The sequence below is a fragment of the Haliotis rubra genome, unplaced genomic scaffold (assembly GCF_003918875.1).
Source record: "Haliotis rubra isolate DU_JTF1 unplaced genomic scaffold, ASM391887v1 Scf757, whole genome shotgun sequence".
Classification (NCBI taxonomy): domain Eukaryota; kingdom Metazoa; phylum Mollusca; class Gastropoda; order Lepetellida; family Haliotidae; genus Haliotis; species Haliotis rubra.
The window spans coordinates 437,017-509,105 of NW_025767476.1; the positions used below are offsets into that span (position 1 = coordinate 437,017).

General features: G+C 40.0%; 3 protein-coding genes across 6 annotated transcripts in view; 1 reads left to right on the top strand and 2 right to left on the bottom strand.

Moving 5' to 3' along the window:
* The window catches only part of LOC124260257 (excitatory amino acid transporter-like), a 5,381-nt gene extending 3,230 nt beyond the window's left edge, over positions 1 to 2,151 (bottom strand). Inside the window, exon 1 of the mRNA XM_046694516.1 lies at positions 2,015 to 2,151. Coding sequence (XP_046550472.1) covers positions 2,015 to 2,109 — 95 coding nt within the window. The 5' untranslated portion in view covers positions 2,110 to 2,151. The remainder of the gene's footprint in view (positions 1 to 2,014) is intronic.
* A 9,923-nt stretch (positions 2,152 to 12,074) lies between these two features.
* LOC124260255 lies at positions 12,075 to 26,999 on the top strand. Of its 4 annotated transcripts, XM_046694513.1 has the most exons (7): positions 12,160 to 12,218; positions 13,317 to 13,392; positions 24,656 to 24,805; positions 25,527 to 25,628; positions 26,016 to 26,181; positions 26,436 to 26,512; positions 26,638 to 26,950. In XM_046694513.1, the coding sequence occupies exons 1-7, from the start codon at positions 12,211 to 12,213 to the stop codon at positions 26,686 to 26,688; spliced, it is 630 nt and encodes a 209-aa protein (XP_046550469.1). In that variant the 5' UTR covers positions 12,160 to 12,210; the 3' UTR covers positions 26,689 to 26,950. The 4 variants fall into 4 exon arrangements, with proteins under 4 accessions (XP_046550468.1, XP_046550467.1, XP_046550470.1 ...); XM_046694512.1 differs by lacking the exon at positions 13,317 to 13,392 and having other exon boundaries at positions 12,075 to 12,218; positions 26,436 to 26,465; positions 26,885 to 26,999; XM_046694511.1 differs by lacking the exon at positions 13,317 to 13,392 and having other exon boundaries at positions 12,075 to 12,218.
* A 6,318-nt stretch (positions 27,000 to 33,317) lies between these two features.
* On the bottom strand, positions 33,318 to 54,730 carry LOC124260253 (excitatory amino acid transporter-like). The gene is made up of 9 exons (XM_046694510.1): positions 54,669 to 54,730; positions 49,273 to 49,477; positions 45,541 to 45,748; positions 44,045 to 44,241; positions 42,887 to 43,013; positions 39,010 to 39,243; positions 37,495 to 37,689; positions 36,136 to 36,270; positions 33,318 to 33,571 (listed from the first exon to the last, which is right to left on the bottom strand). The coding sequence occupies exons 2-9, from the start codon at positions 49,475 to 49,477 to the stop codon at positions 33,418 to 33,420; spliced, it is 1,455 nt and encodes a 484-aa protein (XP_046550466.1). The 5' UTR covers positions 54,669 to 54,730; the 3' UTR covers positions 33,318 to 33,417.
* Between the last annotated feature and the right edge of the window lie 17,359 nt (positions 54,731 to 72,089).

Consider the following 72,089-nt stretch of genomic DNA (forward strand, 5'->3'; position numbering starts at 1 on the left):
AATGAATCCAATCCTGCTCACACTTGCGTTTTTAATCCTCTTTATGAGGATTTGTATAATAAAAAACCTTCACTTGTCCCACCTCTTGGGATAAGAATCCAACAATATATTTCTGCTGCTGACATTGAGTTGGAGAATATATCTCCTTCTCGTCTTCTTTCTTCTCCTCCTTGGCAATTGGTTAGGCCACAAGTCGACCTAACACTCACTAAATTTAAAAAAATCAGAAACTAATGACTTACAATATAAACAAGAATATAATCAATTAAAAGTAAATATAATACATATAAATCCTTATTTACAGATGGGTCCAAGGATGGTGGCACGGTTGCTTGTGCCACTGTCATTGGGTCCCGAACAATATCTTCCAGATTACCCAATGACAGTTCAATTTTCACAGCTGAAGCAAACGCAATCCTAACAGCTCTCAAATATATAAATAGACACCCTAAATATAAACAATACATAATCTTTTCTGACTCTCTGTCTTGCCTTCAGGCGATTAAAAATATTTCTTGTAAACATCCACTTTTAATAGAAATTATAGAATTATATAATGATCTTGCAACTGGCCAATGCGACATCGTCCTCTGTTGGTTACCCAGTCACGTTGGTATTTCTGGGAATACAATGGCCGATCTTGCTGCAAAGGCAGCACTCAACAAATCTGTGACACCACTTCTTATTCCTTACTCTGATTACAAAGCAAGCATTCGAACCTACATCCGTGATCTGATGCAGAAGAAGTGGGACACCCAAGTAGGTATAAATAAATTACATGCAATAAAACCCTATATTGGTTACACCTACTTGGGTTGTCAGTCCAGATTTGAAGAGGTCATCATGCGACGATGTCGTATTGGCCACACTAGATATACTCATGAGTACCTATTGAAAGGTGAGGATCCTCCGTTTTGTATCCCTTGTGATGAAAGAATCACGGTCAAGCATGTCCTGCTTGACTGCATTGAATATTCCATCACAAGGGATAAGTATTTTAATGTCAAAACATTGAAGGATCTTTTTAATAATGCTAGTTCTCATTTAGTTATTGCCTTTTTAAAAGAATTAGATTTATTAACTGATTTGTAAATAGATAAATATTTTATTATTGGTAATTTAAATTAGTCACTGAGATTGTTAGTGGCTGTACCCTCAAAGGGGGTTGACGTAGCGTAAAATTATTGTCCTCCTGAGAGGGTACGTAAGTCCCAAAACTTTCAAAGTAAAATATAAATTATCACATTTTAAACGTAGTATTTTTGTTATTTTAACTGTTGGCTAAATTTTCCTACAATCGCCAATGGCTGAAGGGATGGTGTAAATCCAGCTAGGATCCATGCAGGTAGCAAAAGTAATGTAAGTCCCCATGGCTTCTAGCATGGTGATCTACCTTCAGTTGTTGGCGATCTATAGCCCATTTTTATATTGTGTTGTCCCCTATAGTTAAAATGTTTTAGATTCAATTACTAGTTTTACATATATATCTGTGATTATCTAGTTATTTTACTGTCCTTCGTAGGCAGAATTTTATAATTTCACTTAAATTGTTGATATATTTATAACTTGCTTTAGTCACGATATGGCTGAAATATTGCCGATGTGACTTTAAATCTTAACTCACTCACTCACTCACTCTCTCTCTCTCTCTCTCTCGCTCATACACACACACACACACACACACACACACACACACACACATATGTTAATATGGTCAGAAAAGTTATCTCCTTGTAGCAGAGGTTGCTTGTGATTATGGACCAAGGGTTGTCCCTCTGACTGCAGATGTAATAAATGTGATGCACTATGTATATAGTTTCACTCTCCATCACACCCTCTCTCTTACCGGGCGGTGGGGTAGTCTAGTGGTTAAAGCGTTCGCACGTCAGGCCGAAGACCCGGGTTCGATTCCCCACATGGGTACAATGTGTAAAGCCCATTTCTGGTGTCCCCCGCCGTGATGTTGCTGCTATATTGCTAAATGCGGCGTAAAACTATACTCGCTCACTCTTACCAGATTATGAAGAAGTCTCCAAATGACAGGGTTATTCCATTGTACTGAGCTATGAACACAGCAGCCACGACCCCGTACACAGCTCCACCGTCCATGTTTACAGTTGCACCCACTGGGAGGATGACCCTTGAGATCCTCTTGTCCATCAGCAGCCTCTCCTCAACACACCGCATTGTCACAGGTAGAGTAGCCGCGCTACAAGCAAAAACAGTTGAGTGCACAAACTTATCAACTGTTAGGGCACATGACAAGTATATTTCTGGAGCTGTTCGATAGGCATTCCGTGGATGTTGAAAGATGACAATGTAGACACTTTGTGGGGATAACATTTATGTATCACAGAATATGTTGATATTAACAGAAACGATTTTTAATAGAAACTTATTTATTGCAAGGGATGCGACGATTTGTTGTAGATGCTGACACAGATATCAAGCAAGGGCTAGCATCTACACTGAAACGTCTCATCCATTGCAAGAAAGAAGTTGTCTGTCCACAAATAAATCGTTTGTGTTCATCACACCAGCTTCTAAATGCCACTCAAAGAAGTTATGTTAATATTAGACGCTTATAGCGAACTGGTGGATGACACGAACTCGTTTTTTCCCTGGCAACATGATCTGTATTTTATTCATTATGTGTATAACGAGCTACAATCAGTGGCCCCGATGAATTCGATCTGACCGTATTTTACAGTATTTCGGTATAGATCCATTCGAGACAGAGTGTGGTACAGAACTATGTATGGTAGTTCAATCGTGTAAGAAGTCATAAATAGGTTATTGTCCTAAAGTGTTTATATTTGACTGTTTCTTACTTTCTAACAGCAACTGCCTCTCGAGCTGCTGGTGTTCATGTTTGAGTAATAATGTCAGATATATATGGAATATAATTCATTCAAAACAACGCTGTATTTAATAAGAAAGAGCTCAATAGTGCCAAAACCCTGTTGGACAACACCTCGGCAGTGTGGCAGCGCCAGAAACAATAAATGCAAGGTGACGTACATACATAGGTCCTGTCATTTCTGGGGCACAAACCAAATGGGATGATGCTTACCTAATTACACCTTTTCTGAGTTGTTCAATGCGCATTGTGTAGAAACTGAACAAATTAGACGCCTTCTACGGATAACAAAGTCATATACAAACTAGTATTCTATTGTTGCAAAGTAACATTTCCAATCGAGTCGAATTTTTCCAAGAAATTTGTATGGATTAAAGTTCTTTTTTATTTCCCTCACGATTCCAGGTCCCTTCATCTGGTGAACTGCCAAACAAAGGCCAGTTCACCTGAAAAAGGGACCTGACCTGGTCCCGAAACGTCGTGAGGGAAATAAAAAAAGAAGTTTAATCCATAAAATATCTTGGACATCTATGTACAACTTCTAAATGCCACTGAAAAAGAGTCAAAGTTTGTTCTCATGAAAGCGAATATGTATACATTTGCCACCAGGTGATACAGAGACATGGGAATGCATGGTGTAAGCAATCATTTTGGCTCTTAGAGATATAAAACGTTGGTCATGCTCACCTGGAGCTTGTGGCAAAGGCTGTGAGCAGAGCAGGCAGTGATCTGAGGTATATCACATATGGGTTCTGTCTGGTCAGGATGAAGTACATGGCGGGAAGGATCACCACACTGTGGACTGCGAGTCCCACCATCTCTGTAACCATGTAGACCGCAACAGTTTGTCCAGTCTTTGATATGTCAGCTGCAGACATTATCTGGCCCATGATGAGGGACATTACTCCAAATGGAGAGTACCTGGAAACGAATCGGAGGTTTTGGTGCTATATCTGTATACTGTATAATATGTTTCAGTAAATACCCTGTCGTAGGGTTTTGCGATTTTGGGCTTCATGGCATAATCAAATGCTTGTCCTTTGATTCGATGGTCAGGTTTGGTGACTTTGTCATGGTATCCCTGTTACGTAGATCGACGGCCATGGTGCTAATGACTGGAATGTGTAGTCCAGATCAAATATACTATCCCAAAAAGAAATGCATAGGCGTTTTGCATTTGAAATCTATTAATTACCTATTGTGTTCAAACAATCGTCAAAATATGTAACAAAAGTGTTGATAACATGATTTTATACAATTGCACAAGTAAAAAATTGACTTTACCTGAAAATGTTGATTTTGATGAGATTTCTTACAAGGATTAAAAAGGCATCACCACAACGCAACCGAAATCACCTTCCAGTTGAAATTGTGCAGCAAAGAGCATGTACTGTCTGGCTATAAAAATCCAGATTACATTCGGAAATCGTCATTCGTTTTGAAAAGGTCAAATCCCTACGTCACGTTTTAACGCTGCGACACAGAACATCGCCATTGAAAGAATGCACGGTGGAGATTACCAATCTTCCGTTGCCAGGCGTCTGAATGTTAGTCTGAGCACGATATCACGGCTTACAGCTCGTTACAACCAAACAGGCATAATAAATGGCCGTCCCCGTACAGGCAGACATCGAGTCACCACTGTAGCCCAAGATCGGTACATCCGGGTACTACATTTGCGTGGTCGTACTGCCACGGGTGAGGGCACGGCAACCAGGGTGCCTGGACTTCGGAGGATATCCGGTCAAACTGTACGGAGCAGGTTGAGAATGATTGGACTGAGACATTTCCTTCTTCTAAACTGATGCAAAAATTCATGTACTAAAGTCTATTTGTGTTATGCATGTTTGAAAATACAACATTTTCGCAACAGATTTCTGGGCGATGCGTTTCTTTTTTTCAATAGTATATTAGCAGACCGCAGCCATAAAGCTGTAATATTGCTGAGTGCAGCGTTAACCAACACAAAAAAAACTGCTATTGTTGGGAAAGTATCGTTGTACATTATGTTGAACTTATGGGACGAGGAATGTTATCTCTGTTACTTCCAGATTGATTACATAAATTACTGACGGAATCAAAATGGTTAGAAATGTCTAGTTGTTGCAAATATGATCGGAATAGACTTTCGTATAGGTGTTGAGTTACATACAAATTAATGTCGGAAACGAATTGAATATGTAGAGACATTGTATCTGTAATATTGCATGCAGATAGCGCAATTCATTACATTCATTAAGATATTTTTGGATAGTGTAAAAGCTGAAGGATTAATAGTAATATTTCAAACACTAAAGTATTAAATGAGCATTCATGGATCACAAAGTGACTTCGGAGAACACTATAAGTATGCTTTAGGAAAAGTGAAATCATATGAATACGTTATCTTGCAGAAACAATTTTACTATTACATGGCAAATGTACAGAAAAACCTACGGAAGCAATGTATGGCCAATGGCAAGTGCGGGATATTTCACCATTAACGCTTTTTTTACCTTAATGTGGACAAGTGTATTATTAATTTTATTATTTGAGAATCCTTTACGTTTATATCAAATTTGTAAATTTATTCTACCATTCCGCATCCCTATCCCAACTTTTATTCATGTTTCGTTTATTCAACCGTTCGCCTGCTTTTCACTGTAATAAGCTGTCCCACATAGGTTTTTCAGCAAATTAATTATCTTTCCATTCTTTGTAAAGCATCCAGGTGTATGATCACTTTGTCCTCATGCTCGTATTTGCTGTTGTTGATTGTATGTGATAGGTTAACGCAGTGGGCGAGCTGGATAAGGCGCCAGGCTACTGATCCAGCGAGGTTGGGGGCCGGGATCGAGCCCACCTGTGACCGGGTGTAAAAACCTTGGAGTCAACTTAGCGTGTAGACTCTTTCCGTGTTGTCACAACCCCTAGTGTACAGTACACAACGCTGTGCACTTAAAAGAACCCACGAATCCGTTGGTATATGTCCAAATGGTGGCCACATGAATACGTGCAAACACCTAGTTGCGGGTACAGCAACGTGTGCAGTGAAGTTGGACAAAATACTGTGACTACGTGTCCCAGTCCACCCAGCTGTGAATGGGTACCTCGTTAGGATGAGGAAGCCACAATAACTCGGTGCGCCTAGTGGCAGCAAGAGTTGTATACTCCCCAGGGAGTTGAGATTGGTAATACGATGTGCAGTTGATATTGACATCGAATGATCGAGGGAAAAAATACCAGCGCCTTGAGCATGCACTAGTGCGTGGATATGTGCGCTATATAAATATCCTATAATAATAATTTGGTATTACAAAGTGACGGTAGTGTTGACCTTCACAGCCATTGGAATGTGTGGGTCTTGATGTGGGGTCAGTTGGTTATTAGGGCCTAAATAAAGAGTAAGTCAAAATATATACTGCTCTTCAAACTGGAAACAATAATGGATAGCCATACTGTCCCTCAAACTGCTAACAATAATGGATAGCCAACTTGCAGCTCAAACTGCTAACAATAATGGATAGTCATACTGCACCTCAAACTGCTAACAATAATGGATAGGCATACTGCCCCTCAAACTGCTAACAATAATGGATAGCCAAATTGCCGGTCAAACTGATAACAATATTGGATAGCCATACAGACTCTCAAACTGCTAACAATAATGGATAGTCATACTGACCCTCAACTGCTATCAATAATGGATAGCCATACTGCCCTTTAAACTGCTAACAATAATGAATAGCAATACTGCCCTCAAACTGTTAACAATAATGGATAGCCATACTGCACCTCAAACTGATAACAATAATGTATAGCCATACCGCCTCTGAAACTGCAAACAATAATGGATAGCCATACTGACCCTCAAACTGCTAACAATAATGGATAGTCATACTGCTCCTCAAACTAAGAAAAATGGATCGCCATACTGCCCCTCAACTTCTAACAATAATGGATAGCCATACTGCCCCTCAACTGCTATCAATAACGGATAGTCATACTGCCGCTTAAACTGCTAGCAATAATGGATAGCCAACTTGCCGCTCAAACTGCTAACAATAATGAACAGCCATACTGCCCCTCAAACTGCTAACAATAATGGATAGTCATACTACCCCTCAAACTAAGAATAATGGATCGCCATACTGCCCCTCAAACTGCTAACAATAATGGATCGCCATACTGACCCTCAAACTGATAACAATAATGGATAGCCCCACTGCCCCTCAAACTGCTAACAATGATGGATAGCCATAGTGCCCCTCAATCTGCTAACAATAATGGATAGCCAAATTGCCTCTCAAACTGCTAAGAGTAAGGGATCGCAATACTGCCCCTCAAACTGCAAACAATAATGGATCGCAATACTGCCCCTCAAACTAATAACAATAATGGATAGTCACACTACCCCTCAAACTGCTAACAATAATGAATAGCCATACCGCCCCTCAAACTGCTGGCAATAATTTATAGCCATACTGCCCCTTAAACTGCTAACAATAACGGATAGTGATACCGCCCCTCAAACTGCTAACAATAATGAATCGCCATACTGCCCCTCAAACTGCTAACAATAATGGATAGCCATACTGCCTCTCAAACTGCTAACAATAATGGATAGCCATACTGCCTCTGAAACTGGAAACAATAATGGATAGCCATACTTCCCCTCAAACTGCTAACATTAATGGATAGTCATACTGTCCCTCAAATGTCAAACAATAATTTATAGCCACACTGCCCTTCAAACTGCTATCAATATTGGATAGCCATACAGCCTCTGAAACTGCAAACAATAATGGATAGCCATACTGCCCCTCAAACTGCAAACAATTATGGATCGCAATACTGCCCCTCAAACTGCTAACAATAATGGATAGCCATGCTGCCTCTCAAACTGCAAACAAGAATGGATTGCCATATTGCCCCTCAAACTGATATCAATAATGGATAGTCATACTGCCCCTCAAACTGATAACAATAATGGATAGTCATACTGCCCCTTAAACTGGTAACAATATTGGATAACCATACTGACCCTCAAACTTCTAGCAATAATGGATAGCCATACTGCCCCTCAAACTGCTAACAATAACGGATAGTCATACTGTCCCTCAAACTGCTAACAATAATGAATAGCCAACTTGCCGGTCAAATTGTTAACAATAATGGATAGCCACACTGCCCCTCAAACTGCTAACAATAATGGACAGCCATACTGCCCTTCAAACTGCTAACAATAATCGATCGTCAAATTGTCGCTCAAACTGCTAGCAATAATGCATAGCCATACTGCCCCTCAAACTGCTAACAATAATGGATAGTCATACTGCCCCTCAACTGCTAACAATAATGGATGCCCATACTGCCCCTTAAACTGCTAACAATAATGGATACCCATACTGCCCCTCAACTGCTAAGAATAATGGATACCCATACTGCCCCTTAAACTGCTAAGAATAATGGATACCCATACTGCCCCTCAAACTGCTAACAATAATGGATCGCCATACTGCCCCTCAAACTGCTAACAATAATGGATAGCCATACTGCCCCTCAAACTGCTAACAATAATGGATAGCCATACTGCCTCTGAAACTGGAAACAATAATGGATAGCCATACTGCCCCTTAAACTGCTAACAATAATTGATAGTCATACTGCCCCTCAAATTTCAAACAATAATTTATAGCCACACTGCCCCTCAAACTGCTAGCAATATTGGATAGCCATACTGCCTCTCAAACTGCTACCAATAATGGATAGCCATACTGCCCCTTAAACTGCTAACAATAACGGATAGTGATACCGCCCCTCAAACTGCTAACAATAATGAATCGCCATACTGCCCCTCAAACTGCTAACAATAATGGATAGCCATACTGCCCCTTAAACTGCTAACAATAATGGATAGCCATACTGCCTCTGAAACTGGAAACAATAATGGATAGCCATACTGCCCCTCAAACTGCTAACAATAATGGATAGTCATACTGTCCCTCAAATGTCAAACAATAATATATAGCCACACTGCCCCTCAAACTGCTATCAATATTGGATAGGCATACTGCCTCTTAAACTGTAAACAATAATGGATAGCCATACTGCCCCTCAAAGTGCTAACAATTATGGATCGCAATACTGCCCCTCAAACTGCTAACAATAATGGATAGCCATGCTGCCCCTCAAACTGCAAACAATAATGGATCGCCATATTGCCCCTCAAACTGATATCAATAATGGATAGTCATACTGCCCCTCAAACTGATAACAATAATGGATAGTCATACTGCCCCTTAAACTGGTAACAATATTGGATAACCATACTGACCCTCAAACTTCTAGCAATAATGGATAGCCATACTGCCCCTCAAACTGCTAACAATAATGGATAGCCAACTTGCCGCTCAAACTGCTAACAATAATGGATAGCCATACTGCCCCTCAAACTGCTTACAATAATGGAAAGCCATACTGCCCCTTAAACTGCTAACAATAATGGATAGCCATGCTGCCCCTCAAACTGCAAACAATAATGGATCGCCATATTGCCCCTCAAACTGATATCAATAATGGATAGTCATACTGCCCCTCAAACTGATAACAATAATGGATAGTCATACTGGCCCTCAAACTGCTAATAATAATGGATACCCATACTGCCCCTCAAACTAAAAACAATAACGGATAGCCATGCTTGCTTTTCAACGGCCCAAAATAATGTATTGCCACACTACAGACTGCAGCAATAATGGATCTCAAACCTTACCGCCAAACTGCAAGGATTAAAAATCCTAACAACTTTCGATGTTTACGCATTCAGCTTCCTACAGTCACATGACAACCCCAACTCTCCCAACACTCGCGTCACAAGAACAGTAAACTAATAAAAGCCTTCCCGGGTTTCACATTCCCTGAACACATCATGTGTGAAGCGTAGTTGTGTTTCAGTAATCGCTACACGTCCAGAGTCGACATATGTTGGTGGGTGGTTGTAAAATGAGACTGTTTAGAACCGATTGAAACGGATGTTATATTGTGCGAAAACGAAGACACATCCATAATATGTCAGCCTTATCGTGACGAAAACAATTAATTATCAGTAAAGATCAATAATATTAGAATTAATAAAACTGTTTACGATGAGCAGTAAAACTACTAGTGTATCACAGAATACTATTATGCAAGACAATACCATATAAACACGGGCTATAAATCACCAGCAACTGCGAAAACGAAGAAACAGCTTTGGCCAATGTCATGCTGTCGCACCATTTCCACGAAAACTAATACTCTGTAATTGGTTGTAACACTTACACAAACCTACCGATCAATACACCACTCACGCGATATAATTCCACATACAAAATAACGAAAATGATGTTTAACTTTCAGCTTTGACTATACGAACAAGCATCAATAAACTGTTAGGGCAGCGGAAACTTTCAGTTGAATTAAATTTGAAATTCTATTCAAGTTGATGGGTATTAAATGATGAAGAATCACACCGAATAGATTAGAATATCGAATAGAAAACACACACTCACTCAGTAATCTTTCCACATGCAGCTTGCCATATGTTACCCCTCCCAACGTTTAGAACTGTACTTAAAAGCTAGTTTGAATGTTAATTGATGAGTATTCACTAAAAAGGAAAAGTATTCAGTACCTAAAACTCTCAGATATTCTGCAGAACAATAATACTTTCTCATACAAACGTTCAAAGAAGACATATGAAAAAGTGACCTTGTAATACAAACTTAAAATATCATTAATTTAGTTATATTTAACAAGTGTTTTGGTTAAGAATGTGTAGAATCTGCTCATAGAGTAAAACCTTAATTTCGTGGTTTGGTAAATGTTTCTGCAACATATTTCATTGGTTTCTGTCTCAACCACATAATCGAGCTTGCTCCTTTAACGAACATTTCTAAGCGTTGTTACAGCTCTTGCTGAGACATTGTATGAGAGTTACCTGATTTATTTCCTATTAAAAACTTAAGATTTTTATTACACTTTGGTGAATCAGTGACAGAAATTATGTCTGGTGCATGTTCTTATTTTGAGTTGTACTATGTGTTCCTGTGTATTTTCAAAAGGATAATTGCGGTACCTGTGCTTGTATTTATGATATCTGCCACAATTACTAGAGAAGATGCTCACTTTGTATCCCCACTATTTCAAAGTCAACAATAAACGCACCATTACGACGATCCACATTGTCTGATGTCAAATATCTCAAGTCGTTGAAGCCCTTTCATTAGCATCAAATCAGGGAATGATTATAGATAGGTGCCAAAGTTTCGGCAGAATATGTTCACATTGTATTACCGCAATTTGAAAGTCAATCAAAAACACATACTTATGAAAGCTTTTTGACAAGGATATGTAATGACTAGTCAATATTGATGCCTTTTTTATAGATGACATCAGTGAATCCTGGTTCTTCCACATTAAATGTGTGAGACCGGGAATTAAAACTAATGATGAGATTTTATAATATGAGAAAATGGTTTTCCCTGTATGATACAGTGAGAACGGTTGATTGGTTGTTTCACACCGCTATATGGTGGCGGTCTGTTAAAAAATGAGTCTGGACCAGACAATCCAGTGATCAGCTGCATGGGCATCGATCAACGCAATTTGGATACGATGACATGTGTCAGCCAAGTCTGTGAGCCTGACCACCCTATCCGATTAGTTGCCTCTTAAGACAAGCATGGGTTACTGAAGATCAATTTTAACAGGGATTTTCCGCCCCCTTCAAGGGTGCAGTGAGAACGAGTGAGTGAGTGAATTTAGTTTTACGCCGTTTTAGCAATGTTCCAGCAATATCACGGCGCGGGACACCAGGCTTCGAACATTGGATATTTAATGTGACGAGCGAACGCTTTGACCACTGGGCTTCCCCACCACCCCACAGTGAAAACGGTCGCAATATAGTACACATGGGTTCTGCATCATGACAAGTACATACTGAGCGTGTTTATCACCATTCCCTGGAAATAATAACTATTTCCCCGACTAATGCACTCTTCTCCTGGTTAAACTGTAATCAAACTATCACATCATAAAACTGTAAATTTGGTATTGAAGTTCTTCACGTTTATCTGACAGAAGATCGCAAGAGATCAAAACAGTGACCTCTGTGTTAATTATCCACATATCCTGACATGATTAATGTTCATCATAAAATAATTTAAATCCGTGTCTGTCAGAAACATGCAGACAAAGGTCAGAAGGTATGATGCAGGTGAAACGGGATATTTTAACACTGAGGTGCGAACATGTGTTGGTTCATGTTTATAAGCTTGTCAGGAACTCGACTGGACAGCAGTTCCAGCTGTGGGGATCACTGAAGAGACATGTTTTGGTTTGTATATTTTTCAAACATTTAAAAAAATCTATTTTCTGCATGATGTGATATTATTAGATTTGAGACAGGTCACTCTGAGTGTTTTATTTGCCTTCTTTGTTGATGTCCCATGGTCCCTGGTATGGTGATCTACCTTCAGTTGTTGGCGATTTATAGCCCATTTTATACTGTATTGTCCTAATTTAAATCCATTTTTAGAAAGTAATGCTAGTTTTATTTCTTGATACTGTGATATTCTAGTCGACTTTACTGTCCTTCGATGACAGGTTTTTATAATTTACATGTATTTATGGTGAACTCTAAACTTCTTGTAGTCACGATATGGCTAAAACATTGCCGATGTGACTTTAAAGTTTGATTCACTCACTCCTTGTTGATGTATGATGTCGATCAGTAAGTTGATGGCAAGACCGTGGTGTGCAGTGACTCTCACTCAATCGGGGCGGTGGGGTAGCCTAGTGATTAAAGCATTCACTCATCCGCCGTGATATTGCTGGAATATTGCTAACAGCGGCGTAAAACTAAACTCATTCCCTGCCACTAAATACTATGGGTGGACGGCACTATTGGAGCACTGTAATTAAGAGGGATTTCCATAGCCATGAAAGAAACCTAAGGCAACTTCAAGGTAACAGTGTATCACAGAAACCTGTCTCCGGACCAGTAGGATGCTGGGTTAACCTGACATAAGGGCATTCCACCGGTAGGGATTAGTAAGTGAGTGAGTGGGGATATTTTAGGAATATTCCCTCAACATCACGACGGGGGATACCAGAACTGGGCTTTACACATTGTACTCAAGTTGGGAATCGAACCCGGATCTTCGGGCGTGACGAGCGAACGCCTTTACTACTCAGCTACTCTAGCGCCTCCGTAGGGATTAACATCTATACTGCGTAAAGTGGGTGGCGAGATATTGGTACAAGGTGTGTTTGGTGTAAGGTAACGTGGTAACATGGAAACAGTGACAGGGAAACGGTACTTACATGTATGCTATGTAAGGACTGACAAAATCAAACAAAACAAATACAAACGTATTTCAGATATAGATAAATGACTATCCCTTTTTAGAATATTCGAGTATTATTCCCTCAGGTACTTGCGAGTCGCTATGTTTGCTGTGGCCACTCTCGTCGCACTGCTTCTGCATGGAGCAAGCGGAACAACAGAGGTGAGGGCTGTACATTCTACTTTAGTTACCCGTGAATAAACTTACCTTATTTCTACATGAGCTGTGTCATTCAGGGTGCTGTACATTCTACTTTAGTTACCCGTGAATAAACTTACCTTATTTCTACATGAGCTGTGTCATTCAGGGTGCTGTACATTCTACTTTAATTACCCGTGAATCAACTAACCTTATTTCTACATGAGCTGTGTCATTCAGGGTGCTGTACATTCTACTTTAGTTACCCGTGAATCAACTAACCTTATTTTTACATGAGCTGTGTCATTCAGAGCGCTGTACATTCTAATTTAGTTACCCGTGAATCAACTAACCTTATTTCTACATGAGCTGTGTCATTCAGGGTGCTGTACATGCTACTTTAGTTACCCGTGAATCAACTACCCTTATTTCTACATGAGCTGTGTCATTCAGGGTGCTGTACATTCTACTTTAGTTACCCGTGAATCAACTTACCTTTTTTCTACATGAGCTGTGTCATTCAGGGTGCTGTACATTCTACTTTAATTACCCGTGAATCAACTACCCTTATTTCTACATGAGCTGTGTCATTCAGGGTGCTGTACATTCTACTTTAGTTACCCGTGAATCAACTAACCTTATTTCTACATGAGCTGTGTCATTCAGGGTGCTGTACATTCTACTTTAATTACCCGTGAATCAACTAACCTTATTTCTACATGAGCTGTGTCATTCAGGGTGCTGTACATTCTACTTTAGTTACCCGTGAATCAACTAACCTTATTTCTACATGAGCTGTGTCATTCAGGGTGCTGTACATTCTACTTTAGTTACCCGTGAATCAACTAACCTTATTTCTACATGAGCTGTGTCATTCAGGGTGCTGTACATTCTACTTTAGTTACCCGTGAATCAACTACCCTTATTTCTACATGAGCAGTGTCATTCAGGGTGCTGTACATTCTACTTTAGTTACCCGTGAATCAACTAACCTTATTTCTACATGAGCTGTGTCATTCAGGGTGCTGTACATTCTACTTTAGTTACCCGAGAATCAACTATCCTTATTTCTACATGAGCTGTATCATTCAGGGTGCTGTACATTCTACTTTAGTTACCCGTGAATCAACTAACCATATTTTCTACATGAGCTGTGTCATTCAGGGCGCTGAACATTCTACTTTAGTTACCCGTGAATCAACTAACCTTATTTTTACATGAGCTGTGTCATTCAGGGTGCTGTACATTCTACTTTAGTTACCCGTGAATCAACTAACATTATTTCTACATGAGCTGTGTCATTCAGGGTGCTGTACATTCTACTTTAGTTACCCGTGAATCAACTAACCTTATTTCTACATGAGCTGTGTCATTCAGGGTGCTGTACATTCTACTTTAGTTACCCGTGAATCAACTAACCTTATTTCTACATGAGCTGTGTCATTCAGGGTGCTGTACATTCTACTTTAGTTACCCGTGAATAAACTTACCTTATTTCTACATGAGCTGTGTCATTCAGGGTGCTGTACATTCTACTTTAATTACCCGTGAATCAACTAACCTTATTTCTACATGAGCTGTGTCATTCAGGGTGCTGTACATTCTACTTTAGTTACCCGTGAATCAACTAATCTTATTTCTACATGAGCTGTGTCATTCAGGGCACTGTACTTGCTACTTTAGTTACCCGTGAATCAACTAGCCTTATTTCTACATGAGCTGTGTCATTCAGGGTGCTGTACATTCTACTTTAGTTACCCGTGAATAAACTTACCTTATTTCTACATGAGCTGTGTCATTCAGGGTGCTGTACATTCTACTTTAGTTACCCGTGAATCAACTAACCTTATTTCTACATGAGCTGTGTCATTCGGGTGCTGTACATTCTACTTTAGTTACCCGTGAATCAACTACCCTTATTTCTACATGAGCTGTGTCATTCAGGGTGCTGTACATTCTACTTTAGTTACCCGTGAATCAACTACCCTTATTTCTACATGAGCTGTGTCATTCAGTGCGCTGTACATTCTACTTTAGTTACCCGTGAATCAACTAACCTTATTTCTACATGAGCTGTGTCATTCAGGGCGCTGTACATTCTAACCTTATTTCTACATGAGTTACCCGTGAATCAACTAACCGTATTTCTACATGATCTGTGTCATTCAGGGCGCTGTACATTCTACTTTAGTTACCCGTGAATCAACTACCCTTATTTCTACATGAGCTGTGTCATTCAGTGCGCTGTACATTCTACTTTAGTTACCCGTGAATCAACTAACCTTATTTCTACATGAGCTGTGTCATTCAGGGTGCTGTACATTCTACTTTAGTTACCCGTGAATCAACTAACCGTATTTCTACATGAGCTGTGTCATTCAGGGCGCTGTACATTCTACTTTAGTTACCCGTGAATCAACTAACCTTATTTCTAAATGTACCCACTGCCATTGGATCAAGAACAATATCTTCTCGACTACCAAATAACACCTCTATTTTCACAGCAGAAGCTCACGCGATATTAACAGCTCTTAAATATATTAATAAACACCGTAAATATATACAATACATTATTTTTTCCCATTCTCCTTCGTGTCCTCAGGGTATTAAAATATTTCTTGTAAACATCCACTTTTATTAGAAATTATTGTATTGTATAATGAGCTTGCTACTGCCCAATGCGAGATCGTCTTTTGTTGGTTACCCAGCCACGTTGGCATTTCTGGGAACACAATGGCCGATCTTGCTGCTAAGGCAGCACTCAACACATCTGTGACACCACCTCTGATCCCATACTCTGATTACAAAGCTGCTATTAGAGTTTATATCCGTGATCTTATGCAAAAGAAGTGGGACACTCAAGTAAGTATTAGTAAAATCCATGCACTAAAACCAACTATCGGTTACACCTACTTGGGTTGTCAGTCCAGATTTGAAGAGGTCATCATACGACGATGTCGTATTGGTCATACATGATATACTCACGAATACCTATTTAAAGGTGAGGATCCTCCGTTTTGTATCCTTTGTGATGAAAGAATCACGGTCAAGCATGTCCTGCTTGACTGTGTTGAATATTCCATCACAAGGGATCTCTATTTCAAATCCCAAACTATGAAGGATCTTTTTAGTATTATAAGTTCTCATTTAATTATTGCATCTTAAAAAAATATAGACTTGTTAACTGATTTGTAAATAGATACATATTTTATTATTGTTAGTTTCAATTAGTAACTGAGATTGTTAGTGGCTGTACCCTCAAAGGGGGTTGAAGTAGCGTAAAATTATTGTCCTCCTGAGAGGATACGTAAGTCCTCAATCATTCAAAGGAAATTTAAATTTACCAGCTGTTTTAAATGTAGTATTCTTGTCATTTTAACTTTGGCTAAATTTGACTTCAATCGCCAGCGGTTGAAGGGATGATGTAAATCGAAATAGGGTCCATGCAGGTAGCAAAAGTAATGTAAGTCGCCATGGTCCCTAGTTTGGGGATGTACCTTCGGTTGTTGGCGATCTATAGCCTGATTTTATATTGTATTGTCCAAATAATGCTATCAGTTTTAATTTTCCACAGTAGTTTTAGTTGTAATTGTGCTATTCTAATTGTTTTACTGTCCTTCGTCGACAGGTGTTTATAATATACATCTAGTCCATTTCAATGTCACATATGTTCTCGTCACGACATGGCTGAAATATTGCCGATGTTACGTTAAATAATAACTCACTCACTCACTCTAAATGTACCACGACATTCAAAGCACTATACATTATACTTCAGTTTTGCGTGAATCAACTAACCTTATTTCTAAATGATACTGCACGTTATTGTCCAGTGTGATCGCTTGACTGTAGGTAATAATATAGTGTGCTCACTATACTGTACGTTATATTCTATTCTAATTCAACTTAGTATGTAACACGAGTTGTGATTGGTCAATGCCATGAATTTCTGACCGTATAATCAAAACCTTTGAATGTATATATACACTAATGGGGTAACGCTGTTTACGCGTCGCCGTTATAACTAAATTTGCGGCTATATAACCATCGGTATACGTCCTCAATTCGTGAAACACAGTACAGTTAAGGGTTATTGTAAAATGTGCTCAGTACACTGTAGGTAGTAATAGAGGGTGCTCATGATTCTGTACGTTATTGTCCAGTGTCCTCACGATACTGTACGATATTGTCCAATGTGCTCAAGATGTTGTACGTTATTGTCCAGTAAGCTCACGATACTGTACGTTATTGTCCAGTGTGCTCAAGATGTTGTACGTTATTGTCCAGTAAGCTCCAGATGTTGTACGTTATTGTCCAGTGTGCGACGATACAGTACGTTATTGTCCAGTGTGCTAACGATACAGTACGTTATTGTCCAGTGTGATCACGATACAGTGCTTTATTGTCCACTGTGCTCACGATACAGTACGATATTGTTCTGGGTGCTCACGATACAGTACCTTATTGTCCAGTGTGATCACGATACAGTGCTTTATTGTCCAGTGTGCTCACGATACTGTACGTTATTGTCCAGTGTGCTGAAGATACTGTGCTTTATTGTCCAACGTGCTCATGATGCTGTACGTAATTGTCCACTGTGCTCACGATATTGTACGTTATTGTCCAGTGTGCTCACGATACTGTACGTTATTGTCCAGTAAGCTCAAGATGTTGTACGTTATTGTCCAGTGTGCGACGATACAGTACGTTATTGTCTAGTTTTCTGAAGATACTGTACCTTATTGTCCAGTGTGCTCAAGATATTGCACGTTATTTTCCAGTGTGCTCACGGTGCAGTACGTTATTGTCCAGTGTGCTCAAGATACTGTATGATATTGTCTAGTGTGCTTACGATACTGTGCTTAATTGTCCAGTGTGCTCACGATACAGTACGATATTGTCCAGTGTGTTCACGATACAGTACGTTATTGTCCAGTGTGATCACGATACAGTGGTTTATTGTCCAGTGTGCTCACGATTCAGTACGATATTGTCCTGGTTGCTCACGATACAATACCTTATTGTCCAGTGTGATCACGATACAGTGCTTTATTGTCCAGTGTGCTCACGATACTGTACGTTATTGTCCAGTGTGCTGAAGATACTGTGCTTTATTGTCCAGCGGGCTCATGATGCTGTACGTAATTGTCCACTGTGCTCACGATATTGTACGTTATTGTCCTGTGTGCTCACGGTGCAGTACGTTATTGTCCAGTGTGCTCAAGATACTGTACGATATTGTCTAGTGTGCTTACGGCACTGTACGATATTGTCCAATGTGCTCACGATACTGTACGTTATTGTCCAGTGTGCTCACGATAATTTACGTTATTGTCCAATGTGATCAAGATATTGTACGTTATTGTCCAGTCTACTCATGATACAGTATGTTATTGTCCAGTGTGCTCACGATACAGTACGTTATTGTCCAGTCTGCTATAGATATTGTACGATATTGTCAAGAGTGCTCACGATACTGTACATAATTGTCTAGTGTGCTCACGGCGCTATGCGTTATTGTCCATGTGCTCAAGCTACTGTACGTTATTGTCAAGTGTACTCACGATAATGTACGTTATTGTCCAGTGTGCTCACGATACTGTTCGTTATTGTCCAGTGTGCTCACGATACTGTACGTTATTGTCCAGTGTGCTCAAGATTCTGTGCTTTATTGTTCATCGTGCTCAAGATAGTGTACGCTATTGTCCAGTGTGCTCACTATTCTGTACGTTAATGACCAGGGTGCTTACGATAGATGACGTTATTGTCCAGTGTGCTCAAGATACTGTGCTTTACTGTCCTGTGATCACGATTCTGTACTATATTGTCCAGTGTGCTCACGATACAGTGCTTCATTGTCCAGTGTGCTCACGATACTGTATGTTATTGTCCAGTGTGCTCACGATAATTTACGTTATTGTCCAATGTGATCAAGATATTGTACGTTATTGTCCAGTCTACTCACGATAGTGTATGTTATTGTCCAGTGTGCTCACGATACAGTACGTTATTGTCCAGTGTGCTCAAAATGTTGTACGTTATTGTCCTCTGTGCTCACGGTGCAGTACGTTATTGTCCAGTGTGCTCAAGATACTGTACGATATTGTCTAGTGTGCTTACGACACTGTACGATATTGTCCAATGTGCTCACGATACTGTACGTTATTGTCCAGTCTGCTATAGATATTGTACGATATTGTCAAGAGTGCTCACGATACTGTACATAATTGTCTAGTGTGCTCACGGCGCTATGCGTTATTGTCCATGTGCTCAAGCTACTGTACGTTATTGTCAAGTGTACTCACGACAATGTACGTTATTGTCCAGTGTGCTCACGATACTGTACGTTATTGTCCAGTAAGCTCAAGATGTTGTACGTTATTGTCCAGTGTGCGACGATACAGTACGTTATTGTCTAGTTTTCTGAAGATACTGTACCTTATTGTCCAGTGTGCTCAAGATATTGCACGTTATTTTCCAGTGTGCTCACGGTGCAGTACGTTATTGTCCAGTGTGCTCAAGATACTGTATGATATTGTCTAGTGTGCTTACGATACTGTGCTTAATTGTCCAGTGTGCTCACGATACAGTACGATATTGTCCAGTGTGTTCACGATACAGTACGTTATTGTCCAGTGTGATCACGATACAGTGGTTTATTGTCCAGTGTGCTCACGATTCAGTACGATATTGTCCTGGTTGCTCACGATACAATACCTTATTGTCCAGTGTGATCACGATACAGTGCTTTATTGTCCAGTGTGCTCACGATACTGTACGTTATTGTCCAGAGTGCTCAAGATACTGTACGATATTGTCTAGTGTGCTTACGGCACTGTACGATATTGTCCAATGTGCTCACGATACTGTACGTTATTGTCCAGTGTGCTCACGATAATTTACGTTATTGTCCAATGTGATCAAGATATTGTACGTTATTGTCCAGTCTACTCATGATACAGTATGTTATTGTCCAGTGTGCTCACGATACAGTACGTTATTGTCCAGTCTGCTATAGATATTGTACGATATTGTCAAGAGTGCTCACGATACTGTACATAATTGTCTAGTGTGCTCACGGCGCTATGCGTTATTGTCCATGTGCTCAAGCTACTGTACGTTATTGTCAAGTGTACTCACGATAATGTACGTTATTGTCCAGTGTGCTCACGATACTGTTCGTTATTGTCCAGTGTGCTCAAGATTCTGTGCTTTATTGTTCACCGTGCTCATTGTTCACCGTGCTCAAGATAGTGTACGCTATTGTCCAGTGTGCTCACTATTCTGTACGTTAATGACCAGGGTGCTTACGATAGATGACGTTATTGTCCAGTGTGCTCAAGATACTGTGCTTTACTGTCCAGTGTGCTCACGATTCTGTACTATATTGTCCAGTGTGCTCACGATACAGTCCTTCATTGTCCAGTGTGCTCACGATACTGTATGTTATTGTCCAGTGTGCTCACGATAATTTACGTTATTGTCCAATGTGATCAAGATATTGTACGTTATTGTCCAGTCTACTCATGATACAGTATGTTATTGTCCAGTGTGCTCACGATACAGTACGTTATTGTCCAGTGTGCTGACGATACAGTACCTTATTGTCCAGTGTGCTCAAGATGTTGTACGTTATTGTCCTCTGTGCTCACGGTGCAGTACGTTATTGTCCAGTGTGCTCAAGATACTGTACGATATTGTCTAGTGTGCTTACGACACTGTACGATATTGTCCAATGTGCTCACGATACTGTACGTTATTGTCCAGTCTGCTATAGATATTGTACGATATTGTCAAGAGTGCTCACGATACTGTACATAATTGTCTAGTGTGCTCACGGCGCTATGCGTTATTGTCCATGTGCTCAAGCTACTGTACGTTATTGTCAAGTGTACTCACGATAATGTCCGTTATTGTCGAGTGTGCTCACGATACTGTTCGTTATTGTCCAGTGTGCTCACGATACTGTACGTTATTGTCCAGTGTGCTCAAGATTCTGTGCTTTATTGTTCACCGTGCTCAAGATAGTGTACGCTATTGTCCAGTGTGCTCACTATTTTGTACGTTAATGACCAGGGTGCTTACGATAGATGACGTTATTGTCCAGTGTGCTCAAGATACTGTGCTTTACTGTCCAGTGTGCTCACGATTCTGTACTATATTGTCCAGTGTGCTCACGATACAGTGCTTCATTGTCCAGTGTGCTCACGATACTGTATGTTATTGTCCAGTGTGCTCACGATAATTTACGTTATTGTCCAATGTGATCAAGATATTGTACGTTATTGTCCAGTCTACTCACGATAGTGTATGTTATTGTCCAGTGTGCTCACGATACTGTACGTTATTGTCCAGTGTGCTCAAGATTCTGTGCTTTATTGTTCATCGTGCTCAAGATAGTGTACGCTATTGTCCAGTGTGCTCACTATTCTGTACGTTAATGACCAGGGTGCTTACGATAGATGACGTTATTGTCCAGTGTGCTCAAGATACTGTGCTTTACTGTCCAGTGTGCTCACGATTCTGTACTATATTGTCCAGTGTGCTCACGATACAGTGCTTCATTATCCAGTGTGCTCACGATACTGTATGTTATTGTCCAGTGTGCTCACGATAATTTACGTTATTTTCCAGAGTGCTCACGATACTGTACGTTATTGTCCAGAGTGCTCACGATACTGTACGTTATTGTCCAGAGTGCTCACGATACAGTACGTTATTGTCCAGTGTGCTCACGATACTGTACGTTATTGTCCAAAGTGCTCACGATACAGTACGTTATTGTCCAGTGTGATCACGATACAGTGCTTTATTGTCCAGTGTGCTCACGATACTGTACGTTATTGTCCAGTGTGCTGAAGATACTGTGCTTTATTGTCCAGCGGGCTCATGATGCTGTACGTAATTGTCCACTGTGCTCACGATATTGTACGTTATTGTCCTGTGTGCTCACGGTGCAGTACGTTATTGTGCAGTGTGCTCAAGATACTGTACGATATTGTCTAGTGTGCTTACGACACTGTACGATATTGTCCAATGTGCTCACGATACTGTACGTTATTGTCCAGTCTGCTATAGATATTGTACGATATTGTCAAGAGTGCTCACGATACTGTACATAATTGTCTAGTGTGCTCACGGCGCTATGCGTTATTGTCCATGTGCTCAAGCTACTGTACGTTATTGTCACGTGTACTCACGACAATGTACGTTATTGTCCAGTGTGGTCACGATACTGTACGTTATTGTCCAGTGTGCTCACGATACTGTACGTTATTGTCCAGTGTGCTCAAGATTCTGTGCTTTATTGTTCATCGTGCTCAAGATAGTGTACGCTATTGTCCAGTGTGCTCACTATTCTGTACGTTAATGACCAGGGTGCTTACGATAGATGACGTTATTGTCCAGTGTGCTCAAGATACTGTGCTTTACTGTCCTGTGATCACGATTCTGTACTATATTGTCCAGTGTGCTCACGATACAGTGCTTCATTGTCCAGTGTGCTCACGATACTGTATGTTATTGTCCAGTGTGCTCACGATAATTTACGTTATTGTCCAATGTGATCAAGATATTGTACGTTATTGTCCAGTCTACTCACGATAGTGTATGTTATTGTCCAGTGTGCTCACGATACAGTACGTTATTGTCCAGTGTGCTCAAAATGTTGTACGTTATTGTCCTCTGTGCTCACGGTGCAGTACGTTATTGTCCAGTGTGCTCAAGATACTGTACGATATTGTCTAGTGTGCTTACGACACTGTACGATATTGTCCAATGTGCTCACGATACTGTACGTTATTGTCCAGTCTGCTATAGATATTGTACGATATTGTCAAGAGTGCTCACGATACTGTACATAATTGTCTAGTGTGCTCACGGCGCTATGCGTTATTGTCCATGTGCTCAAGCTACTGTACGTTATTGTCAAGTGTACTCACGACAATGTACGTTATTGTCCAGTGTGCTCACGATACTGTTCGTTATTGTCCAGTGTGCTCACGATACTGTACGTTATTGTCCAGTGTGCTCAAGATTCTGTGCTTTATTGTTCACCGTGCTCAAGATAGTGTACGCTATTGTCCAGTGTGCTCACTATTCTGTACGTTAATGACCAGGGTGCTTACGATAGATGACGTTATTGTCCAGTGTGCTCAAGATACTGTGCTTTACTGTCCAGTGTGCTCACGATTCTGTACTATATTGTCCAGTGTGCTCACGATACAGTGCTTCATTGTCCAGTGTGCTCACGATACTGTATGTTATTGTCCAGTGTGCTCACGATAATTTACGTTATTGTCCAATGTGATCAAGATATTGTACGTTATTGTCCAGTCTACTCACGATAGTGTATATTTTTGTCCAGTGTGCTCACGATACTGTACGTTATTGTCCAGTGTGCTCAAGATTCTGTGCTTTATTGTTCATCGTGCTCAAGATAGTGTACGCTATTGTCCAGTGTGCTCACTATTCTGTACGTTAATGACCAGGGTGCTTACGATAGATGACGTTATTGTCCAGTGTGCTCAAGATACTGTGCTTTACTGTCCAGTGTGCTCACGATTCTGTACTATATTGTCCAGTGTGCTCACGATACAGTGCTTCATTGTCCAGTGTGCTCACGATACTGTATGTTATTGTCCAGTGTGCTCACGATAATTTACGTTATTGTCCAATGTGATCAAGATATTGTACGTTATTGTCCAGTCTACTCACGATAGTGTATGTTATTGTCCAGTGTGCTCACGATACAGTACGTTATTGTCCAGAGTGCTCACGATACAGTACGTTATTGTCCAGTGTGCTCATGATACAGTACGTTATTTTCCAGAGTGCTCACGATACTGTACGTTATTATCCAGAGTGCTCACGATACTGCACGTTATTGTCCAGAGTGCTCACGATACTGTACGTTATTGTCCAGTGTGCTCATGATACTGTACGTTATTGTCCAAAGTGCTCACGATACAGTACGTTATTGTCCAGAGAGATCACGATACAGTACGTTATTGTCCAGAGTGCTCACGATACAGTACGCTATTGTCCAGAGTGCTCACGATACAGTACGCTATTGTCCAGTGTGCTCACGATACAGTACGTTATTTTCCACGTGATCATCACAGTTTAGGAAATGAATTGTAGCCAAGCCAAACTTTTAGACGTGTTTGGCGTGTGTGGAAAAATGGTATTGGTTATATCATGGTATGTTCAAGTCAAGGTTATATCTTAGAGCAAGACTTTGTACTTCTAACCACGGTATACTGAGAACAGTCTCTCTATATTATAGTTTGCTCACGGTGCCGTGACACCCGGGGATGGAGAGGTCATCCCTATGGACATCGAGCTGCACGACAAGAGTATGATAACCTACCCAGGAACACCTGACCCACCTCAAAAATGCTTCAAGAAGTCAATCAACTTCCATGACTTTACAAAGGTACACGTGCATCTGAAATATATGGTCCATATAAAGGTCAGGCTGCCTCTGTGTGGTTTAAACGGTAGTCAACTACCATGACTTTACAAACAGTCAACTACCATGACTTTACAAATACTCAACTACCATAACTTTACAAATTGTGAACTATCATGATTTTACAAATAGTCAACTTCCATGATTTTGCAAAAGTACATACGGATCTGATATATATGCTCCATGATCTCCAGCTAGTGACCTAGCCAAGGACTTCAGCTGCCTTAACGTGTTTTGAATTGTTGTATATCATAGACTACCATGACTTTACAAAGGTATATATGCATCTGAAATAAGTGCTCGATGGTAGCTAGCGACGTGGCCAGGTTCATGTTGTAGCGTGTTTTAAACAGAAATCGCTTAAATTAATATTATGTGTAAAAATATAATTGTTCTTGTCACTGCATGGCTGAAACAACGCTTACTTAAAATTAAAACTCTCTCACCGAAACATACATCGTGATGTATATGTGTGATGACATATTTGATAGCTGCTACCCATCTACTTGAGGTCGTTCAGGGGGGCGCAAGGAATTGAATAACATCTTGGTTAGTAGGATAGAGAATCGGTGATGATTGTTGCAACAAACTGAACATAAATTATGGAAACAAATTTGAAATTCAGAGACAGTAATAAATATCTGACATATGCCAGTTAAACGTCTATTTCATGTATATTTTGCAGGGCTTAGTGGCTATGAAGATCACCAAAAAAAACACTTGTTTTGTGAAGCCATCTGACGAGACATACGACGACATTAAGAAGGTCGTAGACAACATCAAAAAGGTATGTCACATTAACAGCTGATGCATATTGCAACTCAGGTTTTTCATTATTTCATTCCATTTTCTCTGACACTTTTTCTTTCTTTCTTGGAATTGATCTTCAGTAACCCATGCTTGTCATAAGAGGCGACTAACGGGATCGAGTGGTCAGGCTCTCTGACTTGGCTGACACATGTCATCGTATTCAAGTTGCGTGGATCGATGATGTTGATCACAGGATTGTCTGGTCCAGACTTGATTTTTCACAGACCGCCGCCATGTAACTGGAATATTGCTGAGTATGGAGTAAAACTAAACTCACTCACTCACTGAGTGTGGAGTTAAACAAACCACCAACCAACTAACAAATACAACCTATCATTCTGTTCATCCTGTGTTCACCATGCAGGGAGAGACAGCACCAAAGGTTCAAGCTACTGAAGAGTGGGTCGTTCCCAAAACGCCATTACCTGCAGAAGAGATCGAACAGAAAGTGGGAGAGAGGATAGCAAAGTTCTGTAGCGGCTGCAAAGTGCATCTCCTCCAAGACGGCAAAGTGATCAGGGCTGCTGCAGGTAAGCGGTTGTCATCGTTGCACACCACACAAAACTATGAGCTATTAGGAGGTCCTTTCTCGACCTTTTGAAACGAGCCAAATATGTCAAGAGTACGAGATTAAATATGTATTGGATGCGTAGTCATGGTTGATCATATGCAATACTCAGCTGGACGTCAATAATCCTTATGTCATCTGATATAAAGGTTATTTTAATCTTATTTGGCTTACACGATGCAAATGCTGAAGTCAAGTAAACAATTGCTATTTCAGATGTCCCGAGAGTAACCGCGAAAAGAGGTGGTAAGTTTTCAACTTCATCTGTAAGTAATATCGAAAAGAATACCAAGGTTGATATATAGGAAATATCAACAAACGAATTGGATGTTTTCAACATGACAAAAAAGACCAGTCAAAAATCCTCTTGTCATAACGGTGTCCATGAAATTTGAAGATGCTTAAATGAATTTTCAAGATTCACATAAAGTTTAAATTTCAAAACAATGATCTTGAAATGTCAAGATAAGACTTTAAAATTTGAAGACCATCATCTGGAAATTTCAAAATATAATTTATAAAACCAACCAGAGTGGCCCAAAATGGCTTCCGTAAAGTACACGTGTGTCACATTTATTTTATCACAGTTGTGTTGATGTAGAGATACAGCGACATTTTTATCAGGTGTAATCACTAATACAAAAACCAATTATTCGCTTCCACAGCTGTGAGGAGCCGGTCTAAGAGATGGGGTGGATGGTGCCTGTTCTGCTGGGGTTGTAAAACGTCTGGAAAATAAAGACACAAGCCCGACCATGCAATAAATGTGGCGTCACCTGACTCTGGATCTGTGTTTTATATTGCCTTTTAAATTACATTTTTTAAAAATCCATGTCAAATATGTTGTTTAACGCCGCATTCAGCAATATTCCAGCTATACGGCGACGGTCAGTAAATAATCGCGTCTGGACCGGACAATCCAGTGATCAACAGCATTGACATCGTTCTACACAACTGGGATACGATGACATGCATCAACTAGGTCAGCGATCTTGACAATCTGATCCCTGTTTGTAAAAGATCAATTCCTACCCGGATCTTCACGGGTTCTTCAATACCAATTCAATTAAAGTTTTCATGATGAATTCATGTAAAATATGTTGTTTCGTACTAAGCTAATGCTGAAACTGTCGTGGGGTTGATGGAAAACCAGCAACCATCACACAGAGACTCAGAAATACTGACAACATGGGAATATAAACTATCCGAAAAAAGAAACGCATAGGCGTTTCGTATTCTTAAATATCTATTAATTGCCGATTGTGTTCAAACAATCGTCAAAATATGTAACAAAAGTGTTGATAACATGATTTTACATCAACAAAAATCGACTTTACCTGTAAATGTTGATCAAACGCAACAGAAATCTCTTTCCAGTTGCAAAGAGCATGCACTGTCTGGCTATAAAAATCCAGATTACTTTCCACTTTAGTCCAAGATCGGTACATCCGGGTACTACATCTACTTGATCGTACTGACACGGGTGAGAGCACAGCAGCTAGGGTGCCTGGACTTCAGAGCATATCCGATCAAGCTGTACGGAACGGGTTGAGAGAGATTGGACTGAGAGCCAGGAGACCCGACGTCGGGCCCGTGCTACGTCGTCACCATGGCGCTCAGTGTCTCCGTTATGGAAAATTATCCACTTGGTTGTATAAACATTTCCTTCTTTTAAGCTGATGCAAAAAATCATTTCCTGAAGTCTATTTGTGGACGAGTTATACATGTTTGAAAATGCAACATTTTCGCAACAGATTTCTTGGTTATGCGTTTCTTTTTTTTAATGGTATATATTTATGCGGTCGAACCCTGTTGTCCGAACACAAGGAGACTAGATAATGTTTAGATACAGCGTCGACAGATCCAGCTGTGCCTTATGATGGTCCCGATCAGCCAACAAGATGTTTACACCGTCATCAATGCTTCAGTGATTAAAGCTTTTGCTAATAGTATGACATGTCGCTGAATCAAGGCATCCGTTACACAGATACAACCAACAGTCTTTGGTTTTTCACACATTCCTCTGTTGTTATGGTTGGGCGCCGGGGTAGCCAAGTGGTTAAAGTGTTCGTTCGTCACGCTGAAGACCCGGGTTCGACTCCCCACATAGGTACAATGTGAATATTGCTACAAACTAAATACGAGCTTGGCAATCAGTCATGTTGGCCATTCCTCAAGACCTCAAATCCCATGAGGCATTCAAATTTATATCAAGAAGTGCACAGCCTTTTCTCACACTATCAGTATATCACACACATAACATTTGAAACAACCCCCCCCCCCTCCTAAAACCCAACTAATTTTATGAATCCGATAGTTCCTTAAGTATTTTCCTGAAAATACTATATTCAATGCGAACGATTTTTTAACTCAGTGTTAAAATTTATTTAATTGTAAGTAATTTAATGCGAAATTTGATTAATGTGAGGAAAATGCTATATTCTAAAATTAAACAATATTATTAATAATACGTCTACAGTGAAGTGTATCTTATACACTCTGAGCGAACGTATTCCAAACTGCTGCTCATATTACCAAGATGCATCACATAAGAAACATTCATTTCTGATGTGCGTAATAAAGTTGAGGCATGAGCAAGCTACCGTAAATCTACAGAAAATAGTGTCAGCTCCCGGGTCAGAGATAGATAGACTAGGATATTTCTATGGTCTACCTGAACAGCAAAATGAATCATTTGAGTCGTGTAAGGATTATATTGTGTTAGTTTTGAATCGACATATGGAGTGGAGTAAAGGCGATATTTTATGGGCACATCGCATAGGTAGAAACTCCAAACCTTATAAACCACGCCCACTTATAACCAAGTTTAATCTCACTGACGAGAAGACCTCTGAACTCAAACATCGAGACACATTGAGAAGTAGTGAGATAGGCGTGGCTAACGATCTCACAGAGAGACACGTTGAGAAGTAGTGGGACAGGCACGCCTAACCAGCTCAGAGAGAGACACGTTGAGAAGTAGTCAGATAGGCGTGGCTAACGATCTCACAGAGAGACACGTTGAGAAGTAGTGAGATAGGCGTGGCTAACGATCTCACAGAGAGACACGTTGAGAAGTAGTGGGACAGGCACGCCTAACCATCTCAGAGAGGGACACGTTGAGAAGTAGTGAGATAGGCGTGGCTAACGATCTCAGAGAGAGACACGTTGAGAAGAAGTGAGATAGGCGTGGCTAACGATCTCACAGAGAGACACGTTGAGAAGTAGTGGGATAGGCGTGGCTAACGATCTCACAGAGAGACACGTTGAGAAGTAGTGAGATAGGCGTGGCTAACGATCTCACAGAGAGACACGTTGAGAAGTAGTGGGACAGGCACGCCTAACCATCTCAGAGAGAGACACGTTGAGAAGTAGTCAGATAGGCGTGGCTAACGATCTCACAGAGAGACACGTTGAGAAGTAGTGAGATAGGCGTGGCTAACGATCTCACAGAGAGACACGTTGAGAAGTAGTGGGACAGGCACGCCTAACCATCTCAGAGAGAGACACGTTGAGAAGTAGTGAGATAGGCGTGACTAACGATCTCAGAGAGAGACACGTTGAAAAGTAGTGAGATAGGCATGGCTAACCATCTCACAGAGAGACACGTTGAGAAGTAGCGGAATAGGCGCGGCTAACGATCTCAGAGAGAGACACGTTGAGAAGTAGCGGGATAGGCACGGCTAACGATCTCAGAGAGAGAGACACGATAGGCACGGCTAACCATCTCCAGAGAGAGAGAAGTAGTGAGATAGGCACGGCTAACCATCTCAGAGACAGAGAAACGTTGAAGTAGTGAGATAGGCGTGGCTAACGATCTCACAGAGAGACACGTTGAGAAGTAGTGAGATAGGCGTGGCTAACGATCTCACAGAGAGACACGTTGAGAAGTAGTGAAATAGGCGTGGCTAACGATCTCACAGAGAGACACGTTGAGAAGTAGTGGGACAGGCACGCCTAACCATCTCAGAGAGAGACACGTTGAGAAGTAGTGAGATAGGCGTGGCTAACGATCTCAGAGAGAGACACGTTGAGAAGTAGTGAAATAGGCGTGGCTAACGATCTCACAGAGAGACACTCTGAACAGCAAAAAGAGTCGTTTGAGTCCAACGACTCAGTTTTGAATCAACATGTGAACATTAAGGAGTGGAGTGAAGGCGATATCTTAAGGGCGCATCGTATAGGTACAAACTCCAGACCCGATAAACCACGCCACTTACAGCCAAGTTTAATCTGACTGATGAGAAGACCCCCGCACTCAACATCGAGACACGTTGAGAAGTAGCGGGATAGGCGTAGGCTAACGATCTCACAGAGAGACACGTTGAGAAGTAGTTGGATAGGCGTAGCTAACGATCTCACAGAGAAGCACTCTGGCTGACCTTCGTAGTAAAGGACTCGATGCCTACAAGAACGGAGGACTGGAAACAAGACCAATTAACCCTCTCAGTGCAAGGCAGCGATACACCTTGCAGATTCCTTCAAGCCAAGCCAGTGTCTAGAGGTCCTGAGCTGAACAAGGCACTGACACTGACTTCATCTCCCCACCCCCATCAGGCGCCTTTACAGCCCTGACCCCGGGGTATATACATCAACCCCGATCCCCAGGAGACAGCAGTTAGTCACGGAATATGCGCCCAACCCCGAGGGGAGATCTGTTAGGGAGGATGACAGCTAGGCCCGGTCCATATGTCAAGAACAGACCAACCAGGTGCTGAGGTAACTGACTTTAATTCCCTACTTAAATATGTTACTTGGAACATCGAATGATCTAAATCCAAAATCGATGACACTGATTTTATCGAATCCCTTTCAAGCTAGATAAGGTTAGAGCACTTACCCAACTAAATGCGTATGAGATATACTAGCAAAAGCTTATAAGATTGCCAAGGCTGGTAGAGTCTCGGGCGGAGTTATACGTGGAGAAACCACGTGAAAGTGGTAAGCCACAAAGAGTGAGTGAGTGACTTTGGTTTAACAGCGTCGTGTTCGAAACGTCGTGTTCTACTTAAAGAAGCTGCCTGCCATATATACTTGTTCTATCTTCCAACTTCTAAAATATATATCGTCATATTGAAAGCCCAAGGAATGAAGCTAACAGAACTATGTTGCCTCGTGTAGATTTTAGTGAGGATAGTGACATGGACGGTGATATATTCAAATACACGCACGTGCGTTTTTTTTTAACATAACGGCTCTCATGGGTCTAATTAAGTGTATTTCTGACGATCTTGCGGGCTTGTTAAGGAGATTGTATGTGCGTTTCCAACATGTGTAAATCGCTACGAGTTTAAAAACAATAATATTATATCTGTATGTAACTAATCAACATTATTCTTTAACATCGGGTTTATATTTCACATCACAGTGGATATTTTAGTCTCACTTTGTTTTTGTCTTTCAGCGAATTCATTTAAAATTCCACCAGGGGTGTGACAGCAAGGTTACAAGGGTGTTCAGTTTGAGAAATAGTTTAAAGTCATTTTGAGTATCTACTTGGGATTTAATGTAGCTGAAAACAGATTATTTCATTTGTATATTAACCAAAACAATTCCTATTTGTGAATATTAAATCCTATTTTGAAAATTAATATACATGTAATTGGAAATATAAGGTGAACAGCTGGTAATAATTACATAAGAATATGTCTTTAACAAATATGTTTCTCTCCTTCTTTCAGTTGTATCAAAGAGGTTTAATTCTTCGAAATACAAATACAAAAAATATAAATACAAGCACACACACAAAAACCCAACCCCACCCCCACCCCAACCCCCACCCCACCCCCACCCCAACCCCACCCCAGGAATACAATGTTTGAGAGCTTTGGTGATATTAAGATACATTTGCATCAAACATGGATATAGTTACCGTTCTTCTTTAAATCAGTTCTGATGTTCATGCGCGAATATGAAATCATTCCTAAAAGACACGAGTCGCCATTCGGCTTGTCCTGTTATAACACGAGTTGAATTGGTCAAGTATGATGAACCTGAACCTGACAATGTTGGAATACACGAAGAATAACAAAGGGCAGATGACTCTGATACTACCATTGTTGACATGGGAGCAGAGGCCTATTCCCTCTCGGGAGGGGAAGACTGCAACCCCATTCCCGACCAGGATTCAGAAGTACAAGAAGCCCAGCTAACACAGTAACGTTTTGAAAACGTTTTGGAAACGTTTCCATTGGTTTTAAAAACGTTCAAAAAAACGTTTTAAAACCTGATTTTGTGGAGTTTTTTTACGTTTTAAAAACGTTTTGACGAAACGTTGGCGAGAAACATTAGAAACCTTCTAAAAACGTTTCAGAAACGTTTGGGTTGAACCTTTTTGCGATTGTAGAGATATCAGAAACGATATCATCTTCTGATATCGTTGCAAGGTTAGTTTACCACCTGTTTTGAAATACCGTCCAAATAAAATACATACACGTAAGTAAATTTGTTAATCATGTAATCCGATATTATTAGTGAAAATGAAAACAAACCAATGATTTGTTTTAAAGAATACTTCATTTCATCAATACATATGGAAGATAATCAGTCATTCTGATAACAATAACCTCAAAATTAGGTTGCTCAGCCAAGGATTGTACTTTCCTTTATATACACTTTATAGTATTACAGTATGCCGTTTTGTCATTGAATAACGGAGGAGATCGTTTGTTGTGAATGAAAGTATGTGTAGATTTTAATTTAAACCATAAAGATAATAAAAAACTTCATATATGTCTTTTACCCAATATACCGGTTCTCAGACAAAAATATTGCAATACGTATCGCTTGAAAAGCGTATTGCGGTATACCGGTGAACCGGTAATACCGTGCAGTCCTAATATAATTAGTTCTGGTTATTCACTGGTGTTGACTATATATTGAGAGCTGACAGGCTCAGGGGCATATCACGGATATTAAAGATATTAATATGAATGTTTAAGTAATTATAATGCAGATATCGACTTGATATTTTAATTAAGAGAAGATCACAGGAAAACATTATCAGCTTTAATTAGAATGCTGTTGCAAACAATAAGCTCTTGTATGGAAAAAAAAGTCAGAGAAAAGTCAAAGGTACTTCATTCATTCCAACTGGCTTTCCTGGACGAACTGATTAAACAACAAAATCCCCAGCCAAGTATTGTGTCTTCGTCGTGCTGAGAACAAAGGGTTAAATATAAGACACATTTTGATGGTATTATACTCGGTTATCTGCGATCATCCGCTCCTCTTCCTGCACAGGATCAAACTGTGTCTCTGATGGGTCACGTGGAGGAAGGTTGGTGAAACGGGAGACAACTCCCACCATTAGACAATCACTGGCCACATTTACGGTGGTGCCACAACGATCCCTGGAAGGATAATGATACATCAGTCACAGATACCTTACATTTTAATCAGGGCTTGTTTTGTCATAATTGTGCAAAGTTCTTGTTATAAACTACATTCAAAAAAGAAGTTTTACTTAAAGATCACATATACTCTAGAGGGGTACAAATACATAAATCACTAACAGGCATCGCTATAAATGAAACCCCGTCATGAAAACTACTCATTTCGGTCTTTAATTAACTTAAAACGACCTTTTCGACAACAGTGCACAATTCTCACCCGCGAACGAAATTTCAACCAATCAAAGCGGGGCGTCTCTGTTACGTCATATGAGGAATAGATATGAGGGCCGATGCAGAATTCATCTACATTTCAGGGGGTAAATTATCTTATTTACAGGTTTGTATAAACCTGAAATCGTGACAGCTGTTGTGGAAAATGAAAGCTATATGTTCTCACAATCTACTGTCATTTGATTTTGTTTCCTGCTTTGCCTAGTTTCCGAGTTACAACTTGTTTTCATAGACGATTCTGTCAAAATCGCTTGGTGTCGTTAGGCTTCATTTGTATAATGACTGATCCAAATTGATCCCATTTCTGTGTTTTTGACCTCGATATTTAATCATGTCATGTAAAAATCTGTTTGTATTCTCAAAACAGTGTCGGCCCATAAGTTTTAACATGCAATACAGCAATTAATACTCCCTTGTTGTAACCCGTGTTAGGTGGTATAAACCTACACATGTTATTTGTCATCATTCACTTGATGGTCAGTTAATGAATTTATAACAGGTATAATTAGTGGTAACACACTTAGATTACCCGACAAAGGCTCCCATTTGGCATTTCTTGTGTCTGGAGTAAATATTCAACATTATAAACAACGATCAAAGGATTAACCGATTACACGCTGATTGATCAATTACTTATATTTTACACAGCGGATTTGTCAAAAGGTAGTGTTTATGTATGTAGATTTACTAATCTATACTGAATACACTCTGTCGTGTCGGTGTCTGCAGATGAATGGCATTTGTTTTTGTGGATATTGATGGATACATTCCTCGAACAAGGTAATATCCTGACATCGTTCCTATAACTTTAATCTGTTTTAATTTTAATATTTGCAATTTGTTTTTATTCATTTGTCGTAGCATTGAACAGAATCATTGTTTTCGCCGTGAAGTGTAATGAGACAGACAACATACACTAGGGTGTGTGTCCGAATTATGATTCACATTGGCAAACTATAAAATGTCTAGATATTACAATTCTGTTATAAATTCACTATGAGCATCAACAGATCGTCTGCTTTTTATTTAGTTTCAAAATGCATACAAGTTTAAACTAATTAGGATTATAAGAGCAAATATAAAGACGTACATTGACTACAGTATCTACATACTGGTGAGTGTCTGTTAACCACGTGAATGTAGCAAGAAATTTATCGCGCAGTATTGTGACTTCGACCCCCACCTCGCTTCCGTGGAAGAAATTGTTATGTTATAAGTTGTGTCATGCATAATCCGTTTGGTTATGATTGAAATACATATTTAACTACGAGTAGAAAGTAGTTTTGATTTTCTAACTTGATGAAAACAAACCATAATCTCATAAATTCTAACAAACTTTAGCCCGTCACTTTACGATTTTCAAGAATGGCCGCTCCCTGTCGCGAACATACGCCAGTCTGAGGATAAATGCTATTTAGGTTTGTTTTCACCGAGTTACAAAATCAAAACTACTTTCTACTGGTAGTAATATATGTATTTGATTGATGGCCAATAGGATTTTGCATGACATAGCTTATAACATAACAATTTTTTGGGTGGCAGCGAGGTGGCTGTCAATGTAATACTACTTACAATATTATTGTTACTTCGACCACAACCTCACTTCCGAGGAAAATCGTTATGTTACAAGTTGTGTCATGGTAAATCTCTATGGTCATCAATCATATACATATTTTAATACAACTAGTAAGTAGTTTTGATTCTTTAACTTCCGTGAAGCGATCTGAACTCCAGTAAGATATCGTTTCAGGCTTCCACAACGCTCGCTTCGCACTCACAAACATAACCCATTTAGCACGAACTTGCGGGGTCCTGTGGAAATCTGTGCATGGTGACACCATCGCCCGACCCCTAGGAGCAATTGACGACAAAGCAACGATTCGGCATGTCGTCGCTGATGTCGAGAAATCATACAACTAACTGAAAATCGTCCTCATATGACGTCACTGCAGTGCTCTGGCGACATAGTTACGTAACCTGTCTGTGGTTTCGTTGGCGGGCGAGAGTGAAGCAGGCGACTTTTTTCGCAACCTTTAATCGCTCGGTATTTTAGTTTTTTTAAGAATGAAGGTGGTGTTCCGCATAAGTCTAACCACAAATCTTTCATATTTATTAGTTAAAAGAGTACAAAAAAAAACAAAGTTTATTTGTTCTTTAAGAATATAAGCTGGAAGAATAATAGAATATTGGAATATTATCTCTGAGAAGAGGATATTTTTCAAGGACATCTTCATAGACACAGGAACAAACGTTGGTACTTCATATCAACAGTGATTTTCATGTAAACTTACATCAGCCAGTTGATTGTGAGCAACAGAGAGGCGCCCCGAACTGGGAGACCAATCGCCCGGATGACAAGCATCAGCATTGCCAGATCAGACCCAGGTATGCTGGCAGTCCCAATGCTGGTTAGGAACGCTGTTAAACTAGAAAACATAAAGACATTTTGCGACTCTTCATACAATTGATGATTTTTATACATTGCCTCAACTCGCAGACTTGGTTGACACCTGCCATCATATCGTAGATCGATGCTTACGCTGTTGATATCGGGATTGTCTGGTTCAGAGTTGATTATTTACAGCTATAACACTGCTGGGGGCGGCGTTAAACGCCAGGTAACCAACAGACCAATTGTACTGACATGCTTTCTGTGTACTGTCATTGCAATATCAATTCATGAATGTGTGTTCATTTATATAGAGTAAACAAGTCTTGTAATGGGTTGTCAAAACTTTCATCCATGATTACGCGTTCCTTCAGGTGAACAATTGCCTTGTCGTTGCTTGTGTTTATCTTTGGAGCGTTGCATATTCGGGAACCATTGGTCGGATCACTAATTCATTTGGAAAGCAAATGTGTTTTATTGTTATGGACCGGAATTGTGTAAATGTGTTTTATTTACAGAAGTTTAGTTTAGTTTTTGTTAGTGGCCGAATTCGAGTAAACATAAAACAAACAGAGGTCAGAGAGTGCACACTCACTTGAACTTTAGCTCTAGCGAGAGCAGGGGCGGTGGGGTAGCCTAATGGTTAAAGCGTTGGGTCGTCACGTTGACGACCCGGGTTCGAATCCACACATGGGCACAATGTGTGAAGCCCATTTATGGTGTCCCCCGCCTTGATATTGCTGGAATATTGCTAAAAGCGGCGTAAAACCCAACTCACTTACTCACTCTAGCGAGAGCAGGAAAGAATATGTTTGTACATAGGCAAGTATGATACTGTACTGTCAATATAATGTTACAGACAGACTCAAAGACACAGAAATACAGACAGACTCTCTCTCTCTCTCTCTCTCTCTCTCGCTCTCTCTCTCTCACACACACACCCACACACACACACACACACAGAGAAAAGTTATCACCTTGTAGCAGAGGTTGCTTATGATTATGGACCAAGGGTTGTCCCTCTGACTGCAGATGTAATAAATGTGATGTTGTATGTATATAGTTTCACTCTCCATCACACCCTCTCTCTTACCGGGCGGTGGGGTAGCCTAGTGGTTACAGCGTTCGCACGTCACGCCGAAGACCCGGGTTCGATTCCCTACATTGGTACAATGTGTGAAGCCCATTCCTGGTGTTCCCCACCGTGACATTACTGGAATATTGCTAAATGCGGCGTAAAACTATACTCGCTCACTCTTACCAGATTATGAAGAAGTCTCCAAATGACAGGGTTATTCCATTGTACTGAGCTATGAACACAGCAGCCACGACCCCGTACACAGCTCCACCGTCCATGTTTACAGTTGCACCCACTGGGAGGATGACCCTTGAGATCCTCTTGTCCATCTGCAGCCTCTCTTCAACACACTGCATTGTCACCGGCAGAGCAGCCGCGCTACAAGCAAAAACACAGTTGAATGCACAAACTTATCAACTGTTTGGGCACACCACAAGTATATTTCTGGAGCTGTTCGATAGGCATTCCGTGGATGTTGAAAGATGACAATGGGGACACTTTGTGGGGATAACATTTATGTATCACAGAATATGTTGATATTAACAGAAACGATTTTTAATAGAAACTTATTTATTGCAAGTGATGCGACGTTTTGTTGTAGATGCTGACACAGATATCAAGCAAGTGCTAGCATCTACACCGAAACGTCTCATCCATTGCAAAAAAGAGGTAGTCTGCCCACCCAAAAATCGCTTGTGTTCATCACCAGCTTCTAAATGCCACTCAAAGAAGTTATGTTAATAGGAGACGCTTATTGCAACCTGATGGATGACACGAACTCGGTTTTTCCCTGGCAACATGATCTGTGTTTTATTCATTATGTGTATAACGAGCTACAATCAGTGGTCCCGATGAATTCGATCTGACCGTGTTTTACAGTATTTCGGTATAGATCCAATCGAGACAGAGTGTGGTACAGAACTATGTATGTAGTTGAATCATGTAAGAAGTCTTAAATAGATTGTTGTCCTAAAGTGTTCATACTTGACTATTTCTCGCTTTCTAACAGCAACTGCCTCTCGAGCTGCTGGTGTTCATGTTTGAGTAATAATGTCAGATATATATGGAATATATTTCATTCAAAACAATGCTGTATTTAATAAGAAAAAGCTCAATAGTGCCAAAAAACCTGTTGGACAACACCTCGGCAGTGTGGCAGCGCCAGAAACAATAACTGCAAGGTGACGTACATACATAGGTCCTGTTATTTCTTGGGCACAAACCAAATGGGATGATGCTTACCTAATTAAACCTTTTCTGAGTTGTTCAATGCGCATTGTGTAGAAACTGAACAAATTAGACGCCTTCTACGGATAACAAAGTCATATACAAACTAGTATTCTATTTCCAATCGAGTCAACGTTTTCCAAGATATTTGTATAAATTAAAGTTATTTTTTACTTCCCTCACCATTCCAGGTCCCTTCATCAGGTGAACTGCCAAACAAAGGTCAATTCACCTGATGAAGGGACCTGACCTGGTCCCGAAACGTCGTGAGGGAAATAGAAAAGAAGTTTAATCCATTAAAATATCTTGGACATCTATGTACAACTTCTAAATGCCACTGAAAAAGAGTCAAAGTTTGTTCTCATGAAAGCGAATAGGTACATTTGTCATCAGGTGATACAGAGACATGTGAATGCATGATGTACGCAATCATTTTGGATCTTAGAGATATAAAACTTGGGTCGTGCTCACCTGGAGCTTGTTGCAAAGGCTGTGAGCAGAGCAGGCAGTGATCTGAGGTATATCAAATATGGGTTCTGTCTGGTCAGGATGAAGTACATGGCGGGAAGGACCACCACACTGTGGACCGCGAGTCCCGCCATCTCTGTAGCCATGTAGACCGCAACAGTTTGTCCAGTCTTCGATATGTCGGCTGCAGACATTATCTGGCCCATGATCAGAGACATTACTCCAAATGGAGAGTACCTGGAAACGATACAGCGGATACTGAATCGGGGGTTTTGGTTCTATATCTGTATACTGTATAATATATTTCAGTAAATACCCTCTCGTATGGATTTGCGATTTTGGGCTTCATGACATAATCAAATGCTTGTCCTTTGATTGTTGACTTTGTCATGGTATCTCTGTTACGTAGATCGACGGTCATGGTGCTAATGACTGGAATGTCTAGTCCAGCGTCAAATATACTATCAAAAAAAGAAACGCATAGGCGTTTTGCACTTTTAGAAATCTATTAATTACCTATTGTGTTCAAACAATCGATAAAATATGTAACAAAAGTGTTGATAACATGATCTGACACAATTGCACAAGTGAAAATTCGAATTTACCTGAAAATGTTGATTTTGATGAGATTTCTTACAAGGATTAAAAAGGCATCACCACAACGCAACCGTAATCACCTTCCAGTTGAAATGGCGCAGTAATGAGCATGCACTGTATGGCTATAAAAATCCAGATTAGATACGGAAATTGTCATTCGTTTTGAAGGATTTTCAAGGTCAAATTCCTACATCACGTTTTGACGCTGCGATACCGTACGTCGCCATTGAAAGAATGCATGGTGGAGATTACCAATCTTCAGTTGCCAGGCGTCTGAATGTTAGTCTGAGCACGATATCACGGCTTACAGCTCGTTACAACCAAACAGGCATAATAAATGACCGTCCCCGTACAGGCAGACATCGAGTCACCACTGTAGCCCAAGATTGGTACATCGGGGTACTACATTTGCGTGATCGTACTGCCACGGGTGAGAGCACGGCAACCAGGGTGCCTGGACTTTGGAGGATATCCGGTCAAACTGTACGGAACAGGTTGAGAATGATTGGACTGAGACATTTCCTTCTTCTAAACTGATGCAAAAATTCATGTACTAAAGTCTATTTGTGTTATGCATGTTTGAAAATACAACATTTTCGCAACAGATTTCTGGGTCATGCGTTTCTTTTTTTGAATAGTATATCAGCAGACGGCAGCCATATAGCAACAACACAAAAAAACCTGCTATTGTTGGGAAAGTATGGTTGTACATTGTGTTGACATTTTGGGACGAGGAATGTTATGTCTGTTACTTCCAGATTGATTACATAAACTACTGACGGAATCAAAATGGTTGGAAATATCTAGTTGTTGCAAATATGATCGGAATAGACTTTCGTATAGGTGTTGAGTTACAACCAAATTAATGTTGGAAACGAATTGAATATGTAGAGACAATGTATCTGTAATATTGGATACAGATAGCGAAATTCATTACATTCATTAAGATATTTTTGGATAGTGTACAAGCTGAAGGATTCATATTTCAAACACTAAAGTATCAAATGGGCATTCATGGACCAAAAAGTGATTTCAGAGAACACTATGAAATGCGTGAGTATGCTTAGGAAAAGTGAAATCATATGAATACGTTGACGTTATCATGCAGAAACAACTTTACTATTACGTGGCAAATCTACAGAAAAATCTACGGAAGCAATGTATGGCCAATGGCAAGTGCGGGATATTTCACCATTAACGCTTTTTTACCTTAATGTGGACAAGTGTATTATTAATTTTATTATTTGAGAATCCTTTACGTTTATATCAAATTTGTAAATTTATTCTACCATTCCGCATCCCTATCCCACCTTTTATTCATGTTTCGTTTATTCAACCGTTCGCCTGCTTTTCACTGTAATAAGCTGTCCCACATAGGTTTTTCAGCAAATTAATTATCTTTCCTTTCTTTGTAAAGCATCCAGGTGTATGATCACTTTGTCCTCATGCTCGTATTTGCTGTTGTTGATTGTATGTGATAGGTTAACGCAGTGGGCGAGCTGGATAAGGCGCCAGGCTACTGATCCAGCGAGGTTGGGGGCCGGGATCGAGCCCACCTGTGACCGGGTGTAAAAACCTTGGAGTCAACTTAGCGTGTAGACTCTTTCCGTGTTGTCACAACCCCTAGTGTACAGTACACAACGCTGTGCACTTAAAAGAACCCACGAATCCGTTGGTATATGTCCAAATGGTGGCCACATGAATACGTGCAAACACCTAGTTGCGGGTACAGCAACGTGCAGTGAAGTTGGACAAAATACTGTGACTACGTGTCCCAGTCCACCCAGCTGTGAATGGGTACCTCGTTAGGATGAGGAAGCCACAATAACTCGGTGCGCCTAGTGGCAGCAAGAGTTGTATACTCCCCAGGGAGTTGAGATTGGTAATACGATGTGCAGTTGATATTGACATCGAATGATCGAGGGAAAAAATACCAGCGCCTTGAGCATGCACTAGTGCGTGGATATGTGCGCTATATAAATATCCTATAATAATAATTTGGTATTACAAAGTGACGGTAGTGTTGACCTTCACAGTCATTGGAATGTGTGGGTCTTGATGTGGGGTCAGTTGGTTATTAGGGCCTAAATAAAGAGTAAGTCAAAATATATTGCATTGAAGGAAGCTGTAGATGACAGTTTCTGCTGCTGTGTAGCCTCTAAATATAGCACGCAGTAAGTAAATCAGGGGTCATGAGGCAACTGCACTCCATTCAGGATTTTGATGTTTGAAATAATAGCAAGCATAATTGTGGTATATTTAGAACGACATGACCACCACGTGATCCATTAACCTCGATGTTATTATCTGTCATTGTCTGTGTAATCGAGTCAGACCCGGTGAAATAAAGTGGTACACTTCCGCCCACCATTGTTCTAGTCACGTCATATTTGTTCGTGCTAAAAAAATATTGATGCCGTAGTGGTGCATAGTTTTTAGTGTTTGTCATTCGTAATTTTACAATTATTACAGTAATTATTGCAACAGTGAATGAGCGAGTGAGTGAGTGAGTTTTACGCCGCACTCAGCAATATTCCAGCTATATGGCAACGGTCTGTAAACACTCGAGTCTGGACCAGAGAATCCAGTGGTCAACAGCATGAGCATCGATCTGCGCAATTGGGAACCGATGACATGCGTCAACCAAGTCAGCGAGCCTGACAACCCGATCCCGTTAGTCGCCACGTACGACAAGCATAGTCGCCTTTTGTGGCAAACATGGGTTCTACCCCGGGTGTTCACGGGCCATTATTGCAATAAACATGCAGCAGTAATGTGATATGATAGATATTCATAAATTTGATATTTCTTAGTGTTTATTCCAACAATTTTGCTCTGTTTGTCATTACTTGTTGTGCAAGTGCTATCTTAATTAATGTTTAATTTAATTTTTTATGTCAATTGTGTTCTCGTCACGATATGGCTGAAGTATTACCAATGTGACGTTAATTTTTACTCTCTCACTCATAAATTCTCTCAAATGTTTATCTGGCACTATAGTCTTCCCAGGAGTTACCAGATAGGGAGCAATGGAATATGTCCCAGAAGGATGCCCATGTAATGCCGGTTAAAATGTTATGTAAATGAAACGTAATTATTATGCAAAGCTGACAATAACGTTGGTTCATTTGCTACTACATTCCTTGGTAGTAGTAGAAATCTGTAGTAGGATTTCACGTCCTAAAGTCTACTAATCCACCTTTGCTAAATGGCTATCTTTTAAATTGTTATCGTCATACCCACGTGAACTAAAGTGACGGTTCACATCCTAAACCCAACTCACCACATGACAAGTTTGATCATGTAGACGGTGACAGTGTTGATCTGTGAGAAGAACTGTATCAGTGCAGCTCCACGCTGACCAAGTTTACTGAGCGTCACACCAAACACAATGCAGTAGGTGAGTAATCCTGTCAGAAGAGAATCGTAAGTCAATTACGTTATCGAGTGAGTGAGTGAGTTTAATTTTACGCCTCACTCAGCAATTTTCCAGTTATATGGCGGCAATCTGTAAATAATCGAGTCTGGACCAGACAATCCATTGATCAACAGCATGGACATCGACCTACTCAATTGGGATACATGTGTCAAACAAAGTCAGCGAGCCTGACCACCCGATCATTCCACAAGCATGGGTTACTGAAGACCAATTCTAACACAGATCTTCACGGGTAGTCATTGATAGCTCAGAGGCGTAAAGTAAGCATCGTCTATATCACACAAGGAAAAGCAAGTTCTATGCCTTCTTTATTGCAATGATTGCGACGTCTCGGTGTAGGTACTAACACCGATATCAAGCAAGTTATCACTGCTTGATAACGGTGTTAGTACCTACACCGAAACTACGCACTCACTGCAATAAAGAAGTTGACTATCCATAGAACTTGGTTTTCCTTCATCTATACAACTTCTAAAATGCCTCTCAAGGAAGTATAATTATCACACAATACGAGGTGAGAAGGGATAATTTTTCATTTTGCATTTTAGGTTTTTGCATGAACCGAAAGGGACCACTAATTCTGGTTCATTATGACCGCCTCCGTGGTGTAGTGGTTAGAGCGTCCGCCAGGAGAGCGGAAGGTCGAGGGTTCCATCCCCGACCGCGTCATACCAAAATACGTTAAAATATAGTACTTGTTGGTCCCTGCCTGGCGCTCGGCATTAATGGGTACAACAAGGACTGATCGGCTCGAAATCAGTATAATGTGTCTGAGTGGGGTATTCATGCTTCACTGCGGCATGGTATCTCAGTGAGCTAGCATTATAAAACCAGCTTCAGTCTGGGCTAGGACAAGCAGCCGCACATACACATACACACGCATGCACGTCGTCATATGAGCGAAATATTCTCAAGCACGACGTTAAACCCAATTTCACCTCACCTCACCTCACAAACACTTGGTCCAGACACCCCGCAGATGGAAACAGCTGGCAAGCATACCTAAGATGTTTTCCCCTTTAACCGACAGTGTTTCCTTTGTGGAATTAGGATGGTGAATGTTGTTTACTTCCATGGAACCATTTATCCTTTCATCAGCACTGGAGTTGACGCTGTGCACTCCTTCATCTTCCGCGGCTACCGACACAGTGGTTGAATGCTGAACCGTTGCTGCCACAATGTTGTCAGGTATTAAGTTCCTGGGTAACAGAAGATTGTCTATTATATGAATGATTGGAGTACTTGATTCAGATACGAGGGTCGGTCAAAAAGTAGTGAGCCTAACTATATTCCTGATGTCCAATGTTTGAAAAGCTTCCATTTTAGTTTGTAGGAATCATTAGCAAAGTCGTATAAAAAAATTCACATATATGGGTAATGTGATTAACGAGATATTAGTCATCACAACACATTGGGGAATAATATTTCTAGAAAAAGTGCAGAAAATGAAAAACGATCCGTCATTTAGTACCTTTTGGATAATGGTATGCCCTCAGATAATGTCATATAAAATATGTTAGCATAGTATTTGATGACTTCCCGTCATAATCAACATTCAAAGATTTGGATTGCTTGATTTATGTTTAGACAGGGCTGTTTTTTAAGGACACACCCATGTTAGTCTTTCAAAAACATTGTCTCCAGATATTCAAGCTGGCCCTGTTTACAATATACTGAGAGTTGACACTTCTGTGACCATTCAGTATTTACTTTGAACCTTTAGCATCATGTGTGAAAAAGTGAAAACATTAGAATCAGTTATGTCCTAATGAATTCGTCGTCTGAACGGGGGTGGGTAGTGTCTCCAACACAAGCTGTTTCAGTAAACATCATGAAAGGGGAATCAATTTAACAAGCGATTGTACTTTCAAATTGCTTTTTTATCCACTTTAATATCTAAGTTTCATTCTAGCGGACGTCTACCTATCTCAAACACACAAAATGTTTCTTGCATATTTTGTTACCTGAAGTTTGTGGTGCATTTATTGCAGATTTTGCGCTTTTGGGGGGTACCAAGATAAAATTTCAAACAAAATGGGGATCGTAAGGCTGGAACAATTTGCTTGAGGTTGACAGATAATATGTAGAAAAATAAAACATCAAAACAGCTGCATTTGTATCATTTACTAGGTCAGGCTCACTACTTTTTGACTGTCCCTCGTAACACTGACTTTGAAGAATAAGTTTGTACATGGAAGCTAAAAGGATGGCCATTTACTCTTTGACAATAGAAGCAGTTTACTATGTGGGCGAATAGAGTGCTAGATTCAGTTAACATCGAATTAAAAGAATATGTTATGCAAAAAGAAAGACATATTAGACGTCAAAAGACACGCTTGCAAAGTCAATGGAAACACCTGACAAACAGGTATGATAAACATTATTGTTTTGGTTAAGTTTAATCGCATTTAATAATTGACCAGGGATTGAGTTGTTGTGCACGGTTAACACCAATATTTACTCCTTGTCACTATTACCAGGTTTGCCGTATGTCTTACCTGAACAAATCTAGTATGGCATCCATTCCAGACACAACGTCATTGTTTTGTGAAACATAGGTTGCTGTCGAGTCTGTGTAGGATCCTGGTTTGATGATCAGGACCACCGCTAAGCCAACAAGTGTTGCCAGAATAGAGGTACTTGCATAATACATCATGGACAGTACCCCTATCTTGCCTGCTGAAGATCCCGTAACATTGCCTAGACCTGAGCAAAGACATTGCAAGTCAGACATTGCAAGGCATTGAAAGGCATGCTCCGCTTATACCACACACAGAGAATGTACAAAAACAATAATATACTGAATGTAAATACGGGTATTTTCATACGCTTGGCATTTTGTGCGGAACTGGGATGGTCTGTTTAGCTTTCTGTTCTCAGATAAGGAGCTGGGCGATGTGGTCATTTTTATTGCTTCTGTGCACACATGTACATGCAATAGATGTTGGTAATTTAGTCTTCTAAGCAATAATCACGTTACTGTTGAAGTCCAATACCAAATATTTGGTTTATGTAACCTACAACACAAGGAGGAAGCATGTACAAAGTCAACAATATAGTGTCAACGCAAATGAGATAAGATCAATGTCATGCATTCATCTCCAGATACTGAAATCCAACAACACTTAACCCCACAACACTTAAACCCCACAACACTAAAACCCTACAACACTTAAATCCCACAACACTAAAACCCCACAACACTAAAACCCTACAACACTAAAACCCCACAACACTAAAACCCTACAACACTAAAACCCCACACCACTAAAACCCCACAACACTAAAACCCCACACCACTAAAACCCCACACCACTAAAACCCCACAACACTAAAACACAACACTAAAACCCCACAACACTAAAACCCCACAACACTAAAACCCCACACCACTAAAACCCCACAACACTAAAACCCCACAACACTAAAACCCTACAACACTAAAGCCCCACACCACTAAAACCCTACAACACTAAAACCCCACACCACTAAAACCCCACACCACTAAAACCCCACACCACTAAAACCCTACAACACTAAAGCCCCACAACACTAAAACCCCACAACACTAAAACCCCACAACACTAAAACCCCACAACACTAAAGCCCTACAACATTAAAACACCACAACACTAAAACCCCACAACACTAAAACCCCACAACACTAAAACCCCACAACACTAAAGCCCCACAACACTAAAACACCACAACACTAAATACCCCACAACACTAAAACCCCACAACACTAAAACCCCACAACACTAAAACCCTACAACACTAAAACCCCACAACACTAAAACCCCACAACACTAAAACCCCACAACACTAAAACCCAACACAACACACTAAAACCCACAACACTAAAACCCCACAACACTAAAACCCCACACCCCACACACTAAAACCCCACACCACTAAAACCCCACACACACTAAAACCCAACACTAAACCCCACAACACTAAAACCCCACAACACTAAAACCCCACAACACTAAAACCCCACAACACCCACACCACTAAAACCCCACACCACTAAAACCCCACACCACTAAAACCCTACAACACTAAAGCCCCACAACACTAAAACCCCACAACACTAAAACCCCACAACACTAAAACCCCACAACACTAAAGCCCTACAACATTAAAACACCACAACACTAAAACCCCACAACACTAAAACCCCACAACACTAAAACCCCACAACACTAAAACCCCACAACACTAAAACCCCACAACACTAAAACCCCCACAACAACAAAACCCCACACACTAAAACCCCACACTAAAACCCTACAACACTAAAACCCCACAACACTAAAACCCCACAACACTAAAGACCCCACAACACTAAAACCCCACAACACTAAAACCCCACAACACTAAAACCCCACAACACTAAAACCCCACAACACTAAAACCCCACAACACTAAAACCCCACAACACTAAAACCCCACAACACTAAAACCCTACAACACTAAAACCCCAAACACCCCACAACACTAAAACCCCACAACACTAAAACCCCACAACACTAAAACCCCACAACACTAAAACCCTACAACACTAAAACCCACAACACTAAAACCCTACAACACTAAAGCCCCACAACACTAAAACCCCACAACACTAAAACAACACTAAAACCACAACACTAAAACCCTACAACACTAAAGCCCCACAACACTAAAACACCACAACACTAAAACCCCACAACACTAAAACCCCACAACACTAAAACCCCCAACACTAAAACACCACAACACTAAAACCCACAACACTAAAAACCCACAACACTAAAACCCCACAACATTAAAACCCACAACACTAAAACCCCACAACACTAAAACCCACAACACTAAAACACCACAACACTAAAACCCACAACACTAAAACCCCACAACACTAAAACCCACAACACTAAAACCCACAACACTAAAAACCCACAACACTAAAACCCCACAACACAAAAAACCCACAACACTAAAACCCACAACACTAAAACCCACAACACTAAAACCCCACAACACTAAAACCCACAACACTAAAACCCTACACCACTAAAACACCACAACACTAAAACCCCCCAACACTAAAACGTGGTTCCACAGCAACCACATACAAACTGGAGAGGAACAGATTTTAAGGATTGACAACAGATGCGACCGTTTCGGTGTAGACGCTTACACTGTCATCAAGCAAGTAATGCCCATCATCTACAATCACAACAACTATCAGTAATGTCATCACTCTGTACATCAACCTCTGAAGTAGTATAAACTCACATATCTTTCATATGTATGTATATATTCTCCTGGTGCACAATGCTGTTTATAATTCTTTGATCTAGTGATAAAGATCTTTATCCAAAACATATGTTCCTCTTCTTCAACCAGCTTCCAATTGCCACTTTAAGTATTTACATTTCTGACTTTGACTACATGTCATGATGCTAGATACTCTCATGTGGAGTGTTAATCACTAGCAACCCAAGCTAGGCCATCGGGACTTACACTATGCTTCTTCCAGAATTACCTCATTTGAAGTTTTTGTTTGCTCCCAGGTTTTACTTTTCGTAATTAAGACCTATTTCCCGGTTTTACTTTTTGTAAGTAAGACCTCTTCCCAGGTTTTACTTTTTCCTAGCTTCATTACATGATCATCTAATTATCCATCGTTGACGGTTTATATGTATAATAAAGCACTCCTCCTCGGTTATGGTTGGGAAAGTAAGCCCTCGATCATCGCGCTCTCAGTCTTACTTCTCCCCACCCCCCGGTCTCGGGTCTTACTTTCCCAACCATAACCTCGGAGTCGTGCTTTATCCTACACATAAAGATCTTTATCCCAAAATCCAAAACATATGTTCCTCTTCTTCAACTAGCTTCCAATTGCCACTTTAAGAAGTCACATTTCTTACGTTGACTACTTGTTATGATTTGAATATGTAGGAAATAAGACATTACAGTAGCGATGCTAGATATTCTCATGTGGAATGTAAGCCACTAGAAACCCAAGCTAGGCCATGGGACTTAAAATGTGATCCGTTCTTGCTTGATACCTCAGCAGGATTTACGTCATCAGTTTAGCCATTGGTGCCTGGTTGCAAGACCGGCCAACATTCTCAGCAATGATTTGGCGTAAACAACGATTGATGATATATTGATTAAAAGCATTATGTGCCACCTAGGTGGAAAACTTTGGCTGAATTAACAATTTTTTATGTTACCTGTAATGATGCTAGATATTATCAGGGGTAGTATCAGCATTCTGAGCATACGAAGGAAGAGCTCCCCTGGAAACTGTACAACCTGAACAGTATCTGAAGATGGCTCGAACAGGCGACACACCAGCCCAGCAATAACTCCAAGGACGATTGCTAGAATGGTGAGGATGAGAAGGAGATTCTGTTGGAGGAACTGAAGCACTTTCATCTGCAGAAAGAAAACAAAAGAGTGCTTGATGTGTACAAGTTGAACTGCTAACCTGTCACGAAGAACTATTTTTGAGTTGGATGAGCACGTATCTTACATGAGTTGCCCAAATGAAAGGTGATATGAAATTGAAATATCAAAAAGCAAATATAAAAATGGTGCTTACTTTTGAAATTGAATGAAATGTGCATTAAAGTTTTAATGTTATGTAAAGACGGACTTTGCATGGTTATAGAAATTCTTTGGTGGTGTTTATTCGGTAAATGTTTCATTCAATTTCAAGGCCACGGTAAAAATAACTTACTTTTGAATTTGGGAATTAACGAATGTTAAACAACCTTGTACGAAAAACACCTGAATATTACATTACTGCATTGTCGACCTGAGTATTCCATTTCATTTTATGCGATACATGCTGCACATTAATTGCGCCATGGCAGTCTCTAGAGTGTTTACAGTTTCAACACATGGTTTCTGAACACCATTAATTAATGTATTTTTCAATCTTTTAATTTAATGTATTCACATCCATTGTCATGACTAAAACCGATTTCAATGTGACCGTTAGAACTCAAATTTGAAAATGTTGTCCACAAGACCTTTTCAAAGTTTCACTCCGACATAGTCAATTGTTGTAGAGGGGGTGAAATAGTCCCAAATGACGTCATCATCGAACACCTGGCTGACCTCTTTTCACAGGGGGCAATGACCTTGTATTGAGCTGACCGTGGGATAAACAACTTTTCTCAGAGGTATTTTTTGATCAGTTGCATAGCAACCGAAAGAGAATGACATAATGGAATACGGATAGATCAACTGGTTTAATCCGGTTTGGAAATGGAAATATATAAACCCCTTCATTTCGGATCATGCAAAACTTCATCCCTGACTACACAGACGACATCCAGCTATACAACTCTTGCTCTCTCTGTTGGCTGTTTATCTTGGAGATGGAAGCCGTTCACCATGATATCCTGAGGAAGAATCACTCCGGTCTAGTGCAAGCTAAAAAGGACGTAGTAGAGGTGGTCGACAAACTGATGCAGTTTAAAGTCCTTACCATCTTCATGAAGGCAGAGATTATCGAAAAACCTCCAACCTCCTTTGACCGTGTCAGAGAACTACTCACCATCTTACCTAGACGGGGACCAGAAGCCTACTCCCTCTTCTGTAAAGCTTTGGAGGAATGCGGAGAGATACAAGCCATGGCATTGTTGGGACTAGAGACAGACAGGACACAGTATCCTCATGGTCATGATGATCTAGGTGGGTACCTATGTATGAACAGTATCCCTCTCAGGCCTCGAACACGGTTCCAAGAACGGCTGAATTCCTTTTAGTCTTGGCCTGTGCAGTTGAAACAGAGTCCCCCTCAAATGGCCCAGGCAGGATATGTGTACTTAATCAGAGGGGGCGCTTGCAAGTGTGTTCAATGTGGTGGTGTTCTCAAGAGCTGGGACGTAGAGGATGATCCTTGGGTCGAACATGAATAATGTTCTCCAAACTGTCCGTATTTGGCCCTGGTAGGAGTACCTCAGAAATAGGTGGTCCGTTGGGGTAGTCATGTAGATTTACATGTGTAAGAGTGTGATGTTCATTGTACAATGCTGTGTGTATTTGTGACTATTTGAGAATAAATCAATAATGATTGTCATTGGTTGATGTGGTGTATAAAAGTCCTAACAAAAGGTAGGTGAAGGGAGAGCAGAGTGGCACAGTGAGATAGTGGCTGTTCCGCCGCGACAGATAACAACTTTTGCGTTTTCAATGATGATAGTTTCTTAAAGAACTTTTTGGTGGAGTCTGGAACATTTTCAAATATAAGAAAGCTGTTGTGTATTAGTAGATGATAAACATGTGTACTATTTATATTTATGTGGCAATTATGTACAATGATAACATTTGCAATTCATCGGTCCGTTTCTGACTCAAACGTACTGTGGTGTGTTTTCCCAATATCAGGGTATTTCATTCAGCGTTTTCCTTGTGGGTCTGTTTAAAAAAAGACAGTATTTGGGTTGTGTATACAAAGGCTATTAGTGAGTGCGTGAAACATGTTTTACACCGTTTTAGCAATATTCCACCAATATCACGGAAGGTGGGCTTCATACATTCAGCGTGACGCGTGAGTAAGTGAGTGAGGAACCCACGCCTGTCGTAAGAGGCGACCAACGGGATCGGGTGGTCAGGCTTGATGACTTGGGTGAAACATGTCATCATATCCAAGATTCATAAGGTGTCGGATTACATGAAACGTACAACTTTTGCTCTTGGCATGAAAAAGAACATCGTGCTAAAAATTGTGAAAAATAAACCAACAACCAATAAACAAAACCTTGTACAAAAAGGTAGGCATCCAAAGTTAGATTCTTTTGACATCAGGGTCATCAGAGATGTCATTCGCCAGCTATTTGCAAAATTTAAAGATTTTAACCTACAGAATAATTCTCACTAATGGGTTTTGTGGTTAATGTTGAACAACTCAGAGAAACAAACTCAGTATGATGGTTACCAGTTGGTACCCACCTTACCCTGTTCACGACCTGTGACACCTCTTCATACCTGTCACGTGCATAGCTGACCTACATTGACGAACGTTGACCTTTATGACCCAACACTGCCGCTGTTACAGGTCATTGGCTGCCTCCCTCTGCAAGCATTCTGCGTTCTGCTGTTTATTTTGTTGACAGTTACATAGACAGATTCTTTAATACAAATGCATAAAATCGGTGATTTACAATGTGATTTGGTTGTCTGACAAAAAATCCACTTGCACAGTTTGAGATCGATTGGGTCATTGGATGAAGAGATATTTACAAAAAACCGGGTCCACATGCATTTCATGCCAAACTATAGCTAGTGTTGATTCTAACGAGCATGTAGCATTATATTTATGGATGTTTTGTATTATCATGATGCATTCATTCAATACAAAATCATACTATTTAGTTTGAAAGTAGGGAGTAATTCATGGGCTGATCATCATATTAACATACGTTGTTTACACTCGCGAGAAATTTCCAGGCTAACTGGCGACAGAAACGTCCCTCCCCCTGCCACATCAGTGCCCCCGCCCTTCATCTCCCCAAAGCATAGTCCCACACACGCAAATGTGGGTCACCAGATCGCGTCTCTGCTAGCACTGTGAGAGAGAGAGTGCTTTGCACGACACAATCCCAAATATAACATATGTTATATTTACATGGAAGTGCATATCAGTCTCATGTTTTTTTATGGTTGATTCATTCAATACAATCACAAAAATATGGGGTTTGGGTATAACATCTCAATATCATCCTTGAATTTCCCCCATTGGATACACTGGGATAGTATGGAATTTGAAACAATCACAAACATATGTTGGCATTACAAGGCAGGATACAATGACAATGTGGATTGGATATTCAAATATGGATTGTGAATACCGGTAAGTTTGAAATACATTTGAAATTATATTTAGTTGGGTTGTTTTGGTGATGGTCAAGACAAACTCGAACCATTTTCATGTGGCAATGAAGGCTGATTGCATTTAACAAATGTGTTATAAAACCCTAGTCCAGCACATAACTAGACGACTTTGCACTATACCAAGGTGTGCTCGACGTCTCGATGTAGGCCTTGGCTGGAATACGAGTTGATTCACATTAACTAAGGGAAAATCTAGACTTCATTTAGAGCCTTAGCACTGCAGGGAGGGCTAGGCTGTAGGGAAAACAATATGGTTCAGGAACCGTGAGACAGGCTAATATGTTAGACCAACGATTGTTTAGTACAACTTGAGGAGGTATCATATTGCACCTAGGCTGAGTGAGACGAGGGAAGGGTGGAGGTACGTACGTACGAATTGGAATATCTTTAGAACCGTTCACTAGATTCTTTTCATATTTGGTACCTAGGTTCATCACACTATAAGAAAGGGCCAAGGTAGGTTTGGTGACCTTGAACTTCATTTCAAGGTCACAAGGGGACTTTCACGTTTTACCTGAATGTTAAGCTATCTCAAGAACCGATCCCTGGGTTTTCTGCATATTCACTACCAAGCTTTAGCTCGGGAAGGCGCAGGGCCCTGTCGATTTTGGTGACATTCACATAATTTTCGAGGTCATGGCGACACTTTGAAGATTTCAGCATGTAAACCTGCATGTAAAGCTCTCTCAAGAACCGTGAACTGGATTTTCTTCATATTCACCCCAAGCTTTATCCAGGGAAGGCGCCGGGTCCAGTTAATTATGGTGACCTTCACTTAATTTTCAAGGTCACAGAGACACTTTGAAGATTTCAGCATGTTAAATTGCTTGTTAAGATAGTCAGCAAGATATCGCAAAACATATTCAGTGGATTTTCTTCATATCTGACACCAAGCTTCATCTAGGAAAGGCCCAGGGCCAAGTCAATTTTGATGACCTTCACGTAATTTGTAGGGTCACGACGACACTATGAAGTTTTCAGAATGTTAACCTGAATTGTCAGCAAGATATTTTAAGAACGGTTCACTGGATTTGCTTTATAGACTTTCAAGACCTCCCTTGAATGTTTTTCAATAAGCAATTTCTTTAGTACTAGTTTTGCATATTTCATACACTGTGACATTCCTGTCAAGGTCAAAGTCAGTCTTGAAAATATGTCTGTGTTTGAACAACTAAAGAGCAAGATAATGTTTTTGTTGACATTTAACTTCATCTTAAAATTTCACTCTTTATAAGTTTGATTTGATAATTTGCGGCGGGGGATTATGTCACCTTAGTGACAATGCTTGTTAATTATAGTTTTATTTATAAACCTAGCAACATCAGTGACAACATCAAGACATAAACCGATTCACTAATTTAAAAAACGGTAATTTAACGGTCGCCCGTTTGAGCCCTGACAAAGTTTGTGTACACGCGACAGCGTTAACGGGTGCACGCGAATGAACTCCTCGTGTTTAAACCAAGCATTTGACATATGTGTTTCTGTTTATAACTTCGACTCCAGGAAATTGGAGCGATTAACGCTGTGTGTGGTGATTCAACATGCCTTAATGCACGCGCGCTTGTTCAGGAATGTGAGCGATTACTGTGGTGATTCAGCCTTAATGGGTGCCCGCTCTGAGAAATGACACGCGCCAGCAAAAAGGTTATTCGGTGTTTAAAATGTAAACATCTCGTGTTTCTTGTAACATGCACAGCATATGATATATAAACATACAAACCTTTTCGTTTGTTGATCTTGTACTGTTGGCGTGAAGTCACCTCAAAGTGCAGTCGGCAAGTGATGAGTGATGTTGAATTAATGGGTTTTTTATAGTTAAAAATGAAACCGGATAAAACTAGTTTGTGGTCAGAGTTCAAGTGAGATCTACGCTGATTGGTGAAAAATAATGGCGTGATGTCATGGTGTGATGCTATGATGTGTTTCCCACGGGGCGCGCGGTCATTAACCCCTCAGTCAGCATGAGTCACACCGGATCCTTTTTCCCACGGGGTACGGGGTCATTAATCCCAGAGACCAACGACGGACACCCATGACCTTGATTTCTTAGGTCAGCTCAGTACAAGGTTATTGACACCCCTGTGAAATGGAGTCAGCCAGGTGTTCGATGATGACGTCATTTGGGACTATTTCACCCCGTCTACAACAGTCAATTAAATATATGTTCTTATAATGAATGGTCTACTTGCATAGAACTCGCCAACACCTGAAGGAATGATATAGATCCAGCTAGGGTCCATGCAGCCAGCAAAAGTCTCCATGGTCCCCAGTTTGGTGATCAACCTTCAGGGATATATGGCCAGGTTCTATATTGTGTAGCTTGTGGTAACTTGCGAATCTGTGATATACATCTTTACCCAGCAGGCAAAGAGAATAGGTTGATCCTCAACGTTGAAAATAGATTGAAAATAGGTTGTATATGAAAGTTTTTTTGACGTAGATATCCGACGTGGAATCAACGTTGAAGTTTGACCGATTATCAACGTTGAAAAAAGGTTGATCCTCAACGTTGAAAATAGATTGAAAATAGGTTGTATATGAAAGTTTTTTTGACGTAGATATCTGACGTGGAATCAACGTTGAAGTTTGACCGATTATCAACGTTGAGAATAGGTTGATCCTCAACGTTGAAAATAGATTGAAAATAGGTTGTATATGAAAGTTTTTTTGACGTAGATATCCGACGTGGAATCAATGTTGAAGTCTGACATATTATTAACGTTGAAAATGGGTTGTTCCGTGGTTGTGTCTGGGAGGTATTACGCTTTCCTGTAAATAGACTCGCACTTCATCTTTAAACTACAATAAAGTAGCACCAAACTCCTGCATCCAGCTAAAATACCCCAAAAGCTACCTGCAATAAACAGTATTCAAACAGAAAATTGCAGTAAAAATATTTACCTGATAAAATACTTGGTTAAAATTCCACATTCAATATAATGTTCATTTAAGTTTTATGTCAGTTGGACGTATAATTCCAGTAAGAAGAAAAGAGTATTCCAAATTAGGATTAACTATTTACTGTTGTATTGTTACCTTGAAAAGGTGAAAACTGTCCCGAGAAGACATTTTGTCTGAATTTCAGCTCTAAGACAGACCCCTGAATAAACACAATGCAATTACTTTCACCATGAAAGGGATCCAAGATGACCAGGAACTATACCTGAAGACAGCACATAAAACAAGTCACTTTTCATGAAATCTTTATGAACACACACGCACACAGAAAACGTGGTTTAATGCATAATGTAAAACATCACACATGACATAGTCTGTAGGTGATCTCTGTTGTGCTAATAACACAATATCATCTGCATATAGCATCAAAGTGACATTTACACCACCAATTTCAATACCACAGTTCAGATTTTTCAACACAATTACAACTCCAAAAACACAATTATCAGCTCCTCTTCTTTCTGCCACTCCCTGCCTGGCGGTCAGGTGGATACTTCAGAAACGTTCCTAACTCTTTCTTGAAATTTGCTTCGGATGCATTCCCATCTCATTCCCTTGAGATAGGACACATTCTGAAATTTTATATTATAATACATGAATAAGTCATATGGAAGATATATTGTGTTATATGATTCAAGTATTTGTTTAATCAATCACTTGAAAGGTTCATTTCACTGCTGTAACTTGGCATGTGAACATATGAACAGCATCAATACAAAATATGACTAAAAGTGTAAACAATTTATATTTTCAACCGAAGGAATGGAAGTTTTCTTAAACATTTTCAAAGAAAATCCTCAATTGCAAGTTGATTATATAATTAGACTATGAATTACCGGTAGGATGAATTAGACGATGCTTTACTGTCATATATTATTTGCTATGGTCATGATGAAAATGCTGCACTTGGTAATTAACTTACCAGAGATGATTGAATATAACCTTGTATTCTTAAAAGAAAACTTGCCGTTTAGCCCATCAACATTCATTCTTGACATCAAATTGTTTGACATTGTCCTGCAAAACAATGGAAGATTGTTGTTATTCTGTCAGATTTAGTTTTCTTTAGAGATTCTCGGAAATGATTATTTCAAATTAATAGGAGTAGAACTGATGTAGCAATTTTGCTACCAGGAGTCATAAATTGTAACAAAAGCCATTTTACATTAAATGATAAGAAAACAAAATGGGTGGTGGATCACAGGTCAAAGAACAAGTCTATTGTGGGAGGTCTCCCAACACCATTTGTTCCCAAACACAAGGAAGTATGGATCATGGAGTTCTGAAAACAATAATGAGCTCTCATAAGTATACAATATATTCTCTATTATCTACTCTCTCTCTCTCTTTGTCATTTGTACACCCATAAAACTCAGATAAATAACTTTTTTATAATTCATAAATGTTTACACTTAATCTCTTATAGGAACGCTTAGAAAATCTCTCATATAATGAATTATGTGTGCGTATTATCTGCGACGTCATAACTATGCTTCTCTGAATCATGAACAATAAAATAATGAGATTAAACTCTATATTGCCAGAAATAATCTATCATACCATGAATAATAAGACATTGAATAACATCTCTTACAGCTCCAATCTACACTCAAAAAGACGTAAATGTACTCGTAAACAAACACCGCTGGCACACGCAAATTCTTGGAAACAGTGCATCTCTGACTCTCAATTCCAAGAAATGGAAGTCCTTCTCTATTTGACCAAAGGGGTGACAGGTGGCCAAAACATATTGAAATGTAGGTCATACACTGAAAATAACTCTGATTTAAAAAACTACAAATATACACCTTCTCTCTAATATACTCGATAGATGATCTTAACTAGTGAACATGTACATAAAATGCTGATATCTAACAACACCTGTACTTTAAATAATGGACTCTTCCAAATCTCAGTATGTTTCATTGCACACATATTAGATTGCAAATAATGAAAAACCTACCCTTTGACAATAATAAAAAACATCATATTCAAATTCTACAGCTGACCAAATACCTGAAGAGTGTGTTTCCCAGCAATAAACATCTCTATATATCTATAAATGTATGACTTCTGTCCTCTCGCGTGCTATCTTGCATCCAGCTGTTTACGGCGAAAAACAATATGGCGCCAAGCAAGGGAGTGCTCATTAAACTAAACATCTCCGGGAGAAATCATTGTCAATTTTTTCTCTTAAATGATCAACCTTAATATATAAATGAAAATAAAGACCAACTATTATCACCAAAAAAGACCAAACATTATCACAAATATTCAAAACAGGTGGTAATGAAAGAGCATTATCATCTTTCTCTTAAACTTTGTGGTGGATATACTGGAAACAAGTGAAATGTTAAAACGTGTTACCTTAGCCTTGCTCCTTTTATGTGATCCACAAAATTGCTGCCACCCAGTCTTCGAAGATGAGATTTCTGCAAATTCCATTAAAATAATCTTATTTCATAATTAAATGTTCCTTACATTAAAATTACTTCTTTTGTATGTAAGATTTTAACCTTTAAGAGACATGAATTATCATATCCCTTCCAAACAAGTGTAAGAATGAAAGTCTGTGGGTGCAGTTTTGTTAATTGTCCCATCAAAGAATCATTAGTGAAGTTACACTTTTTGTAAATAAATAAAAGTTCAAATAAATTATATACAATTTCATCCTTAACAAAGACTTTCACAAGACATTTTAAAGTGAAAATTTTCGTTGCATTTCCTTACGCCATTCTCCACCACCCCCTCCCCCCAACGATATACATATGTTGACAGGGTTCAGGGCGTGCTCAATGCATCCGAACAAATGTTTATAATAATGGGATGCAATATAAAATGTTGATTAATCCTATCCGATTTTGTATAGCTGCCCTTAGGGATCGTTCATAATGTATGGCTTTGGGGTGATGTTGATTTTTATGCACAATGTGAATTACACCCCCCCACCCTAAAGTGTATGAGTATGTACAGAATAAGAGACGGCCCACCCTGCATGTCATGTACATTATCTATGACGCCCTCTCCCCTTCCCATAATTTCTAAACATAGTGCGTTTGTACAAAAATGCTGACCCCTTAGCTCCCCTGAACAAAATGGGTGACACCCCACCCCACCCTCCAACCCTTACAATCAACACCCCCACCCGCAGCCATATATTTAATTATGAACGGTTCCTTATATTGATGTAATTCATTGATTATTTGAAAATGTATATTTGCAAAATTCAAATCAGGTGATGGGTACGAAAGGAAATCTTATTCGATTATATAATAAAATGCCAAATATGTGCATGCAAATATATTGAAAAATAACAAAACAAGTTCATGGAAAACACGGGCTTCCACTAAATTTTGAGAAACATGTACTGTGACATACCGGTAACCTTGTGAGATAAAACATGAGCCCTAATTCGGAGTTTCTTGCTACTGCTAGATTTAAACGGCATTCCTACGTTTTCATCATACATTAAGGACATACTTACCAAATAAACACCAGCATGCCGTGAAGATGGTGAAAATAGAACGATATTGCGTTGAACTTCGCCAAAGTGAACTGACAACGATCAGCTGCCTTTGCGCGCGCGATAATTGTGCGCATGTCCGGATATGGCCAAACGAGGCGATCGAAAGGTCAACATCTGGCTTGTGTTTGAAAGAAAAAAAGTCGGGAATTATACAATTTTCACAGTTTTGTGGGAAAATATCAAATGTAATGCAATTTGGATAACTGATGACTTTATACCTAAAACTGCAATTTTCGTAATATTTCCGTCCGTTGATCGATGCACAATCAAATAATATATAAGATTATATCTGTCACTAGCTCGATCTTGATCTTTTATGAAAATAATGTTCCGAAATGATAGTTGCTAAGTTGGATACCTATTTCCAATATGAATTATGTATCAAATTTGCCAAGGAAACAATTAGTTGACATTTTTGTTGGTTCCTTACGTTGAAACAACGTTGACAACTAAACGAATCTCGACTAACTTTCTTTGGTCGCATGATAAACGTTGAATCAACGTTTATGAAAGGTTGATCAACCAAACAACCAAAATTCAACGTTGATTCAACGTTGATTCAACGTTGTGTGCCCGCTGGGTACGGTTTAAGAGTGAGTGAGTGAGTATATATACTGACACAAAATGAACACGCAAAACCATTTTCAAATTTGGCGAAAATAATAAACAACATCATTAGGCTACAAATTTTAATACAAATATGTTCAGAATTTCATTGTGTTTCCATTGCATGAAAAATGAGAACATGAGTTCCCAAATGATGGGTGACACGTCACGTTTTACACACAGACCACCACCCAACCCCCCACCCATATGAAAGTCAGTAGCGAGTGTGACCTCCCTGAGCCCGCAGGCAAGCACGGAGTCGGCGTGGCATGGATTCGCAGAAACGTCGAACAGATGCGTCGGGGATGTTCTGCCACTCCTGCTGTAAAGCTATGGTCAACTCTGCGACGTTGTTTGGCTGACGCTGACGTTGATGGATACGGCGCTCAAGCTCACCCCACAGGTGCTCTATGGGGTTAAGATCTGGTAAGACGACTGGCCAGGGATGGACTGGGATCCCTGATGGGTGGAGGAAGACGCTGGTAAGGCGTGCAGCGTGTGGTCGGGCATTGTCATGCTGGAATGTGAACTGCACTTGCTGATGTCCATGGAGCGGGCCTTAAAATCTGGTCGACATAACGCTGTGCTGTCAGTGTACCATTAATCACAATCAGTGGACTCCGAAATCTTGCATTAATGGCCGCCCAAACCATCACACTTACTCCACCAAAGCGGTTCCTCTCAACATCACATCCATCTTGATAACGTTCATGTTGCCGTCTGTAAACACGTTGTCTTCCGTCTGCAAAGGGCACACAGAACCTTGATTCGTCAGAAAAGACACAGTGGTTGAAGAATCTGGGTGGCTGACGGCTATGTTGTGTACAAATTGTAGCCTGTTAGCCCGATGACGAGGTGTCATGATGTATCCGCAGTATGGCCTCCGGCACCTCATCCCCACAGCTCGCAGACGTCTTATGACTTTCATAGCGCTGATGTGGCGTCCATGGCATGCTACTGTGTTTCGAGCTGTGTTTGCTGGAAGTTGGCCTGGTCGTGGAGGGTCACAGACACTTCCCATTTGCAGCTGACGTTGCTGGAGTCTGTGAATGGTGGATGGACTCACTCCAAAGTGGCGGTCGGCCTCACTCTGCGATGTTCCCACCAACAGCATCCCAATAGCTTGTTCCCTCTGTTGTTCGCCGAGCGGTGGCATTTCGCGAATGGTATTGAAACATTTGAACCTTTTATGCGTCCATACCCAGATTTTGCACGTGCATGTCATGATAAGCATGCATGCCAATAGGTCCAAGAAATCAGCCAGAGTTGTGTTTTCATGAATTGTCCCTATGCCAGGAACACGAAATGGGTTTGAACCCAAATGTGCAGATGAATTTCTTTGGCAACCTTACATCACTTTATCTAATTGTGATAAGTGAATTTGTTTCATGAAACGTTTTTGAAAATGACCAAAATGGGTTTTGCGTTTTCAAAGTGTGTCAGTATATTTAACGTCACATCGGCAATATTTCAGCCATATCGTAACGAGAACATATATGACATTGTATATTATATAAACCTGTCATCAAAGGACATTAAAGGAAAATAACTAGAAGATCACAATCAGAATTAAAACTAACGTTGAAAGTTAAAACTGATAGCACTATTTGGACAATACAACATAAAAAGAGGCTATAGATCGCCAACAACTGAAGGTAGATCACCATACTGGGGACCATGGGGTAACAAGAATACAACGTTTAAATATTCTGGTAAGTTTGAATTGACTTTGAAAGTTTTGGGACTTACGTACCCTCTCAGGAGGATTACGGTTTTAGAAGTTTTACATTTTCATAATCCAGATATGGCGGACATACTGCCGCTGTGACTTAAAATCTGAACACACTCAATCACACAGACGATTTGTGCCAGTCTTATATCTAAATATGTGATATTATAGTTATTTTACTGTCCTTTGTTGACAGGTATATACATCGTTTAAGTGTTTAGAAAATACATAGTTTTCATGGTCAAGATATGACTCCAATACTGTCCATGTGACTTAAAATCTTAACTCAACTTCTCACACACACAGACGTTTGTTAGTCACAGGGTGTGGGAAGGAGAGAGCAACGTTCATAGACGTTGGATAGATCAAGGAGGGGAGCACAGTTGTATGGTGTATGTGAAAACAGTATAAACAAGATCTGCACCTCTGTCTTCTCCTCTAAGTTAATAAAAACGGAGAGGTTTGTTTCACGAGATTGGGATCATATAATGCGAAAAAAAGAAAGAAAAAGAATCTCCCCAAAATATTCGACATGAATATCTTTGTGCTCCAACCTGCTGATCATTTTCATAGTGGCACGGTGTGATAAGGGGATATTAAAGCTCGTATAATGTGTGGTGTGTTGCTACCGGGCATTTAGTATGAACAAATATACCCAGCTAATAACCTACAGGGCACATTTTTCATCCAGCTAATAAGTATGTAACACATTTTATCATCAAGCTAATAACCTACAGGTAACACATTTTTCATCCAGCTAATAACCTACATGTAACACATTTTCATCCAGCTAATAACCTACATGTACCACATTTTTCATCCAGCTCATAACCTACAGGTAACACATTTTTCATCCAGCTAATAGGTACATGTACCACATTTTTCATGCAACTCATAACCTACAGGTAACACATTTTTCAACCCGCTCATAACCTACATGTAACACAGTTTTCTCTCAACAAATAGCCTACATGTAACACATTTTTCACGTGATATGTTTGCACATGTTTGACTTTAACCCGAGATGATGTTATACGTTTTTTTTCAAGAAAGAACACAGTTTGTGATGATTTTAATACTAAACTGAAGAAATTGTTGACAGCAAAAAAGTTTGTAAATAAAGCAATAGAATTGGGAAATGTTGTGACAAACTGTTGGGCTTTAAATTGTGATATAGCTGTCCATAGATAACACATATACATAAAACAATGAATAGCGTGTTAATGTACATCGGACACTCACCTTGAACGTTGATACAGTTGCAAGTGGATACAGTTTCACCAATTCATATTTGATATACACGCTAGTGTTTACACATAAATGAACACAAATGCAATTCTGAAATTAATTAAAGCTATTTAGCATAAATTATTTTGTTGCTGTAAAATGATTTGATAAACAACATCTACCTGTTTGTCATGTCAAATGCGTTGAACCTTTGTATATAACATCAATGCTGGTGAGAAAACAATCACGTGTCCGTAAAAACATTGATTCTGTGGAGGTGAGGTGAGGTGAGGTGAGGTGAGGTGAGGTGAGGTTTTACGTCGTGCTTGAGAATATTTCGCTCATATGACGACGTTCATGCTCGTGTATGTACGGCTGCTTGTACTAGCCCAGACTGAAGCTGGTTTTATAGTGCTAGCCCACTGAGATACCATGCCGCAGTGAAGCATGAATACCCCACTCAGACACATTATACTGACTCCGAGCCGACCAGTCCTTGTTGTACCCAGTAATACCGAGCGCCAGGCTGGGACCAACAAGTACCATATTTTAACGTGTTTTGGTATGACGCGGTCGGGAACATTAATGAATGAATCACTGAGTATCAGTGATGACACCAATTCATCCCCCATTCATGGGATTTGCACGTCAAACTACATGTATAGAAGATCATAGGAATACTTATCATGACCTCTGCCGAGAGGACAGTGGAAGCCATTTAACATACGACGTGTGGTTGTATGATCTTGAGACGGAAGAGTAGAAGAAGATACAACATGCCAACTCGTAATATGATCTTCCGAGAATACAGTGGACGCCATTAAATATACAAAATGTCGTTGTATAATCTTGAGAATAAAGAGTAGAAGATACAACATGCCAAGTCATCATATGATCTTCCGAGAATGCCGTGGAAATAAAAAAAGATACAAGTCATCATATGATCTTCCCATGCGACATTGGAAACATACATGTCATAAAAGTCCAAAGGTCAAGTATGTTGGTGGCAAAGGCGCACCCAAGAGGATGTGATATTTATAACTAGACACTGCTTATTCTTATTTCATCAATAACAATGCCATACCTTTATTATTGTTTGTTTGTTTCTGATAAAACGAGCCTGGAAATATACTCTTCACAAAAGAAACTATACATTCTGTTTTGGATTTCTGATCCCATGGAACAATTTTCAGACGTCTTAAATGCCATTGGAGACCAAACCATTCCAAAGTACTCTGCAAACCCGCTCATACGCAAACCATGGTTTGATACAAACTGTAAACAAGGTAGAAAATAACAGGAAGAAGGCGGAAACATATTTCCGACAACAGCCTACTGTGCATAACCTAAATGCTGTTAAAATGATAAATGCCAGGGCAAGACGTACCTTTAAACAAACTAAACGCCGATCATGGAGGAAATATTTGTCTCAAATCAACTCCCGCACACCTATGTTCAAGGTGTGGAACATGATTCATAAGATTAAGTGCACAGGATCAAATTCTGGTGTTCGCCATCTCAAAGATGGTGAATCTCTTTCAACAAATTAATTTGAAATTGCAAACAAACTTTGGTAAACCATTCCTCCTCATCAAATTATACCCCTCAGTTCCAGAAATACCAAACCCAACAAGAAAAGGAACCAATATATTCTAAATCTGATAGTGGTGAGGATTACAATGAAACGTTTTCTCTCCATGAATTACGTACTGCCCTGGGGCAGGATCACCACACTGCGGCAGGAGCTGATGATATTCATTACCAGCTTCTGAAACACTTATCTGACTCAAGTTTGGAAACACTACTCAATATATTTGATGATATTTGGACAACCGGCAATTTTCCTCCTTCGTGGCATAATGCCATTATCACCCCTATACCAAAGCCTGGCCGGGATCATACTGATCCCACAAACTACCGTTCTATATCATCTAACTAGCTGTGCTTGTAAAACCATGAAGCGCATGGTCAACAATCGATTAATCTGGTACTTGGATACCAATAACCTCCTTAGTGACCTCCAATGTGGTTTCCGAAAGAACCGAAGTACCACTGGTGCGTCTGGAATCCTTTATAAAAAAATCCATTGTCAACAACATACTGTATCTATCTTTTTCGACTTAGGAAAAGCATATGATACAACGTGGAAACATTGTATCCTAAGAGATTTGCATGAATTTGGGGCTGATTACCTCAGTTCATATCTCAGTTTTTAAACAACAGACAATTTTAAGTACGGGTGGGTTCCACATTGTCTGATTACTTTCGCCAAGATCAGGGCGTCCCTCAAAGCAGCATCATGTCTGTCACCCTTTTTAGCATAAAAATTAACAGCCTCACGAACGTCTTAACAGTTGTGTTAATGGGTCCCTCTTCGTGGATCATTTCAATATTTCTTGCCATGGTCAGAACATGCATGCTATAGAAAGGCAGCTACAACTCCGTCTTAACAAAATCCAAAAATGGGCCAATGAAAATGGTTTTAAGTTTTCAAAATCCAAAAATTCTAATCACTTTTGTTGTAAATACAAGGATCCAGACCTATCCTTAGATGGTACTCCCATCCAGGAAGTAGAAAAGGCTAAATTCCTGGGACTCATGTTTGACCGTCACTTAACATTCTTACCACACATAAAATATTTGAAAACAAAGTGCTTGAAAGCTCTTGACTTGCTAAAAGTCGTTTCAAATAGGGAGTGGGGAAGGGATCAGACTACCTTCCTTCACTTGTACAGAGCACCCTCTTTCCGAAAATTCAAATTGTTCCTATGTATATGAAGAGTATATGGTGATCTTTTTATCAAATACTCTATCCCCATATCACCACATGCTGCCTCGTGATATGAGTTGTCATGGCAGTGTTTAATGAGAAATACGCAGTAAACTCATGAACCGGAATGTTATAGCCCATTGCTGACTAGCAAGCCATAATGATATACATAGATAAGCGTAATATAAAAAGGGGGTATTCCCATATGGTTGCCATGGAAATCAAACTTGGGTTCGAAAAAAATGGTTCGACTAAAAGCGGAGGATATTTACAGGTTAATCTAGGCATCGTGTTCAAACAGTCAAGGACACTCAATAGATAGTGTTTTACTTCTGTGTCTGAAGGCAAGGGAGCCATTGCTTTGACCATCAAGGAGAACTCTTGGTACCTCCATAACTTCAAATAGGACTTAGAGCGCTTCAAAGGTGCATGGCACTGTGGCCATTATAGCTCTACAATAACTTCTCCCATACTGCTCTACATTTGCTCAACAGGGATGCTCCTTCTTGGGAACGTTCAGTCTCGTTCTTTACTCTATATGCTGAAAAACAAAACAAAACATTTTACAAAAGACACACACTTTTTGCTCATAAGCACCACAGGGAAATGTGCTCTTATTTTGTGTAATTGTATAATATGAGAAAATACACGTTTGGCGTCACTATTTACACTCAACTCGTCTCGTCGTTCCAGAAGATTGTACATCACCTTTTTATTAAACTTGAGACCCGTGAAAATCTAGGTTAGAATTGATCTTTAGTAACCTATGCTTGTCGTAAGGGCCGACTAAAGGAATCAGGTGGTCAGGTTCGCTGACTTGGTTGACACATGTCATCGTATCCCACTTGCGTAGATCGATGCTCATGTTGTTGATAAGTGGATCGTCTGGTCCAGATTCGGTTATTTATAGCCCACCGCCATATAGCTTGTAAATTGTTGAGTGCAGCATTAAACACCAACCAACCAACCAACCTATCAGAACATATCCATCAAACATCTATTCACGTTCGGAGAATGATCAATTTCAATAATAACATTTGGCCTTGAAGGTAAAATTGAAGGAGATGGACATTCTAAGACTGACTGACTGAGTTTGGTTTTACGCCGCTTTTAGCAATATTCCAGCAACATCAGGGTGGGGGGCCCCAGAAATGGGCTTCACACATTGTACCCATGTGGGGATTCGAAACCCGGGTCTTCGGTGTGACGAGCCAACGGTTTAACCACTAGGCTACCCCACCGCCCAGACATTCTAAGAAGTGACACGAGGTGATCGCAAAAGTCCAATCGATTGATCAAATGATTTACACAAACAACATTTGAGCTCATTGTTAATATTGCAAGTCTTTGGTTTCTTCTTAAAATCTGCGACTTGCAAGTTCGTGTGAGGGATAAACCTCTTTGAGATTTTTAGTTTGTCATTTCAAGTAAATTCAATATTAGCCTGATAGTCTTCTATTAGTCTTAAATTAATGATCACGGTATGATGAGGAACATTTGCCATTTTCAAAATTTCAGGATATCATCGATGTGCATATAACATTACGAAAAACTAATTCCAAATAATTATTAGAAATAACTGGTTTTGGTCCTTCAACACTTAAATTTGCAGAAACATTAATATATTCGAGTACTGACGGATTATTTCCGGCAAACTGGAATTTTCCCCTCATCCAATCAGTCTTTGCTCGTAAAATGGCAAAAGCTCCAGTGAAATAATTTAAAAGATTTACTGTCTGTATTGATGGACAATTAATAACACCAAGTAGCATGCATGTTTATTTCGATAATTATGTACCTCATTCATATTTTCTCGAAATATTAATTTTATGGGTAGAAGCGTAATTCGATTTATGTAAGTGTCATTGTGTCAAGTAGATGATCCTGCTGAATGCAAGATGGCATTGAGGTAATCATTCAAAATCAAATAAAACGATGACATTTGTGAGACAATTGAGAATAAATTGTTCAATGTATTCCTGTTTGGTTGTGTTAATTGTTTTCTTTCGTCGTATTCATTGTTAATGTACCTCCATAACTCACTGTGTAGGGAGATACCAGATTGGATGATCTGGCACATAAAGAACTCGTCATACAGACGCTTCAGATCTGGCGACACATTGGAAAGTGAGCGTCACAACTTTGAGCCCCTCTATAAGAGTTAGACGATACTTTCACACAACAGCAACCATGACTGCCTGTACACGAAGACAACTACCATCGTGGATTTTCAGTGTCTGGGTTTTGATGTCCTGTGTGTATTGCCATCTTACTGCATCAGCTGCTTCTGCTGCTCAACCATCTGAGGATCCTTATCTTGGAAGTGTCCAGAAGAGGATGTTTGGTGTTACCCGGTCGTCGCTGTGTCCACCTCGGGGGCTGTGTGGACTTTGGTGTGCACAGATTCACGGGTGCGAATCGTTCTGTTTTAAAGGGAATACCAGGATCAATCAGATACTGAGAGATACAGTTGGTAATGACACGCCTCACAGACGTCCCAGCTCGCAGCATCGTTCTAGAAAAGGTGAGTAATTGCCTTCATCTTTCATCAGTCGTAATGTCATTAGTCATAGAATTTTTATTATTATGTATTTCCATCTTCTTGTGTTTGCCAAAAATATTGCAATGGTATAAACGTGGTCAGCAACGTGGTCTATTTGATGATGTTACATAACTAATATCTGTAAGGTCTATAGGCGAAATACATGGAGTTGTTCTGTCCACTTTTTGTTGACTGACCATATATCATACGACATTCGTCGCTGACAAACACATGTACCGGTCGTCAATTAGCATAGCTGTCCTGTAGGGGTGGGGTAACCTAATGGTTGAAGCGTTCGCTCGTCACGCCGAAGATCCGGGTTCGATTCCCCATATGGGTACATTATGTGAAGCCCATTTCCGGTGTCCCCGCCATGATATTACTGGAATATTGCTAAAAGCAGTGAAAAAACCAAACCCACTCATTCACTCAACCATAGCTGTCCTGTCTGCCTGTTTTGGCTGTCTGCTATGTTCAACGTATGTCACTGTGTAACGTTGCATCAGTTTACACCAACGAGGGATACAAAATGAGGACCCTCACCTATGACTAAATACCCTCGAGACTAAATACAATCTGACCTAAAACCCAAATAGGTATACCGACAGCTTGTTTGATATGATATACCTACAATCGAGTCTAATTCTTTTGCATTAGATTAGTGATACAACCTCTAATTATACATCTATGTTTGGGGCAACTGATGGTGCAACTGTTGAGTGTTGCTTTAGCTGCAGCACCAGCCGCGGTGCTCAACTATTCAAACGAGTTGAGTTGAGTTGGGTTTTGCGTCACATCGGCATTATTCCAGCCATAACGTGACGAGAACAAGTTTGCATTAGTAAACATTGTAAGTACATACTCAGAATGAGTTCTATTTCAAAACATATATTCATTACATTGTCATTTAAAAGGAGAAAACGTCATAGCACCAAATTTAAAGGCAGGCAATTTCTTAGTGACATTTCACAGTTACAATTTATGATAGTTACATTTGACAGTTACAATTTATGTTACAGATCAACTTCCCTCAGGTAGTTCACTATGAGATGAGTGCTCACGCGGGAGAACAGATCTTTCAGATTTGTTGCATTATAACGTGAGTCCCTTGCAGACGATAAGTCCACGCATTCAAGCATAATATGCTTGATAGTGAAAACCTCATCGCAAGAGACACACATGGGGGTCCATCCCCATCCGTTTTCAGCAAATAGTCATGAGTAAACCGACTGTGGCCAATACGACATCGTCGTAAAATTACCGCATCACGTCTTGACTGACAAAGCCAAGTAGGTATAACCAATTGTTGGTTTCAATTCATACAGGGTTTTTTCCTACTTGAGTGTCCCATCGTTTTTGCATGAGGTCCCGAGTATGACAGTTAGTTTGAAATCACTGTACGGGGCTGGGTAACCGACAACAAATAACGATCAATATTGATTAAAACCAAAACAGCGTGACGGCGAATGGCAGCAGTGCCATTCAAAAATATAATCACAATACAAACCAACATTTCTCAAACTATACACAGGGCCCACTGAATATCTGTGGAGTTCAAATAAATCACAACTTCTCATCACAATTTTATCACTTTATAATCAGCTTCTTCATATATACATCACGCCGAAGAAGGTATCTTGTCATGTTAAAGAGAAGCAAAATCTAAACAGGCACACCGCCCGACCTGGGAGTGCAGTGTGCATTAGAGAAGACAATAAACACATACCGCCCGAATCGGAATCATTAGGGCGTGTACCCTCGAGAAAATGTAAGGAATAAAGCGCTTCTGTCAACTTTCTGAATATTCAATCACGAGTTGACGGATATGATTATAGAAACCTTGAAAGGATGGCAATAAGAGACTGAAACTCAACTTAGACTATTTGTCTATTTGACAAATATAGGGAGTAACATAATTACTTACATTTCTCGTTAAAACACATGGCGTTTCGTTACCGCTGTTACTGTTACTTGAGTCCTCACTGCTTGCTTATGCTCAGATATATTACAGTCGTTAACAATGGCCTCCATTAATCGGACAATACCGATGATGCAAATGTGTGTTACGTCAATAATGAAAGTTATTATGTGCGCTTGCCATTACAGAGTTCTCTCCTTTTCTGGGTACTCGATTCCCAGCCCGAGTCCCCGTCCCAGCTCTAGTTTGCAAACTGTAAACACATTAACTAGAATCAAAAAAAATATCACAATAATGTTAGAAATATGTTCCAGTCGTGGGATGGGCATCTGTTTCCATACTCGCATTGTTCAGGTGTAATATAAGTCGTGTCTCGAATGCCGTCCATGCAATTTTCACTTCATGGCTTTTTTCACTTTTACTATAGTCTGTTTCCAGTGAAAACGTACCGGTGAATTGCACTTTAAACAAAATGTAAATCGAATTTAGTGAAATTAGGATTGCGAATCCTCATAATTCTACCTTGCCAACTGACCGTCAACTGCCAACAACGCTCTGACCGTCATTGTCAAAACAAGTTATTTTACGAATACTACTGTCTGAACACAATCGGTCATTACAAACCCTGAGTCCTGTTGATTGACAAAAGTTTAACAAAGAGAATCCACGCTTGTTGACAACACTGTCTTATTATAGAGATTTTAAAAAAGAGAAATGCGACTTTTTACACAGTGACTGTTGTTGTGTAAAGTTAAATTATGCAAGTAAACAGGCGAATCACAAATAATACATAGACCTGTGACATCCGGGTTAGAACTGATCTTCAGCAACCCATGCCTGTCGTAAGAGGTGACAAACGGGACCAGTTGCTCAGGCTCGCTGACCTGGTTGACGTATCTCATCGCAATAATATCACTGGAATATTGCTGAGTGCGGCATTAACCAGCAAGCAACAAACTAAAGCAAAGCAGTCCCATACCATTTCGAGACAAAGAGAGTTGTTTTACATATGTAACATGGCAAAACACATTAACAGTTTAAAGCAAGGGTCATGCTCACTGTAAGAGATACGCAATGCAGGTTTGTCAAGAACTGCTAAAGCCAAAGCATTCACTAATGTGTTACCTGCTCTCCCTACGCGAATTGATAACCAGCGAAAGACGATGCCACATTGCCCAGAAGAAGGACCGTTCCGAAGTTAATAATTAGATAGGGTTACATTCGATGGTTGTGTACAGAATCGCTTTCAAGAGTTAGATGTTATAATTTTACGTTCGTATTTCGCTGTCAGACATCTGTCTCAACACTGTATGGTGAGCTCCACCAATTGTTCGAGGGAACAAACGTCTTGGACAAGTGTTTTTGGTTCAAAAGGAATTGCTTAAAGTTTTTTGGGGGTGTTGGTTTTACAGTGAAATTTTGCAGTTTCGTATTTACAGGCAGGATCATGAAGAAGCACAAAAATACAGCTATCCTGTTCAAAAGCCATTTCAGGCCCCATACGAGCAGGTTCTTCCTGAAGAACACGTCTGTGACGTATTACCCGTTCATCAAAGAAAAAGGAATCGTAGCTTTGGCGTTTGTGGAATCACTACAGCATATATCTGATTGCTACTAAACACCCACATCAAGTTGTGTCAGTTTCACTGGATGGTGGAACAAGACATGTAATTCACAAAGGGTCACTGGTTCAGGATATGGCTGTGGGTGATGCTAAGCATACTGTGTTCTTAGCATCTAAAAAGCCAGTTATATACCGTGTTTCAGCAAAGTCGGGAAAAAGATCGGCTTTTAAGATAACAACTAGTTGTCGCTTTTTATAGCATTGCCGTAGATGCAACAAAAGATCTTATTTATGCAATCAC

Bases quoted from the DNA above. Each gene is read 5' to 3' on its own strand.
- LOC124260255 (XM_046694511.1), top strand. From the start codon at position 12,090: ATGATGCAGGTGAAACGGGATATTTTAACACTGAGGTGCGAACATGTG. The intron at 25,629-26,015 runs GTATGTCACATT...TTCACCATGCAG, and splicing joins TCGTAGACAACATCAAAAAG to GGAGAGACAGCACCAAAGGT. The intron at 26,513-26,637 runs GTTGATATATAG...TGAATTTTCAAG, and splicing joins ATATCGAAAAGAATACCAAG to ATTCACATAAAGTTTAAATT.
- LOC124260253 (XM_046694510.1), bottom strand. From the start codon at position 49,477: ATGAAAGTGCTTCAGTTCCTCCAACAGAATCTCCTTCTCATCCTCACC. The intron at 45,749-49,272 runs GTAACATAAAAA...GTCTTTGCTCAG, and splicing joins AATATCTAGCATCATTACAG to GTCTAGGCAATGTTACGGGA. The intron at 36,271-37,494 runs GTAAGAGTGAGC...TATGTTTTCTAG, and splicing joins GGAGACTTCTTCATAATCTG to TTTAACAGCGTTCCTAACCA.